At 45.8% G+C, this 72,089-nt stretch overlaps 2 protein-coding genes and 1 long non-coding RNA gene across 3 annotated transcripts; all 3 read right to left on the reverse strand.

Moving 5' to 3' along the window:
* Positions 1 to 13,923: 13,923 nt before the first annotated feature.
* On the reverse strand, positions 13,924 to 26,749 carry LOC311117279 (2-hydroxyacyl-CoA lyase 1-like; the record flags this gene model as incomplete). The annotated part of the gene is made up of 10 exons (XM_084192250.1): positions 13,924 to 14,007; positions 15,788 to 15,893; positions 16,241 to 16,376; positions 17,176 to 17,288; positions 17,588 to 17,682; positions 17,859 to 17,936; positions 18,125 to 18,197; positions 18,356 to 18,431; positions 25,741 to 25,828; positions 26,735 to 26,749. Coding segments are annotated over 10 exons (864 nt in total), but the record flags the coding sequence as incomplete, so codon positions are not given.
* Positions 26,750 to 33,132: 6,383 nt separating this feature from the next.
* On the reverse strand, positions 33,133 to 40,149 carry LOC311117277. The gene is made up of 3 exons (XR_014611580.1): positions 40,068 to 40,149; positions 35,486 to 35,568; positions 33,133 to 33,165 (listed from the first exon to the last, which is right to left on the reverse strand). It is a non-coding gene; the product is annotated as an uncharacterized lncRNA (long non-coding RNA).
* Positions 40,150 to 42,007: 1,858 nt separating this feature from the next.
* On the reverse strand, positions 42,008 to 54,405 carry LOC311117278 (serine/threonine-protein phosphatase 6 regulatory ankyrin repeat subunit A-like; the record flags this gene model as incomplete). The annotated part of the gene is made up of 21 exons (XM_084192249.1): positions 42,008 to 42,430; positions 42,636 to 42,727; positions 42,856 to 42,938; positions 43,033 to 43,115; positions 43,242 to 43,387; positions 43,601 to 43,766; positions 44,622 to 44,841; positions 45,065 to 45,182; positions 45,405 to 45,492; positions 45,975 to 46,176; positions 47,009 to 47,083; positions 47,260 to 47,286; positions 47,503 to 47,614; positions 48,452 to 48,592; positions 48,939 to 49,007; positions 50,434 to 50,580; positions 50,855 to 50,969; positions 51,227 to 51,305; positions 51,693 to 51,905; positions 53,912 to 54,054; positions 54,318 to 54,405. 21 exons carry the CDS (start codon positions 54,403 to 54,405, stop codon positions 42,138 to 42,140), a joined length of 2,700 nt encoding a protein of 899 aa, XP_084048375.1. The 3' UTR covers positions 42,008 to 42,137.
* Between the last annotated feature and the right edge of the window lie 17,684 nt (positions 54,406 to 72,089).

Raw genomic sequence — 72,089 nt, forward strand, 5'->3', positions numbered from 1 at the left:
TGTTGACATCACCCATAACTCAAAGGCAGACCCAGCATCTTCCCACCTGGAGGTTGTGGACATCACCCCTAACACAGAGGCAGACCCGGCTTCTTCTCACCTGGAGGTTGTGGACATCACCCCTAACAAAGAGGCACACCTTGCTTCTTCCCACCTGGAGGTTGTGGACATCACCCCTAACAAAGAGGCACACCTGGCTTCTTCCCACAAGGAGCTTGTGGACATCACCCCTAACAAAGAGGCACACCTGGCTTCTTCCCACCTGGAGGTTGTGGACATCACCCCTAACAAAGAGGCACACCTGGCTTCTTCCCACAAGGAGCTTGTGGACATCACCCCTAACACAGAGGCTGAGACGGCTTCTACCCACCTGAAGTTTGTGGTCATCACCCCTAACACAGAGTTAGACCCGGCTTCTTCCTATCAGGAGGTTGTGGAAACCACCCCTAACACAGAGACAGACCCGGCTTCTTCCCACCTGGAGCTTATGGACATCACCCCAAACACAGAGGCAGACCCGGCTTCTTCCCACCTGAAGGTTGTGGACATCAACCCTAACACAGAGGCAGATCCTGCTTCTTCCCACCTGGAGTTTGTGGACATCACCCCTAACACAGATGCAGACCCGGCTTCTTCCCACCTAGAGGTTGTGGACATCACCCCAAACACAGAGGCAGATCCTGCTTCTTCCCACCTGGAGCTTGTGGACCTCACCCCTAACACAGATGCATACCCTGCTTCTTCACTCTTGGAGGTTGTGGACGTCACACCTGAAGAAAAGCCTCTCATGGTGGCCGTCTACGCCACTCTGCCATCTGACATCCAAGCAGGTGAGTAAGACTTATAGAAAGCACTCTGACAGGTGCCATTCATCATGATAACATGTAAAGTGTTGGTCCCATGTTTCATGAGCTGAAATAAAAGATCCCATTCAACTGGCCAGTGTTTAGAACCTACGGTTTGCATTTATTTACATTCTGTCCCGCTTTTGTCCCTTTCCAGAGGATGTTGCTGTGGTCACCCTGGACGTCACCCCACACGTCACCAAGGACGTGACCCTGGATGTTCCATCCAGGGCGAGGAAAGGGGCAGTCCAGCGTTTTTTTTGCAGGCTTTGGAGGGCAGTGTGCTGCTGCGCTTGCCACAAGGAAGAGGAGGAACAATATTAACTATTCATTAGACCAGAAACAGGATTGAACCATATACCATTAAATTCTTTGCATTATAGTTTCCTTCAATTCTGATTTTCTTCTGTTTAATTCTTAATTAATTTCAGAACATTTCTCTAAACTTTGTGGAGTAGGTTGTATAAATAGGTGGGAAACATCCCAATCCCAATTTTAATGCTTTTAATAATTAACTTATTACATTTTTTTTAGATGTATTATTTGACAAAAAAGTGGAGGGCGCGACAAAAAAACTTTAATCATCATAGAAAACTCTTGCTCACTATTAAAAATTCATTGTTTTATTTAAGCAAGGTTAAAAGATTAACGTTTCGGCCTAGTCTATGACAATATGCAAGTTGTGTTTGCCCAGTTAAAGGGGGACCCAGACTCACCCTGGTTCTTGAGGGTTGCAGACACTGAATAATTATCATTTGAAATAAATGGCACTTTTCAAGTCTTGACTAAAAATCTTTAATGAATATGAATTTAAATACAATTGACTTGAGGATCAGAGCAGGCAGGCTGACTGGCTTGCCCTGAAGGCCCTCTGCCTCTACCTCTGTGTGGTTAATCTCAGCCAAGAGGTTGTATGGGTTGTCTGTCTCTCTCTGGGTGTGAATCACTATCACTATGACCTCTCGCTCCGCCTGCCCGTTGGCCTGATTAGAAGGCTTCCCCTCTCATTCCTTGTTCACAGGAGCAGGGGTGATGGCATCGGGGTAACCTCCTCCTCTCCTGTATCTAACCCATCTTTCTGGCTGTGAGTTCGACTGAGGTCACTCGTTCTCTCTCCCAGGGTGTTGGATAGTTTCTCCTCCTCTGTGTCTTGTGTATTTTCTACATTGTAGAATAATAGTGAAGACATCAAAACTATTAAATAACACATATGGCATCATGTAGTAACCCAAAACGTGTTACACATATCAAAATATATTTCAGATTTGAGATTCTTCAAAGTAGCCACCCTTTGCCTTGATCACAGCTTTGTACATACAGAATAATACGAAATGTTCTGAGACCAGGTTGCGCTTTCACCTCCCCCGGTAAGAGGGGAATAAGGCAACCTCAGAGTTACATTCAAGGATACTTTATTGACACACACGGATGAAATGGACATGGAAAGGTAGTGGAATGATAGTGGTCCTGTAATGGACAGATAACAGGGGTAATGAATATGCACAACAACTGAGAGCACAAGTAGAGCAACAACGCTATTAACAAAGGAAGGGCTGTATTAATGGCATAATGCTACCTGCGGAGTATTACACAACACAGTAAAACACAGAGAGGCAACTTACAATAGGCAATGGTAGTAAATATAAAGAACAACAAGTAAGAATGATATACATGTTACAAACTCACTTTGTGCACGTACACTATCCCACGGTATATCTGTGCATTCAAATTGTCATCGATAAATGCAATTGTGTTCATTGTCTGTAGCTTATGCCTGCCCATACCATAACCCCACTGCCACCATGGAGCATTCACAACGTTGACATCAGCCAACAGCTCGCCCATACGCTGCTTTACAAGTGGTCTGAAGTCGTGAGGCCAGTTAGAAGTACTGCCAAATTCTCTAAAGCCGCCTTGGCTTATGGTTGAGAAATTAACATAAACGTATCTGTTAACAGCTCTGGTGGATATTCCTGCAGTCCGTAAGCCAATTGCACGCTGCCTCAAAACTTGAAACATCTGTGCATTGTGTTGTGTGACAAAACTGCACATTTTAGAGTGGCATTTTATTATCCTCAGCACAAGGTGCACCTGTGTAATTATCATGCTGTTTAATCAGCTTCTTGATATGCCATATTTGTCAGGTGGATGGATTATCTTGGCAAAGGAGAAATGCTCGCTTACAGGGATGTAAACAAATTTGTGCACACAATTTGAGAAAAATAAGCTTTTTGTGCGAACAAAATATTTCACGCTTTTATTTCAGCTCATGAAACATGGGACCAACACTTTACATATTGCGTTAATATTTTTGTTCAGTGTAGTTATTAGGTTGGGAGAATGGGATCCTATCTGGGCTAGCTAAAGCCAACTTCATGGTTAGTAGTATGACAGAGAAAAAATAACAAGACAAATTTAAACATCACAAATCTGAGGGGGCAGGTGACCCTGTGCCCCCTTTGGGCATGACGTCTCTGCTATCAACCACATCATTCTGTCTCCGTGAATATTCAAAACAGACACATTCATTCAGGTCTGGTACAGTTCCTACCATATAGATCAGGGATGGACAATTCCTGTCCTTGGGGGCCGGAGTGGTGTCACACTTTTTCCGCACACTCTAGGAGCTCAGATGCAATAATTTAATAACCTAATAACCAAAGTTTCGACAGACAAGCTGTCTTCATCAGGGTATCCTGACGTTGGTTATTAAGTTATTAAATTATTGCATCTGAGCTCTTAGAGTGTGCGGCTCTCCTTTTCTTTTTCAAGTGTTCTACTCCGATAGCCAGCACCTCGCCTAAATAGGTGTGCGTTTCTTTCGCCTCCATATTAATCTGGTACTGGTCCTACCATATAGATCAGGCATGGACAATTCCAGTCCTTGGGGGTCGGAGTGGTGTCACACTTTTTCCCCATCCCTAGCAAACACAGCTGATTAAACTTATTGCATTCTAAACTGAAGCCCATGAGTACTTGATTATTAGAGTCAAATGTGTTAGCTGGGGCTGGGGAACAAGTGTAACACCAATCAGGTCCCGAGGACTGGAGTTGCCCATCCCTGATATAGATGCTCTGTTTGCACACATCGAGGGATGTGGTGACAGTGGAGACAAGGGAACACACATAAACAGCTTTGTCCTTTTAGAAGGTCGTCATAATCCTTACATAAATATGATGTGTATGCAAGAAATGCAGAGCCACTTCCAAAAACATATTGACAGAGTCTAGTATCTAGTAATCTAATCAATTAGTTTTCAACCCCTTTGTTATGGCAAGCCTAAATAATCTCAGGAGTAAAAATGTGCTTAACAAGTCACATAATCAGTTAGATGGACTCACTATGTGTGCAATAATAGTGATTTTCAAACGACTACATAATCTCTGTACCCCACACATACAATTATCTATAAGGTCCCTCAGTCCAGCAGTGAATTTGAAACATAGATTCAACCACAAAGACCAGGGAGGTTTTCCAATGCCTCGCAAAGTAGGGCACCTTTTGGTAGATGGGTACAATTAAAGCAGACATTGAATATTCCTTTGAGCATGGTGAAGGTATTAATTACGCTTTGGATGGTGTATTAATACACCCAGTCACTACAAAAATACAGGCGTCCTTCCTAACTCAGCTGCCGGAGAGGAAGGAAAACTATCAGGGATTTCACCATGAGGCCAATGGTGGCTTTAAAACAGTTAGAAAGTTTAATGGCTTTGATAGGAGAAAACTGAGGATGAATCATCAACATTGTAGTTACTCCACAATACTAACCTAATTGACAGAGTATGCACTCACTAACTGTAAGTCGCTCTGGATAAGAGCGTCTGCTAAATGACTAAAATGTAAATGTAAAAGAAGGAAACCTTACATGCATTGTGTTTGCAATAAGGCACTAAAGTAAAACTGCAAATAATGTGGCAAAGAAATTAACTTTATGTCCTGAATACAAAGTGTAATGTTTGGGGCAAATCCAACACAACACATCACTGAGTACCACTCTTCATATTTCCAAGCATGGTGGTGGCTGCATCATGTTATGGGTATGCATGTCATTGGCAAGGACTAGAGACTTTTTTAGGATAAAAAGAAACAGAATAGAGCTAAGTACAGTCAGAATCCTAGAGGAAAACCTGGTTCAGTCTGCTTTCCAACAGACACTGGGAGACAAATTCCCTCTTCAGCAGGACAATAACCTAAAACACAAGGCCAAATATTCACTGGAGTTGCTTACCAAGATGACATTGAATGTTCCTGAGTGGCTTAGTTACAGTTTTGACTTAATTTGGCTTGAAAACTTATGGCAAAAAAAAAAAATGGCTGTCTATATAATGTATATTGCATATATTTTACAATCCAGTTGTGCAAAGCTCTTGGAGACTTACCCAGAAAGACACAGCTTTAATCGACTCAGGGGTGTGAATACTTATATAAATGAGATATTTCTGTATTTCATTTCCAATACATTTGCACAAATTTCAAAAACGTGTTTTCACTTTGTCATTATGGGGTATTGTATGTAGCTGCGTGAGAGAAAATATTATAATTGAATCCATTTTGAATTCAGGCTGTAAGAAAACAACATGTGGAATAAGTTAAGGGGTATGAATACTTTCTGAATGTACTGTATATCTGCAAGAAAATGATAAATATGTGAATGTTTGAAAGGGGGTCATATAAACATTGCCTTATTTATATTTTTACAGACAATATTAAGTGAATTCTGTCTGAAATAGTCATGCTATAATGGGCATAGTTTCTCAGACCAAATTTCCATTCTGGCTGAAACAAAGCAATCTGATCATGCTCCAGTCAAATACAGCTATAGGGAATGCCTATACATTGTCCAATCTCCTTCCACACATTGATTTCATTCTTCGCATCTTTATTCAGAAACAAACAAACTTGAAATTAAGTGCTGTTTCAGTGTCTTGTTGCAGGTTGTGCAATGTTCAAAAGTGTGTGTGATATTAGCATTAACTTGTGTGTGTGGTGTCAAGTGTGGTTGGTCCTATGTATGCAAATAGCCGAGATTGGATATTTCAGCACCATGGACAGCAGCGACATTGGGATAGCGAGATCTGTAATTCAGCAACACATGACACTGGATAGCGGCTGTCTCAGGTGAACTTGGCATTGGGAAAATCCCATCTAATGGGAAACGAGGCATAGGAGGCAAAAAGACTGAAGGAGAAGACTCCCACAGGAACTCTATGCTTAACTGTTCTGCCACATTCATTTCAAATGTTACATTTTTCGATTTGTAAATAAAAGGGAACACATCTGCAAATAATGTAAATTGACTTTTCTAACTACACTTTACAGCTTTAGTGTGTCTGTGCGTCATAGGTACAACTGCAAGCAATTCGCTTCTCAAATCCTTCTCAAATGTCTGTTTAATGTGAGAAACTAAATTAAAAACAACCGTTAGACTAATACAATGCGTACTGTCACAAATTATTACTATTCCCAACAAGACAACGAAGTGATGGTCTTTACCCACCATGGAGACTTATAAAGGCTACTTCCCCCCCACCAAAAGTTCCCACGCAGAGCGATGTTGTTTACTACATCATTATGCATATGTAGCGTGGTTCGTTCTGCGTTGTGTACTTTTAATTAGGACACTGCCACAACTGGAATTCTGATGGTTGGATAATTTTTATTCGACCTGCACACGAAGAGACAAAAAAATGATGTTAGCCCTTGGTGCAGCCACAGCTCTCGGGCACCTTGCTAGTTGAAGGTCAGGCAAAAGAGAACAGGTGCTGCATGCACACATTCAGTGCCTAACAACACACTATACAATACAAGTAAAATGATATTCAACATAATTCTGACAAAATAAATGACATACCTGTACACGAAGAGACAACACACAATAGGTTAGCCCTTGGTGCAGCCACAGCTCTCGGGCACCTGCGTGAGCACATAGAAACTCACTCAAACACTGACCCAAATACTCCCGAGTTACAATAGGTACCCAAATTAGCGAGCTTGGTGAAAGTTGTTAACATAAATCTTTATATTGTCTTTTACAATTAGGTGTATTTACAATATAGATATATAAAAATGTTTGTACACCAAAAAATTACATTAGCTATGCAGCTGTAATTAAATAAAAACCACATTGAATTAATATTATTATTATTATTATTATTAACTTATTAACATCCCCTCTTGACCTGGCCTAGTTGAACTGTCCTTGTGTGCAACTTGGTGCATAATCTAGGGGAACAACATCACACTACTACATTCACCCCTACTGTTTTACACTATATTATAAACACAAAACAAAACACATTACCTCGAAGGTAACAAAGCAAAGAAAGAAAAAAAACATTCCACACCCACAGGGCGACAGAGTAACCCAGTGTAGTCCCTTAATTCTAGACCCACAAATGGTCGATCAGCTGGAAAGCTATCCCGTGAAGGATTAGGAAAAATAAGAGGTAGCTAATCCCTTATTCAACCCTATACAAAAAATGCCAAATACATTTTATGCTGATGAACTACACACAAAGTTACATGAATTGTCAAAAATATTAGACAAACCCACAAATCACTCTAAGACCCACTTAGATTACCACATACACACAACAAAGAAAAGGTAGGCAATATCCTACCGTCACTGAGAAACCAAGAATTGTTTCATTTCCTGTGTAGACATAGTTTGGATTAGCCTATTCACTCGATTAATAAATCTACCTAGTCTAGTCCGAACACCCTCACCCAAAAACCTAGCAGGAATGTCACGGACAGCACCAACCGTGCTCAAAGGTCTAACCTCAGGTTGGGGAGTACTACAGATCAGCATATCCGGAGCCAGCACACTTTCAATTTCCGACTCAACACTAGTAGTGTCAGACGACTGATCAGAATCCTGGTAGATTGTCACAGATCAGACTGACAAAGCATCTTCAACCAAGTTAACAACATCAGGCACAGCACCATCCCAGCTGAGTGGAGTTTCACTATCAGAATTCTTGTAGGCTTTGGGGATCTCAGCCCCGAAACCTGAAGGATCTGGAGAAGGTCTGTATGGAGGAGCGGGCCAAAATCCCTGCTGCAGTGTGTGCAAACCTGGTCAAGACCTACAGGAAACGTATGATCTCTGTAATTGCAAACAAAGGTTTCTGTACCAAATAATAAGTTCTGCTTTTCTGATGTATCAAATACTTATGTCATGCAATAAAATGCAAATTAATTACTTAAAAATCATACAATGTGATTTTCTGGATTTTTGTTTTACATTTCGTCTCTCACAGTTGAAGTGTATGTATGATAAAAATTACAGACCTCTACATGCTTTGTAAGTAGGAAAACCTGCAAAATCGGCAGTGTATCAAATACTTGTTCTCCCCACTGTATGTACTGGATATCATTTTTATTTTACATTTTTAGTCATTTAGCAGACACTCTTATCCAGAGCGACTTACAGTTAGTGAGTGCATACATCATTTGTATTTTTCATACTGGCCCCCCGTGGGAATCGAACCCACAACCCTGGCGTTGCAAACGCCATGCTCTACCAACTGAGCAACATCCCTGCCGGCCATTCCCTCCCCTACCCTGGACAACGCTGGGCCAATTGTGCGGCGCCCCATGGGTCTCCCGGTCGCGGCCAGCTACGACAGAGCCTGGATTCGAACCAGAATCTCTAGTGGCACAGCTAGCACTGCGATGCAGTGCCTTAGACCACTGCGCCACTCAAAGGGTGCCAGCTTTGCAACCCATCTCTGCTCGCATGCATCGTCTCGGCTTTGTAAGAATATATTTGAGTGGATTGTTGTCGGTCCACACAGTAAACTTATGCCCTCGCAGCCAATGGCTGAATTTATCATGAATGGCCCATTTCATGGCTAGAAATTCCAGCCGGTGAGCAGGATACTTGGATTGTGCATGATTAAGAGATTTAATAGCAAAAGCTATCGGCCTGGCTATGTCCTTCCCATCTTGCACTTGTGATAGTACAGCTCCCAAACCACTAGTAGATGCATCCACGGAAAGTAGAAATGGCTGAGAAAAATCTGGATGAACCAGCAGTGCCTGGTCAACTAGTGCTGATTTCAAAGCTTCAAAAGCGAGTCGACATTCGGCAGTCCAGTCTGCAGCAGTGAGCCTGCGAGGGGGACCAGGCCTCTTAATAATTAATAATAATTGGTCATTTAGCAGACGCTCTTATCCAGAGCGCCTTACAGGAGCAATTAGGGTTAAGTGCCTTGCTCAAGGGCACATCGACAGATTTTTCACCTAGTCGGCTCGGGGATTAGAACCAGCGACCTTTCGGTTACTGGCACAACGCTCTTAACCACTAAGCTACCTGCCGCCCTGTATGTATGAACTTCCTACCCTTGCCTCTCCTAGGCTTCTTCTGACCTGTAGTTAGCTGAAACAATGGCCTAGCAACCATGGAACAATTCTCAATGTAGTGCTAATAGTATACTACCATACCAAGGAAAGAACCTATTTTGATAGGAGACGGTGTGACACCATCAGCTTCACTCTCAGCTTCACTCTCAGTCACATTCAAAATGGTTTGAACTTTAGCAGGGTCAGTGGCTACACCCTCCTGAGAAATGATGTGGCCCAAAAACTTTACAGACCTCCTCAGAAACTTGCACTTAGACGGAGACAGTTTAAGGTTGTGCTCCTGCAACCGCTGAAAAACCATCTCAAGTCTCTGCAGACTCTCTTCCTCCGTCTTAGCAAAAACCATCAGATCATCCAAGTAACAAAGGAGACTTAGAACGTTTTGGTCACCAAAGATGGTCAGCATCATTCTCATAAAAGTAGCCGGGCTGTTGCAGAGGCCCTGAGGTAACCGATTGTACTCGTGCAGACCTAAAGGGGAGGAAAAGGCAGTGTATGTCTTGTCCTCTTCATGCAGTGGCACGTTGTAATACCCTGACGTCAAATCCATTGTGCTGAAGAAGGCATTACCTCCCAGCGCGGCCAGTACATCAGCCTGATGAGGCAGGGGATGAGCATCCTTTACTGTGCGGGCATTTAATCACCTGAAGTCAGTACATAGGCGCAAGTCCCCATTCTTTTTCCATACCAGCACCAATGGTGAGGCATACTCGCTGCTGGATTTTCTGACGATTTCCTTTTCCTCCATATCATCCAGTGTTTCCCTGAGTTTTTGGTAATGAGCTGGAGACAGCCTACGATAAGGTCATCGAAATGGGCGGTCATCAGTCAGCCGTATGCGAAGGCAGAACTCCTTTGCCTCGCCACAATCTAGGCTATGTCTAGAGAACACTGTGTCATACTTCCCAATTAAGTTGACAAGTTTATCTTTCCAGAACTGTGAAACTGGACACTCCTCAACAGACAGGCCTTGAAGTCCAAGATTCCTCAGTGTACTGTTGCCATTATCTACACTGCCACCAACTGAACTCTTAGCTGTCAGACTGCCATGTGATCTGTCACATTGAGCCTTTGCCACATTCTGATGAGCTGCTTGCTGCTTGACATCATTAAAATACTCCAATGCAATGCAAGGGTACACATCCGCCACTTTAGCATTTCGTCTCAGGGTAACTGGCGATGTTGTTGGATTCACAATCTTCACAGGGAGCCATCCATCCCCCCACAGAGGCGTAACTACTCTCCCCACTAGTATGTGTCGATTCACACAACGAGACGTGCTGGGCTCGACAACAACAGTACTGCCCACAGAGAGTTTTGTCTTTGGCGGTAGGCGGCCCCACACCAGATGCTCACTCATGGGTTGGAGCGTTACTGCTCTCTTCAACTTAATGGTGCCCACTTTATCTGGGATGGAGTCTCCTCTCCATCTCTCCAGATTTGACATCACACTGGCTAGAGGAACCTGGTGTACCCGCCACCCGCCAGTAGCTGTCATTTGATTTGAACTGTCTAATCAGAGACTTCAACACATTAGTTCCCACAATGAGTTCATCAACCTGCCCATCAACAATAAGCACTGGGACTACATAACAGAAGCCATAAAGTTGAATTTTTAAGTCACACATGCCCACTGGGCTAGTTTGTTCCACCACAACCCACCAGGATGATGTCTGAAGGAGCTAGAAAGTTCCCCTCTACCACTCCTGCCTCCCTCAACCGAGGTACAATATCTGCGCGCAGAGTAGTAGCCATGGACTCACTATCTAACATCCCCTTCAGCTCAACTTTATCCTGTACTAGCACAGTGGTGTAAAACAAACTGTCATTCTGATTGTGTTCTGAAAAATGACTGTGTTGTTCTTGGGTACTGACTCGCAAAAGTAAGAATAAACAGATTGGATATCATCATCAGTGGAGGAAAAATAAGAATGCCCCACATTGCCCTCATTTAGCAGACGCTCTTATCCAGAGCAACTTACAGTTAGTGCATACGTTATTAATTTTTTTCATACCCCCAGTGGGAATCGAACCCACAACCCTGGCGTTGCAAACACCATGCTCTACGAACTGAGCCGGCCATTCCCTCCACTACCCTAGGCGACGCTGGTCCAATTGTGCGCCGCCCCATGGGTCTCCCGGTCGCGGCCGGCTACGACAGAGCCTGGATTCGAACCAGGATCTCTAGTGGCACAGCTAGCACTGCGATGTAGTGCCTTAGACCACTGCGCCACTCACAGACTGAGTATTGCTGACCAGAGCCTTCTCTAACAAAGTCAAAACTTTCTTTAATGTCCCACCCTCAGATACAGATGGTGCCTGGTCTGGTTCACGGCCACATTGAGAAAAAGATGACACATTAGGTCTTTTCACAGGACCCACTCCCTCCTGAGGGCAGTCAAAAACAGCAGCAACCTGCTGTGAAAGTTGTGTTCTACATGCTTTACGTTCCCTTAACAGTTCATCCAACCAATCCTGTACCTCACTGGCTGTCCAGTCACGAATGGGTTTGCTCTTGAACACTTGGGCCAACTCTTTATCAGGACAGTTGCGTACAAACATGACTGCCAACTCTGAGCACTGATTGGGTAAGGTCCTGCCCTCACTCACAAGGTACTGGTCGGCTGCCTCTGCAGCTTTGTTAAGCCTAATCCAGAAATCTATTGGACCCTCATTAGCATATGGTTTGATTGAATAGAAATCAGCTAATGGCATACCTGAGCAGACAGTATCCCCAAAGTGTTGCTTGAAAACACTGAACACCGCCTTAACATCTGTGACAACAAGGTTGTTACGCTTCCAGACTTTGGTCACATCCCGTGCCCTCCCCATGAGCCTAGACATCACCTCCCCAACATTCCCAGACCCAGTGTAACCCCTCTTCTCTAGGTAGACTTCCATTAACTCCTCCCACTCCAGGACAGAGTACTTATCTGAGCCATCACCCCTAAAAAGAGGTGGAGCACTAACATCTGACTTCACAACCAGATTCAGCTTGGACGCATCAATAAAGGTTGACCCACACTGCTCAGGCAGGGGAAACTGCTGGGGTTGGTGAGGGGGACGGGCAGGAGAAAGACTTGAAACCCCAGGCTGCAGTAAACTCGCTCTGATAGATTCTCCTATCTCTGAACCAATCTGCTTAATAAGGTCACTAAGCTGACTCGGAGGCATCCCATTATCACCGAGTACTGTGGATGATGGTACTTCAAAAGACAGAGGTGGGATACCCTGGTCAGGTGGAACAAACAGCCTACCCCTCCCAGTGCTTGCAAACTCAGGACTAGCAAACGCTCTACTCCCAGGAGCTGACTGTACAATTGGTGTAAATGGAAGGACACCCCTCCCTCTACCCACACTAAAATCCCCAGCATAACACGTCTTATGGATTTGAGAATCTTCCATGGCTCAACAGAGCACTAAAATACAATGTAATTTAGTGCATTCAAATACCAAAAAAAATAAATGCAATAAACAAATTCATCCAAAACATACAAATAAGCACGAATACCTGTATCTAATGAATATGCTACATTCACTTTCACTGTTTACAGTATATATTCACTTACAGTAAGCCATCAACAAATTCACATGCGCAGGTCGTGCACCTCATCCACATGCACAGCTCCGGCGGTCGGCTTGAGCTGACCAGTCGGCAGGTCACGTAATTAGGACACTGCCACAACTGGAATTCTGATGGTTGGATAATTTTTATTCGACCTGCACACGAAGAGACAACACACAATATGTTAGCTCTTGGTGCAGCCACAGCTCTCGGGCACCTTGCTAGTTGAAGGTCTGGCAAAAGAGAACAGGTGCTGCATGCACACATTCAGTGCCTAACAACACACTATACAATACAAGTAAAATGATATACAACATAATTCTGACAAAATAAATGACATACCTGTACACGAAGAGACAACACACAATAGCTTAGCCCTTGGTGCAGCCACAGCTCTCGGGCACCTGCGTGAGCACATAGAAACTCACTGTCTAATCAGAGACTTCAACACATTAGTTCCCACAATGAGTTCATCAACCTGCCCATCAACAATAAGCACTGGGACTACATAACAGAAGCCATAAAGTTGCATTTTTAAGTCACACATGCCCACTGGGCTAGTTTGTTCCCACCACAACCCACCAGGATGATGTCTGAAGGAGCTAGAAAGTTCCCCTCTACCACTCCTGCCTCCCTCAACCGAGGTACAATATCTGCGCGCAGAGTAGTAGCCATGGACTCACTATCTAACATCCCCTTCAGCTCAACTTTATCCTGTACTAGCACAGTGGTGTAAAACAAACTGTCATTCTGAGTAATTCTCATTGTGTTCTGAAAAATGACTGTGTTGTTCTTGGGTACTGACTCACAAAAGTAAGAATAAACAGATTGGATATCATCATCAGTGGAGGAAAAATAAGAATGCCCCACATTGCCCTCATTTAGCAGACGCTCTTATCCAGAGCGACTTACAGTTAGTGCATACGTTATAAAAAAATGTCATACCCCCCGTGGGAATCGAACCCACAACCCTGGCGTTGCAAACACCATGCTCTACGAACTGAGCCGGCCATTCCCTCCACTACCCTAGGCGACGCTGGTCCAATTGTGCGCCGCCCCATGGGTCTCCCGGTCGCGGCCGGCTACGACAGAGCCTGGATTCAAACCAGGATCTCCAGTCCCCCAGGACTGTGTTGTGTTACCTGCTTGACAATAGTATTGATGTCCCCCAGGAGAGCAGCAGCAGGTTGCACGTTGTTCCCCATCTCCTCAGCACACAGATCAACCTTGACATTGACCTTGACATAAATAACGTATGTGGAACGTTACTACAACATACCAGCAACGACACGACAGGAAGAGCGCCGTGCGTGACACATGTAACAGCAGCTGGAGGAGTGGCCAAACCTCAAGCTAAACACAACAGAAATAACCAGGCAGCACCACATAATGCTAAGGCTGACACACACACGTTCCCTTTTATAAACCGGGTGACTCGAGCCCTGAATGCTGATTGGCTGAAAGCTGTGGTATATCTGACCGTATAACATGGGTCACGTTGAGGGAGGAGGTCAGAGACCTGGCCGTGTGGTGCCAGGATAACAACCTCTCCCTCAACGTGACCAAGACAAAGGAGATGATTGTGGACTACAGGAAAAAAAAGAGGACTGAGCACGCCCCCATTCTCATCGACGGGGCTGTAGTGGAACAGGTTGAGAGCTTCAAGTTCCTTGGTGTCCACATCACCAACGAACTATCATGGTCCAAACACACCAAGACAGTCGTGAAGAGGGCACGACAAAGCCTATTCCCCCTCAGGAGATTGAAAAGATTTGGCATGGGTCCTCAGATCCTCAAAAAATTATACAGCTGCACCATCGAGAGCATCCTGACTGGTTGCATCACCGCCTGGTATGGCAACTGCTTGGCCTCCGACCGCAAGGCACTACAGAGGGTAGTGCGTACGGCCCAGTACATCACTGGGGCCAAGTTTCCTGCCATCCAGGACCTCTATACCAGGCGGTGTCAGAGGAAGGCCCTCAAAATTGTCAAAGACTCCAGCCACCCTAGTCATAGACTGTTCTCTCTGCTACCGCACGGCAAGCGGTACCGGAGTGCCAAGTCTAGGTCCAAAAGACTTCTCAACAGCTTCTACCCCCAAGCCTTAAGACTCCTGAACAGCTAATCATGGCTACCCGGACTATTTGCACTGCCCCCCCACCCCATCCTTTTACGCTGCTGCTACTCTGTTAATTATTTATGCATAGTCACTTTAACTCTACCCACATGTACATATTACTTCAACTACCTCAACTAGCCGGTGCCCCCGCACATTGACTCTGCACCGGTACCCCCCTGTATATATAGCCTCCCTACTCTTCTTTTATTTTACTTCTGCTCTTTTTTTCTCAACACTTTTTTTGTTGTTGTTTTATTTTTACTTTTTTGTTAAAAATAAATGCACTGTTGGTTAAGGGCTGTAAGTAAGCATTTCACTGTAATGTCTGCACCTGTTGTATTTCCGCGCATGTGGCCAATAAAATTTGATTTGATTTGATTTGAAATGTATTTTGACTGTTCGAATTACGTTGGTAACCAGTTTATAATAGCAATAAGGCACCTCTGGGGTTTGTGGTATAGGGCCAATATACCACGGCTAAGGGCTGTATCGAGGCACTCCGCGTTGCATCGTGCTTAAGAACAGCCCCTAGACGTGGTATATTGGCCATATACCACACCCCCTCGGGCCTTATTGCTTAAATATAGATGTACTGTACAGCACTAAGACAGCCATGACATTATTTGGAGAGACCACAAAGACTTATAGAGAAGCTATATAATTGATAGACTAAATCCAATAGACTGAGTCAAATACCTTTATACCTGGTTACAATGAAATGTAGTTCACTATGAAATGACCTGTGACTAGGGTTGCAAAATTACAGTTACTTTCCCAAAATTCCCAGAAATCCCTGTTGGAAGATTCCAGAAATCAGAACGGAATAAGAAGAAAATCCGAAAAAAAGAAGGAAAAAAAAGAAACCCTACTGGTGACCTTTGACCTAGCTGGATGACCTTTACTTGGGTGTCAAACCTGGGGGGAAGGCCAAAGTGCAGGATCCAGTTGAGTCTGGCACCAAGTAGGACCACAACATCAGACTGGAGCAGAGCTCTGCAGTCCCCACCAAGACCATAGAACCAGGAGGATAGGAAGAGGAGGAGGAGGAGGAAGAGAGGAGGAGGAGGATAGGAAGAGAGGAGGAGGAGGATAGGAAGAGAGGAGGAGGAGAGCAGGGACAAAACAAAATGTAATGAAAAGAGGCTAGTTATAGGAGTAGTGTAGTTGTTTGATTGACACCAGTTTACATTGACATGACCTGGCCAGGAGAGACTAGTTATAGATAGGGATTTCAGGAGTTTCGTGGTCCGTTCAAATGGTCAGGGAAATTATTGGTCCTACTTATACAGTCAATGGTCTGTACATGAATATGATGCCAGCTGAGAGAAGGAGAGGCTGACCTGGAGCGGGCAGCAGCAACACAGTTGGGGTGATCGTCAGGCAGCACCCCTTTACCCATGGGGGTGGGCAGGAAGGGCAGGTCACACCCCTCCACCAGCTCCTTCAGAGCCCCCTCTGCTCTTCCATGGGCTGCACCTGCAGAGGGACACAGACAGAGGGCACTGCCACACGGATTTCAACAGACTGGCCTTCACAACTGGGATGCATTCAGCTGAGCAAAACGTTGTGCAACGTTCAGATAGAAATATAGCATGTAGAACGAACGTGCCTCTCGGACAGGTAGAATGAGAAATCATGTCAACAACATTTGTCGACTGAACGTGGCCCTATTTTCGACTGAACCGTGGTACATTTACATTTTAGTCATTTAGCTGACGCTCTTATCCAGAGCGACTTACATGAGCAATTAGGGTTAAGTGCCTTACTCAAGGGCACATCAACATATTTTTCACCTAGTCGGCTCGGGGATTAGAACCAGCGACCTTTCGGTTACTGGCACAACGCTCTTAACCACTAAGCTACTTGCCGCCCCGGCTGTGGTACAGTGCTATATGTGTTACAGTGCGTCTCACCTGGCTATTGATCTCTCCTGGACAGACGCACGTAACATAACTGGAAGTAGCGTCTGTCAACAGACTGGGATGTGACAACTTTGTTCCGGTACGCTGATTTTTCACCACTAATCATTTGGACAAATCCCGATTTCGCAGGTACTCGCATCTTTTCAATTTCAGAAGGGGAGGGGACATTTGGCCCATAAACTTGCCTGAAACTTGCAGAGAGTTTCCGTTTAGGGGGGTGGAAACTTCGCAAGTGGCGTTAGTATCTTTCTCTTAACATCTCCCCAGACCTTAACCAAGTATCTGACGCAATTATGCAACATTTTAGTTCTGTTTCCCCCAGATGATCTGGCTATTAAAAAAGCAATGCCTACATTTGCCAATGATGAGTAAAGGCCGTTTGGCTCCTTTCAGGACCGCCAGTGCTTCTGTGATCGCCATATGGTCAGCCATACTCACAGGAGGAGGTGGACTACAGGGCACCTCTCTGACAAAGGAAATAATAAATAATAGGTCAAACATTAAACATGTTACCTAGCAACTGTATTGCATATGTAAATACATCATGAAGGTCTATCGAGGCTTATTGCTATTCTCTGATGAGAATATTTTGATATAGTGCTATATTTTCTAAGTAATTTAATTTCTGGTTCACTTCAGACGTTAAAAGGTATAACAAAATAAAATAAAAATGACTACGGTGATGTGAATTCAGAGGTATACATATTCAACAGTAACGCATTAGTATACATTTTAAATGGATGAAAGACAGTGATGGCCACTAACCTGGCTCTGCTCCTGTCCAATTTAGCATTGACCATGTCCCCAGATATGTCTACGTATACAGCACCTGGACGTCCATACATGCTAGTGCGTGCTGCCTTAGACAGACCAAACACCCTTCCATTCAGATCAATTAAGGCTGTGCTGTGCTCTTATGAAGCAGTTAAGGTACCTTGCTAAGCTGGAAAATTAGAGGTCAGAAAACAGACAATTGCAGGTGATACCAAATGATATGAAGAGGACTACACAGAGGGAGTCAGAGTAGACTGTATACCTTCTCTACCACTGAGGAGATCATATCCAGACTGCTAGACCTAGCAGAGAACTTACTGTACAATCTGCATGCCTCCACCTGACAGAGAAAGAGGACCACAAATAACAAATGATTTCCTCTTTCAGCAATTAAACTGCTAGGGCCAGTTTCCCAGACAGAGATTCTCTATTGAGTTTGCTTTTTAGGTCATGACTAGGCTTAATCTGTGTCCCGGGATACCATCCCCTAATGTTCAATAGTCAGAAATGTCATGGTTGAATCGGTACCTGTGGAAACTCTTGAAACGCCCCAGTGGTCTCTTGGTTTTGATCAGAGGAGCCTCCAATAACAATCACAGGCCTACAGAGAGAGAGGTATCACACAATGACATCAACTGACAAGCTGAGATAGTTTGGAGTCCTCAGATCATTTTTTGCAGTGTGCGGATAGCATCCCTTCTTTTGAAAGGCCACTGAACATGAGTAGTAGGGTCTTCTGTTTGTGGAGTTCTAGCATACCAGCAGTTCATGTTAGCATTGGCCATTGCACCAAGTGAATGGATGAGTCCCGGTCCAGACACAACCAGACATGCACCTGGACTGGAGAGGAACAGACAGACAGAGGGAAAGACAGGAAGACAGGCAGACAGACACACAAAGGGTCAGACAGACAGGCAGACATAATTAGCAATGCAAAAAAGCTATGAAACTGACCCTCACACACTACACGCTCCTGTAGTCTATGTAAGGGTAGTTAATATCACATGATTTGGGGAGAGCTGGTTTAGTAATAAAAAGGTGGCTTAGGGCTTGTTCATTGCGCATTCCCACATACTTGATTCCTGAGGCTTGAGCTGCCATAGCTACTTCAATGACTGGAACACCAACTATTCCAAACATATATTCTACATTCTGTAGAGAGATACATGTAGATACAGTATATTTACATTTTTTAAAACATTTTTAGTCATTTAGCAGACGCTCTTATCCAGAGCGACTTACAGTTAGTGAGTGCATACATTTTCATTCTGAATTGTATATGAATTGTTACAATGTAGTTTAGATTTTCTTTGCATTGACACACACATTGGCATGCATCAACAAGGGTGTTAACACAGAGCTGCCAACTCTCACGCTTTCGCCGTGTGACACACGTTTTTGCCTGTTTTCACACGCACTCACGCCACACATCCAATTTCTCAAGCAAAAAAAATCGGCAGAGACTCGTTCGTTCCTTTTTTCAAACTCCCCGACGGTAGATGGCGCTGATGAGCGCCAATGAACCATATGTGCTGCACCCCGAAGTTAGCGACAGAAGAAGAGATACCATTGCCGTGAAAGTCAACATAAGATGAGCAGGTCACTACCTTTTTTTTTTTTTTGTCATTTAGCAGACGCTCTTATCCAGAGCGACTTACAGGAGCAATTAGGGTTAAGTGCCTTGCTCAAGGGCACATCGACAGATTTTTCACCTAGTCGGCTCGGGGATTAGAACCAGCAACCTTTCGGTTACTGGCACAACGCTCTTACCCACTAAGCTACCTGCCGCCCTGAAGAAGTCTGATAAGAAGCTGAGCTGAGACTAGGTATGTAACAATGAAATGTCGTCCAATTGAATACTCACTCTCTTAAACTTTAAATCTTGAAATAAATTATTTGTTTGTGCGTGTGAACATGATTTAGTGTGGTGAATGTAAACTCAGCTGATTTCGAACAGGTAAGATGTATTCCAAAGAATTTAACATAAATACAGGAAATGTGTGCAATAGAAGTAGGTATGTTTTTGTAACTGAGAGTAGAGTTATTAAACCAACATGACCATTTTAATTGTTTAAGGTTTCAAAGATGTCCCGTAAGAGACCTTTGCCAGGACAAAAGCGAAACCTTTTATTTTATTTAAAGAACCAGCCAAGTGAGAAAAGACAGACAAACACACTGACAGAACAGCCAGAACGATTGATAGAAACGACAGGACAACAGACAGAGGAGCAACACAAAGGACAGAGAGAGCAGGAGACAGGACAGACTGACAAACAAGCAGAGGAGCAACAGACAGGACAGATTGACGCACATGCAGAGGAGCAACAGACAGGACAAATAGAACAACCAACAGGGCAGATGGAAGAAGACACAGAGGGACAGAAAGAAGAGACCCCCCCAATCCAACAGCAGGGCCAGAAGAGTCGTGCTCTGGCTGGAGCAGCAACATATAGATCCATTTTCAAAAATGAGTGGACCTCTTCATGGCCATTTATTACCAGAGGGAGCCTCAACATGCACTACTGGTGTGCAGTCTGCCGTATTGAAAACTCATGTTGCCACCAGGGTGTGACAGATGTAGTGCGCCATATAAAAAGCAAAAGGCCACCAAGATAAGCAACGAGCTCTCCTGTCCACAGCCACAATATCCCAATATGCAATGGCCGTTCCATCTGTTGGGGGTATGTCTGCACAAGAGGTTAAGGTATGATATGTGTAATGATTCTGTCAAGGTTCAATCAAGAGTTTTGTGTTCTAGTTGATCACGGTAAAGTCATGGTTGATAGTTTTGACTAATTTGTGGTTTGTATTTCAGTGTAGTACAGTCCAGTTTTCTTAATTTGAGATCTTAGTTGCTGAATGTGTTTTTTACCTGTGCCCTATTATCGCAGGCGTCTATTTTAAATAAACTATGGTATTTTGGGAGGATTAATAATTTTTTATTTCTTACAGACAAGAAGGGCTGAGGTCAAAATGACAGCTGGGTTGGTAGTTCACAACGTCCCCCTAGCCTTTGCGGACCACCTGGGGCCTCTCCTAAAATAATGTTTCGGAGATTCGAAGACAGCGCAGGAGTACAGGTGTGCCAGGACTAAGTCATCCTGCATTACCAATGAAGCACTCGCACCATATTTCACACAGGAGCTTGTGAAGGAGATGAAAAAAGCCCCGTATACCCTTGTTACGGATGGGTCGAATGACACTGGTATTTCACAAACTATTTGAGATTTTTCTCATCTGCAAAACATGTGCTTTGTGTATTTTTAAACATCTAATAACATGAACATCTGTATGATTCTAACTTGTCATTATAGGAGTGGAAAAGATGAACCCGCTTACTGTCCGGGTCTTCATGGGCAGCAAAGTTGTCCACCAGTTCTTAAATATGTGCACAACAAGTGGGAGGAGATGTGGGCCAGCAAGTGAGATCTTCACCAAAATTAACTCCACCATAGAGGAGCATGGCATCCCTTGGGAGAACTGCTTTGGTCTCTCAGTTTACAATGCAGCTGTGAACATTGGACCACGTAATTCCATTGCCTCTAGGGTGCTCCAGAAGCATTCCAACACCTATATTCATGGTTGTCCTTGTCATGTGGCACATAACACCGCCAAAGCTGCAGGAGTGGGATTTTTTAAAGATTTTTTAAAGTGAGTTAAGGCCTGATTTATCTTTACATGTAACTTTTTATTTGTATCCTAATTACATGCATTGACTGAATGCGTTACGATTGATTTATGCATTGCAGGTGTCCGGTTTTGATTTGGAGGATATGGTAGTGGACATCGGTTACTGGTTCAAGGGTAGCACAAATCGGAAAGGATACCTGTCAGGTATGCATGTTTGATACTATTAAGTGTAATACTGAAATGCTGAGCTGTAGAAAATATATGATATGGATTTAATGTCTAAAACAGAGTTTTGTGAGCTCCATGAAGCGGAGTACATGGAGGTCCTCCTGCATATCTCGGTCCGTTGGCTAAGCCTTGAACGTTGTGTGACCAGGATCCTGAGGCTGTATGAACCTCTGGCCAGCTACTACAAATCTGCTAGTATGGTCATCAATTTTCAATTTCATTATGCAGCAACTACATGGATTGTTAGTCACATACTTGTATTAATGACAACCTCTTGTTTTGTGTTATTTATTGATTGATTCAAGATGAAAATCAGGCCAGGTTCAAGAGACTTGTGCAGACATTCACTGTCCCCATGACAGAAGTGTACCTGCTGTTCTTCCAAGCCACCGTACCAACTTTCACTTCTTTCAACTTGCTGCTTCAGAGAGAGCAGTCATCAATATTTTTGTTACATGATGAGGTGGGATTGGATTTTGCAGTTTTTTTCCATTCTGTGTTTCTTGCTGATATCTGCAGGGGTCCTCTAAAACAGGTTTCACCTACTATTTTTGTAAATGTCTGTTATAGATGGTGAAATTCGTACGCAAGCTATGTTCCAAGTTTATGGTTCCAGCAGCTCTGCAGTGCCATGAGGAGCCTTGTGAAATTGCCTTTGAAGAAAAGGCAAACCATTTACCAGGTTAGTATTTGACTATTATTATGATCAAACACTGTGATATGTGATATTTAGCCTTGTACATTATACCGATATGCTGTATTGGGTTCACAACCAGGGCTAAAATTAACAGATTACTCGACGAGGGTGACATCACACCACAGCAGGTGGATTCATTCCATGAAGCTGTGTTGTGTTTCCTGACAAGTGCTGTGGACTATGCACTTAAGAAGCTGCCACTGGAAGAGCCACTGATCAAGCACGCACAATTTGTAGATGTACGGCAGAGGGCTGAAAGTGACATCGAAGATGTCCTGTACTTTGTTGAAAGGTTCGTTTTTTTTCTCTAATTATTGTCTTTCATCTTAGCTAAAATACCCTGTGTTTTATGATGAGGTGTGTTCACTCCTAAACTGCACATGAGATATTCTTATGTGGCTTCTCCTCAAAGATGTGTATGAACTGCTGCTGGTTGATGACTATATACCTAAAACGTAACAACTTGTAACTCTACTTTCATAAATAGGTTTCCCCATCTCCTCCCATACCATTGGCCAGAGGAGCATGACCTTCTGGGTGAGGAGTTTCTAAATTATCAGACCATGCCAATGATATCCCTGCAGGACTAAACTGAAATGGAAAGCTTCTGGGCTGAAATGGCAACCCGGAAGCATAATGTAATTTTTTTTTCCTTTTTTGTCTTTTCTTTTGGCAGGTGTGGCTTGGCTACATCTGTTGCTTAAAATTGTTGCATGCATATATGTGTCATGCATGTTTCAAATTATGCATGTTTTTATCTGAACTTTGTTAATGGATCAACCTACAGTATATTCACAGTATTAATCAATAAAAAATCAAGGTATGTTTTTCCATTGTGTTTTGGTGCATTTTCCATAGGTGACAGGAGCCAAAGAATTCGAGAGGCTTGCTGCCGTCGCCAAGCTTGTCCTGGTGTTGCCCCATGCAAACGCAGATGCTGAGAGGGTGTTTTCAGTTGTGGGACTGAACAAAACCAAGAGAAGAAACAGCCTAGCATTGGATGGCACCCTGTCCTCAATAATGACCATAAAGATGGCCAATCTGGAGCCCTGCTTCAAATGGGAGCCCCCCTCCGATATCATCAAGGCCTCCAACAAGGCCACAGGCCAGTATAACCATGCCGACAGATCATAGACAAGAGGCCCATTTGAGATGAGCCAGGTCTGCGCAGAATCGATTACCAGCGATCACCGCCCAATGCATGCTGGTTAGATTTGTGTCCGACTTGATCCCGACTTTCTCTGACGTCATGCACACGCGGGCAACGATAACCTCATGAGATCAAGGCAGCCGCAGTTCTGAGATGCAGGCAGTGCAATTGCTTTTCACCGACTGCAGGACCCAGGCGGACCCAGGACAAAAACTCACTATGTTAACATATGCTATTCCACATAAACATCTAAATGTTTTTCTACAACAATATTAATAGTTAGCTATACCAGTGCAATGACCTATGGCACACTTTCACAACTCGTAGTGCTACATTCTCACTGCCAAGGACATGATCAGCGACTAATATATTCTTAGCAACACGGTTACACAGTATAACACTGTTTTATATAAATTGCACACACTTCACCTGAGCTTTTAGTGCCTCTGCAATGAGCTGAGCCCCAGTCACATCTTCCATTATTATTGTCGAGAAATCTGTTCAAAGTGCAAACGCGGTTAGCAATGCTTTCTTGGACTTGTTGTTCAGTAGCTTATAAATCGTGTTTAGATCTCTTGCAAATCATTAGTTTTTGTCTGCTTTCCAGCATGCATTACATGAGTAGCTTTTTCTTCTTCAGTGGGGTTTATAGACAGTTGGCATCCAACGTTATGGTGCATTACTGCCCCCTATTGTACAGAAGTGTGGACATGAGCCGTGCAATAGCAGTCATGAATATTTAATAAACTAGTAGCATTTTTCTTTTTTTATTGCAAGAAATACATAATAAGCCCTCATTATGTGTTTATAACTGCACTTAACTTAACACTTAACTCAATTAAGTCATTATGAGTGTATGACAGTATGAACCCCAGGGTTGTGGGTTCGATACCCACGGGGGGGCAGTATGAAAAAAATATATATATATATATAAAAAAAGAATAAAAATAAAATAAACAAATAAAAGAATGTATGCACTCACTAACTGTAAGTCGCTCTGGATAAGAGCTTCTGCTAAATGACTAAAATGTAAAATGTAAATACTCCTGAGTGGCGCAGTGGTCACAACGCCAGGGTTGTGGGTTCGATTCCCACTGGGGGCCAGTATAAAAAAATATATATATATCTATGTATTCACTAACTGTAAGTCGCTCTGGATAAGAGCGTCTGCTAAATGACTAAAATGTAAATGTAAATGTAAATGACTTGAGTGTATGCATTATAGATATAGGCTTTTTTTTTTTTTTTTTTTTTTGTGTGTCATTTAGCAGACGCTCTTATCCAGAGCGACTTACAGTTAGTGAATAAATATATATATGTATATATTTTTTTTTACTGGCCCCCCGTGGGAAACGAACCCACTCCCCTGGCGTTGCAAACGCCATGCTCTATCAACTGAGCTACATCCCTGCCGGCCATTCCCTCCCCTACCCTGGACGATGCTGGGCCAATTGTGCGCCGCCCATGAGTCTCCCGGTCGCGGCCGGCTGCGACAGAGCCTGGATTCATAGAAAGTGTTACAAATGTTCTCCTGTCATCTTATAGGAGATCCATTCATGGATTTAGTTATGGCTTGAGAATGTGACTGGTCTACGGAGTTCTCCTTTATGTCTGTCTTTGTATGTGACAACAACTTTTCTGTATTATGTGTATTTCCACAATCAATAATCATAAACGGTACTTCACTATGAATACTTTTGACTATGTGATTTGAAGTACTTTACCGTTATCTTGCACATACATGAAGACTACTATAGACAGAAATCAATGCAGTAATGTTTTATTAAATAAAGGCTCTGATTAAAATATAATATTAATAAAATCAGGCATTTGGCTAATTCTTCTTCCCAGAAGCTCCTCTGAATGGTTTGGAGATGGCTCTGGAGAGAGCGTGTAACACCCTGACTATGAGTGGGCGTTTACGGGACTGGGACTCCTGGGGAGCAGGGGCCGGTGTGGTTGTCAGGTCCTCCTTGGGAGGGGAAGTGGATGGAACCTCTGGAACCTCACACTCAGCATCTGTCATAAGAACATTTCATAATCAGAAAATGAATGTGTGTGTTTGTGTCTGTCCGTCTGCCTGCCTGTCCGTCTGCCTGCCTGTCCGTCTGCCTGCCTGCCTGTCTGTCTGTCTGCCTGCCCGTCCGTCTGCCTGTCCGTCTGTCTGCCTGTCTGTCTGTCTGCCTGTCTGCCTGCCTGTCCGTCTGCCTGCCTGTCCGTCTGCCTGTCTGTCTGTCTGTCTGTCTGTCTGTCTGTCTGTCTGTCTGTCTGTCTGCCTGTCCGTCTGCCTGCCTGCCTGCCTGCCTGCCTGTCTGTCTGTCTGCCTGCCTGTCCGTCTGCCTGTCTGTCCGTCGGTCTGCCTGTATCTGTTGTCACTGTTTTAACAAGCTTGTCATAGGGTGATACATCAATATGACATTATCGATGCTTATCACTTACCCTGTGAAATATGAGTCTCTCTGAGACGTTTGGTAGGCAGTGCATCCTGTTTAGGGTGGCTCTTCGGTTCCCCTTTTGTCTTGAACAGCTGTTGACAAAACACATCAGGACAACTGAGCCTGTGTAAAATACAGAGTGTGCATCCCAAAATGCACCCTATTCGCTACGTAAGGCACTACTTTTGAAAAGGGCCCATAGAGCGCTGGTAAAAAGTAGTGCACTATATAGGGAATAGGGTGCCATTTGGGACATAGCCATTGACTCTCTCCCATGTGTATTAGGATTGCATTACAGCGTCCTCACTCAACCTCCTAAAGACAATGACAACAGTTTTGTTCTAATGCTGAGAGACAATAGGGGTGTAGTGAATCTGTAGGGTAAAATTCAGCCCTGCCTTACAGATGTAATCTCAAAACACAGAGCACCCTACCTTAATCATGATCTTTGGAAACTTATGCATTTTCGGTAGGAAACGCCACTTCCTGTTCTTCTTAGTCTCTTCCCCTCTGGCAGAGGGAAGGCGGGCCATGCCGTCAGCCTTTACATCAGCCGGGCTAAGGCTCCTGGCAGGGAATTCCTCAGTAGCATTAAGGTCAGCTACAACACCATGAGTGATGTCACTTGTGGCATTGCTGGTGTCTGAGTGAGAAGAGCACGCTAGTGTGACCGACCTGTGTACAATAACTGGGAGAAGAGGACGCAGCCATTGAAGTCAGTCACTGCATCCCAAATGGCATTCTCTTCACTTTATAGTGCACTACTTTTGACCAGGACCCATAGGGTCTGGTCAAAAGTAGTGCACTAAATATGGAAGAAGGTGCCATTTTGGACACAACCAGTGAATTTTACATCATAAAACGCAATGTATTGAGCATCATGTTACAATTAAGTCCTATGCAGATGAAAAGAGGTACTTTCACTTACCATCCTCCATTGTAGACTTGGACACATAAGTCAGGCTGTCCATCACCACGTCTGTCATCAACTTGATGACCTGATCCAAAACCATTTCAGCTGATGGTGGCAAAGGCCTTCCCATACACTGCCCCAGGAGTCTCCTAACAGAAGTCTGGGCAAAGTTGTAAATGAGCTCTGAGGCATCGTCCTTTGACAGCTTCCTCAGGGCTGGTTTAGGCAGCGCTGGTTGAGAGAGGCTTCTGTGGCCAACCATGGATTGAAGCTGACGGTTTATGGTTATCTCCTGAATGAGACCATGGACCTTTGCGATCAGGTTGCCAGATGCACCTTGAAGGGCTTCAACTGACAGGAGCCTATCCAGATGTTCTTCTGCTGAAGTCATCTCTGGGTCGTCCGTCTTCAATGTGTCCATTATAGTTTTCACTATGATATTGGTGTCAGATATGTTTATTTCTTGTTGGCTCACAAGCATTGACCGTGAACCTGTCTCGTCCATTGCGATAGAGGTATGGGATTCTGTCCTTGTGATCTCATCGGCAGCGCTCATGTCAGGCAACTGGTCAAGGCTCTCCAGTACAGAGTCTAACATGTTAGTGGCTATCAGACACTCCTCACTTGCAATCTGCCCAACAGATGAACTCTCAGAGTTGGCCACTCTACACTTGATCACATTTAGGATCAAGCTGAGCGTCTTCTTTGCAGTTTTGCTAAAGCCTTCTTGGCTGACTGCCACTGTTACGTCTTTTAGAGCCACAAGAGGTTTGCAACTTTCACTCAATCCACTGCCGTGGAGAGGAGAGGCTCTCTTCAAACTGTTGTTGCTCACAACTGACATACTCCTGGTGGGCAGAGTGACATCCTCACTGCATGTGTCAATTACATGGTGGTCTGTTGAAGAGCCACTCGAAGACAGAAGGGTTTTAGACCTTTTAGCCAAACAGACTTTTGACAAAGGCTTCTCACTTCTCACAGACGGAGGGCGGCTCCTGTCCTCAACAAGAGCAGTGTCAGCGGACTTAGAACGTCTGAGTGTCTCCACAGGGGTGGAGTCCAGCACATATTTGGCTGTGGTGACTGACACTGGTGGAAAAGAGAAAAAGATGTTCAGTCTATCCTTTACTCTGTGGTACATGGTTTGAGCAGCATCCAATAAGTTGTCAAAGACAACTCTGGGTTTGAGCTGGAACTCCAACTTTTTCTCTCCTAGTGGGAAGGAGTCTGCGTCGTCCACAGTGTACTGGGATACACTTTCAAGGTCTTGCATGATAATATTTACTATATCTTCGGCTGTAGAAACCGCATGGTGTGAGAAGGTGGTGCTAGGCATGCTCTGTAGCAAAGAATGGCTGGCTTTGCTAGCAGCTCTGAGAATGGTCTCATTCACAATGTGTTTGGCCTTAGCTCGGAACTCAGCACTGTGAAAGCTCTGGATAGAAATGTTAGAGGTTCTGCTGGCTGCACTAAGAGATCGCGTGAGTGTGGCAATCTCGGCTGACGTCACATCACTCGAAATGGTGAGGTCCTCCAATTTCGAAATTATCGAGTCCAACTTCTGGTTGAAGTCGAAGGATGAATTTGACGTGCTCTCCCCAACGGAAGCGGAGCAGTTTTCCTTTGAAGTGTCCACCCTCAGCACCGAGATCACCTGTTTGATTACCCCTTTAGTGCAGGTGTCGAGGGTGAGCTGGTAGGCTGAGGCTGAGGACTTAGAAGGGGTCTTACTGTCTGTCTTCTGTACAGGAGACACTGCCAAAGTGGCCTCAGTTACAGGAGATTCCTGCACAGTGGCCTCAGTTACAAGTAGTCCAGTTGCAGAAAGCTCGATTTGCACAGGAGTATTTTTTCCCTCAGTGAGATGGTGGGAGGTGAACAGCTTCCTTAGTTTGTCCAGGGTTTTGGTATAAATCTTCTGGGAACCTGAACTCACTTCCACCCAGAACATTTTGCGACCTGATTTCGTACGCTTGGAGGCCTTATTGACCTCATATACCTCAAGCAGGTCGGAAATAATTCCACCAAAGAGATCAGAGGATGCCTCCTCAATATTCTCTGAGGAAACATGGACAGATAGGATTTCCGACAGTTTCCCACAAGTGTCGGTTTTATCCAGCGCAGCAGTATATGTCACAGCTGCATCCTGAATGACCTGAGTGATGCATTGCTCAGCTTTGACAATATACTCCTCCACTGGTTGACCATGGAGGATGTCAACTTTATCAGCAGGGAGCTCCTTCTGAATACTCACATTCTCCTCTGATGGGCATGGGTTGTTGAAGATAATGCTCTCAGTGACCATCTTAGAGGAGGCGAGAGATGAGTCGAGAAGCAGAGATCTGTATATTGTCGAGGTGGACATCTCTGGGTGCTTTATCACAGCAGCCACCTCCAAAATGGCCGACGGGCCCCGGAGGATGTCAGAGATATCCATGTCCTCAATGGTCTCTACCAGAGACGATAGTAGGTCTCTGGCTGCCAGGTTGGTAGGTCTCTGGTTCTCGAGCTCTGTTTTGATTGCTTGACAGGCAGTTACCAGAGCAACAACAGAGCGAGAACACAACTGCTTCAAGGTGGAGTCAGAAAAAGATGATGACAGATCTGTCATGGACATGGTGGAGAGTTGACTCTCAGAGACAAACGGGCTGAGTTTGACAGACACCTGTCTGACCAAGTCCCCAGCAAGAGCTCTCATATCTATTGCTCCACTAGCTGAGTTGTGGGAGCAGGCACTCTGTGGCCTTGACGGGTTCCTGTTATCCAAAAATCCTGTTATCCAAAAAACCTCAAGTACAAGATCCACAACATCGGATGACACTTCTATCATTCTGTTGTCGGACAGAAATGTACTTGGATGAATGGTGCCTGCATTCACAGTCCAGTCGCAAATGGAGTTGTTGGACTGACTCTGGACTAGTGGAACTAGACAGGTTTCACTTGGACCTTGGCCAAAGAGCTCTGCCATTTTGAGCAGAACTGATCTTAAGACCTTCGACTTGGAAATGTTCAGCAGTGGGTCGTTGTTGGACAGTCTGGTGGATGGTCTGCTAGCCGATCTGTGAACCACTAGGCTTTGTATTTCTGCCGAAATGGCAGTTAGAAAATAGGTCAAGGGGCTGGTCGCTCTCCCCTCATTTCCTCCGTTGGTTTTAGCCTTGATGATGCTATCTATGATGATGACTATGACCTGTCCAGCCAGAGGACCCAAGATGGCCTCAAGCTCCCTCTCTAACTCAAGGGGAGACTTGTGGCCGAGCGCAATATGCTCTATGGCATGGGAATACATCTTAGAAGTCGCCATGCTTAGCATCTCTTGGGCAAACTGTTGACTTGCTGAGATACTTCCAGTCAGCAGAACTAGAGTTCCCTGACTGACACTTCGCATTAGCTCAGCCCATCTGGAGTTGAGAAGGTTTATAACCAACTCGACAATACCCATCATAAACTTGCCGTCCGTTGACATTTTGCTAGGTCTGTATTTCTCCTGTCTACTCCGTTTGGGCGGCGGTACGATGTCGCCCTGCGACTGGCCGCTCTGGACCATGTCGAAGACAGAGTCCTCAGAGATGCCAAACACAGATCTCAGTGGTGCTGAGTGTGGTCTGTGTCTCATCTCTCTATCGCCACCCTCAGGTGAGGAGACATATCGCTCATTGTCCTCACTCAGCAAAGAGGTCAAACACCTGCAGAATGCACAATAGAAATTAATAATACATGGTAACAAAATAAAAAAATATGATCCAAGAATTTGGGACACAAACTCAACCTTGTTATTGTTATTCAAAGGAAGCATTGTGAACCATCTCAAACCACACTCAGTCCAAACATTAACATTTAGAGTAAACTTTTTAGAGTGGTTGTGTAGTATCTAAGTAGTATTTCTCACTAAGTGGATCTGGAATGGATATTTGTACCTATAACAGGAAAGACCTGCAAAAAGAGGAGGGGATAGAGCTAGGTATCTGTGAGAGGAGGGGATAGGGCTAGGTACCTGTGAGAGGAGAGGATAGGGCTAGGTACCTGTGAGAGGAGGGGATAGGGCTAGGTACCTGTGAGAGGCATGGATAGGGCTAGGTACCTGTGAGAGGAGGGGATAGGGGTAGGTACCTGTGAGAGGCATGGATAGGGCTAGGTACCTGTGAGAGGAGGGGAGAGGGGTAGGTACCTGTGAGAGGCATGGATAGGGCTAGGTACCTGTGAGAGGAGGGGAGAGGGGTAGGTACCTGTGAGAGGAGGGGATAGGGCTAGGTACCTGTGAGAGGAGGGGATAGGGCTAGGTACCTGTGAGAGGAGGGGAAAGGCGTGGGAGTGCGTGTGCTGCAGGCGGTTCTGGCGCTGGTGCACCTGCTGGGTCCTCCACTACAGCTGAATCTGACGCTGCGGCCAAGAGAGGTCACCTCTCCTGCCTCATTACTTCCTGATCCAGAAGAGCTTGGCGAATCAGAGAGCTCTATCTGCATGGTGAGGTCAAGGGCGGGAACAACCACAGTGGATGTAGACTCCATCACCCATGCTACAATATCCATGCACTTGGCACTAAACTCATGTCTGCTCATCTGCAATGTTAAAAGACCATCCAGAGTTAGTTTGTTAAAGGGGCTGCACTGATATAAAACGTAGAACCATTTACTCAAGCTAGTCAATTAAAGCAGTGGTTCAGGATTAAAGGTCCTGCAGGATTTCCACAAATGAATGTTTGGTCCATTTTACCAACATTAACTACTTTAGAGGTGACTATAACTCACCCCGGCACGCATATTCTCACTCAGCAGATTCCAATGGCTGAAAAGTAAATAAATGCAAGTACACAATGAACTACATGACATTACCTCTATTATCTTAGACTACGTTATGGATGGACATGACCTCTATTATTTTAGATTACGTTATGGATGGACATTACCTCTATTATTTTAGATTACGTTATGGATGGACATTACCTCTATTATTTTAGATTACGTTATGGATGGACATTACCTCTATTATCTTAGATTACGTTATGGATGGACATTACCTCTATTATCTTAGACTACGTTATGGATGGACATTACCTCTATTATTTTAGATTACGTTATGGATGGACATTACCTCTATTATTTTAGATTACGTTATGGATGGACATTACCTCTATTATCTTTGATTACGTTATGGATGGACATTACCTCTATTATCTTAGACTACGTTAAGGATGGACCTCTATGGAACTAGGCCACACCCAGACATCCCTGATTGGTTATTTGGTCCGTTGAGTCCTTTGTATTGGCCCGAGACTATGGGAGACTCTCAATCTCCTCACCTCCTTCTCAAAACCCATTGGATGAGAAGGTCAGAAGGGCGGGACCTCTGGCTTTCTCATCCAATGGGTTTTGAGAAGAGAGGACACGAGGAGTATGCAATTGAGATAGGGAACATATCTAGGGGATGCATGGGGAAGCCAAAGAGCAACTTACTCGTCCTTCATGGCCTGCACAAAGGTGTGTAGGTCTGGGTAGCTTCTCTTTCCCCTGCTGAGGGTGAGACTGGTCTGGGAAGTTTCATCCTTGTGGGTCACGGTAGTGAAGGTCACCACTGCAGCCTGATGGCGACAACAGAAAGCAGAGTTAGGCTGGAATTCAATTTTGCGTCATTAAAACACAAAATATCTCAATGAAATGTCATCCATGTAATAGAAAAATACATCATACCTCCTGTGACTGAGATGGGATGGCAACAGCCTCGTCCAACTCACTCTCTCCTTCAACCTCCTGTGACTGAGATGGGATGGCAACAGCCTCGTCCAAATCACTCTCTCCTTCAACCTCCTGCGACTGAGATGGGATGGCAACAGCCTCGTCCAACTCACTCTCTCCTTCAACCTCCTGCGACTGAGATGGGATGGCAACAGCCTCGTCCAACTCACTCTCTCCTTCAACCTCCTGCGACTGAGATGGGATGGCAACAGCCTCGTCCAACTCACTCTCTCCTTCAACCTCCTGCGACTGAGATGGGATGGCAACAGCCTCGTCCAAATCACTCTCTCCTTCAACCTCCTGCGACCGAGATGGGATGGCAACAGCCTCGTCCAACTCACTCTCTCCTTCAACCTCCTGCGACCGAGATGGGATGGCAACAGCCTCGTCCAACTCACTCTCTCCCTCAACCTCCTGCGACTGAGATGGGATGGCAACAGCCTCGTCCAACTCACTCTCTCCTTCAACCTCCTGCGACTGAGATGGGATGGCAACAGCCTCGTCCAACTCACTCTCTCCTTCAACCTCCTGCGACTGAGATGGGATGGCAACAGCCTCGTCCATCTCACTCTCTCCTTCAACCTCCTGCGACTCAGATGGGATGGCAACAGCCTCGTCCAACTCACTCTCTCCTTCAACCTCCTGCGACTGAGATGGGATGGCAACAGCCTCGTCCAACTCACTCTCTTCTTCAACCTCCTGTGACTGAGTTGGGGTATCTGTGTCTAGAACAGCCTCGTCCAACTTGGTCAGTCTCTCAGCCTCTCTGTGATCTTTATGGGATCTAGATAGAGAAAAGGAATATCTCTTAGGTCACTGCTATAATGTGAGTGTGAGGATGTGTAATTATAGAATTAGAATCACAGAATTAGAATGAATCATTCTAGAATTAGAATAGAATCACTCAAATTCTATGGCTCCAATACTCTTGAGATGACTCGGCCTATCCAGAGCCAAATATTTAGAGAATTCTGCCAACTTTTAAAAGGACTCCATGTTAGCGCCTTGGAGCCTTTCATTTATCCTTTCATTATAAGTAAATTCTAATTATAGATGTTCAGTTACATAGCATTGTTTAAAATGTCAACATTGCCCATGGGGAGCCAGCTGTCATATGGATATCTACTGTGTCATGTAATGTATACATAAACTCAGCAAAAAAAGAAAACGTCCCTTTTTCAGGATCTTTCAAAGATAATTCGTAAAAATCCAAATATCTTCACAGATCTTCATTGTAAAGGGTTTAAACACTGTTTCCCATGCTAGTCCCCTGTAGCTCAGTTGGTAGAGCATGGCGCTTGCAACGCCAGGGTTGTGGGTTTGTTTCCCACGGGGGGCCAGTATGAAAATGTATGCACTCACTAACTGTAAGTCGCTCTGGATAAGAGTGTCTGCTAAATGACTAAAATGTAAAATGTTGTTCAATGAACCATAAACACTTAATGAACATGCACCTGTGCAACGGTCATTAAGACACTAACAGCTTACAGACGGTAGTTATGAAAACTTAGGACCCTAAAGAGGCCTTTCTACTGACTCTGAAAAACACCAAAAGAAAATTGCCCAGGGTCCCTGCTCATCTGCGTGAACGTGCCTTAGGCATGCTGCAAGGAGGCATGAGGACTGCAGATGTGGCCAGGGCAATAAATTGCAATGTCCGTACTGTGAGACGCCTAAGACAGAGCTACAGGGAGACAGGACGGACAGCTGATCATCCTCGCAGTGGCAGACCACGTGTAACAACATCGGCACAGGATCGGAACATCCTGCGGGACAGGTACAGGATGGAAACAACAACTGCCCGAGTTACACCAGGAACGCACAATCCCTCCATCAGTGCTCAGACTGTCCGTAATAGGCTGAGAGAGGCTGGACTGAGGGCTTGTAGGCCTGTTGTAAGGCAAGTCCTCACCAGACATCACCGGCAACACCGTCGCCTATGGGCACAAACACACCGTCGCTCGACCAGACAGGACTGGCAAAAAAGTGCTCTTCACTGACGAGTCGCGGTTTTGTCTCACCAGGGGTGATGGTCGGATTCGTGTTTATCGTCGAAGGAATGAGCGATACACCAAGGCCTGTACTCTGGAGCGGGATCGATTTGGAGGTGGATGGTCCGTCATGGTCTTGGGCGGTGTGTCACAGCATCATCGGACTACGCTTGTTGTCATTGCAGGAAATTTCAACGCTGTGCGTTACAGGGAAGACATCCTCCTCCCTCATGTGGTACCCTTCCTGCAGGCTCATCCTGACATGACCCTCCAGCATGACAATGCCACCAGCCATACTGCTCGTTCTGTGCGTGATTTCCTGCAAGACAGGAATGTCAGTGTTCTGCCATGAAGAGCCTGGATCTGTTGGATCGGAGGGTGAGGGCTAGGATTTAGCCATTCCCCCCAGAAATGTCTGGGAACTTGCAGGTGCCTTGGTGGACGAGGGGGTAACATCTCAGTTTATGTCTCAGTTGTTGAATCTTGTTATGTTCATACAAATATTTACATTACATTTTTACATTTTAGTCATTTAGCAGACGCTCTTATCCAGAGCGACTTACAGTTAGTGAGTGCATACATTCTTTTATTTGTTTATTTTATTTTTATTCTTTTTTTATATATATATATAATTTTTTTTTCATACTGCCCCCCCGTGGGTATCGAACCCACAACCCTGGCGTTGCAAACGCCATGCTCTACCAACTGAGCTACATCCCTGCCGGCCATTCCCTCCCCTACCCTGGACGACGCTGTGCCAATTGTGCGCCGCCCCATGGGTCTCCCGGTCGCGGCCGGCTACGACAGAGCCTGGATTCGAACCAGGATCTCTAGTGGCACAGCTAGCACTGCGATGCAGTGCCTTAGAACACTGCGCCACTCGGGAGATGCGTTATTTACACGTTAAGTTTGCTGAAAATAAACGCAGTTGACAGTGAGAGGACGTTTCTTTTTTTGCTGAGTTTATATCTCAATGTCCCAACTCTCTAAATACATGGCTCTGGGCCTACCTCTCCATAGGCGGTGACCTTTGACCTACTACTGAATCTGTATCTGTAGGCCTATGTGATCCTGTAACCAGTCACAAATGTGTCATTAGTGTAAATCACTTACCTGACTTCCTTCATAACATCAGCTTCATTGATGGGGTCATCCAGGTCTATGAGGGTGAGGTCATTTCCATTGACCTCTGACCTCTGAAAGACAGCACAAAGTCATGTTTAGATGTCACCTACTGTGTCGCCTTTTGCCGTGTTCAAAACAACTGGGAAATCTCTGACTTCCGACTTCAGTGCGTTCAAGACAACTGGGAAATAGGAAAAAAAAACAAGCTCCGACTGGGAAAAATCGTTTTGAACAGTCATCCAACTCGGAATTCCAAGTCGGAAGCAGCGCGGCTTGGCGGGTCATGTTTTGGAGGACGCCTGACTCAACCTTCACCTCTCCCGAGCCCGCTGGGGAGTTGCAGCGATGAGACAAGATCGTAACAAGATCGTAACTACCAATTGGATATCACGAAAAATTGGGGAGAAAAAGGGGATAAAATTACCACCACAAAATGTAAAAAGGAATTCCAAGTCGGAAACTCTGGCATCTTTCTAGAGCTCCGACTTTCCGACCTGAAGATCACGGACGTCATGATTTGACCTAGTTATTTTTTTCGAGTTCCCAGTTGCCTTGAGAGCACCATTAACCCAACTCTCATTGTCACATCATAATGCATCATATTCAGAGAAATAGAATCACCAGAACATCATATCAGGTGTGCAGTTCAGTTTACCAGTCAAATTGCCAAGGTCAGAGGCTCTATCCTTTCTAGTGATTCTATTTCTATGGTCACATAATAATGCATCATATCTATGCTTGTGTCCGAAATAGCACCCTAGTTCCAATATAGTGCACTTCTTTTGGCTGGAGCCCTATAGAGTCCCACAGTATGAGTCATAATACCCATAAAACCTAGTGGTCTGGCAGCCTCTGGAACTGCCGTTCTGCAGCCAACAAGGCAGAGTTAATCTCAGCCTATGCTACCCTCCAGTCCCTCGACTTCTTGGCGCTGACGGAAACATGGATTACCACAGAAAACACTGCTACTCCTACTGCTCTTTCCTCGTCTAACCATGTGTTCTCGCATACCCCGAGAGCATCTGGTCGGCGCGGCGGTGGCACAGGAATCCTCATCTCTCCAAAGTGGACATTCTCTCTTTTTCCCCTGACCCATCTGTCTATCTCCTCATTTGAATTCCATGCTGTCACATCACTAGCCCATTCAAGCTTAACATCCTTGTCATTTATCGCCCTCCAGGTTCCCTTGGAGAGTTCATCAATGAGCTTGACGCCTTGATAAGTTCCTTTCCTGAGGATGGCTCACCCCTCACAGTTCTGGGTGACTTTAACCTCCCTACGTCTCTGCCTTTGACTCATTTCTCTCTGCCTCCTTCTTTCCACTCCTTTCCTCTTTTGACCTCACCCTCTCACCGTCCCCCCCTACTCACAAGGCAGGCAATACGCTTGACCTCATCTTTACTAGATGCTGTTCTTCTACTAATCTCACTGCAACTCCCCTCCAAGTCTCCGACCACTACTTTGTATCCTTTTCTCTCTCGCTCTCCTCCAACACTACTCACTCTGCCCCTACTCAGATGGTAATGTGCCATCACAACCTTCGCTCTCTCTCTCCCGCTACTCTCTCCTCTTCCATCCTATCATCTCTTCCCTCTGCTAAATCATTCTCCCTCCGATCTCCTGATTCTGCCTCCTCAACCCTCCTCTCCTCCCTTTCTGCATCTTTTGACTCTCTATGTCCCCTATCCTCCCGGCCGGCTCGGTCCTCCCCTCCTGCTCCGTGGCTTGACGACTCATTGCGAGCTCACAGAAGAGGGCTCCGGGCAGCCGAGCGGAAATGGAGGAAAACTAGACTCCCTGCGGACCTGTCATCTTTTCACTCCCTCCTCTCTACATTCTCTTCCTCTGTTTCCGCTGCTAAAGCCACTTTCTACCACTCTAAATTTCAAGCCTATGCCTCTAACCCTAGGAAGCTCTTTGCCACCTTCTCCTCCCTGCTGAATCCTCCTCCTCCACCCTCCTCCCTCTCTGTGGATGACTTCGTCAACCATTTTGAAAAGAAGGTTGACGACATCCGATCCTCATTTATTAAGTGAAATGACACCGCTGGTCCTGCTCACACTGCCCTACCCTATGCTTTGACTTTTTTCTCCCCTCTCTCTCCAGATGAAATCTTGCGACTTGTGACGGCCGGCCGCCCAACAACCTGCCTGCTTGACCCTATCCCGTCCTCTCTTCTCCAGACCATTTCCGGAGACCTTCTCCCTTACCTCACCTCACCTCACCTCCCACATCAACTCATCCTTGACCGCTGGCCATGTCCCTTCCGTCTTCAAGAGAGCGAGAGTTGCACCCCTCCTCAAAAAACCTACACTCGATCCCTCCGATGTCAACAACTACAGACAAGTAAGTATCCCTTCTTTCTTTTCTCTCCAAATCTCTTGAGCGTGCCGTCTCTAGCCAACTCTCCTGCTATCACTCTCAGAATGACCTTCTTGATCCAAACCAGTCAGGTTTCAAGACTGGTCATTCAACTGAGACTGCTCTTCTCTGTGTCATGGAGGCTCTCCGCACTGCTAAAGCTAACTCTCTCTCCTCTGCTCTTATCCTTCTAGACCTATCCGCTGCCTTTGATATTGTGAACCATCAGATCCTCCTCTCCACCCTCTCCGAGTTGGGCATCTCCGGCGCTGCTCACTCTTGGATTGCGTCCTACCTGACAGGTCGCTCCTACCAGGTAGCGTGGCGAGAATCTGTCTCCGCACCATGTGCTCTCACCACTGGTGTCCCCCAGGGCTCAGTTCTAGGCCCTCTCCTATTCTCTCTATACACCAAGTCACTTGGCTCTGTCATATCCTCACATGGTCTCTCCTATCATTGCTACGCAGACGACACACAATTAATTTTCTCCTTTCCCCCTTCTGATAACCAGGTGGCGAATCGCATCTCTGCATGTCTGGCAGACATATCAGTGTGGATGTCGGATCACCACCTCAAGCTGAACCTCTGCAAGACGGAGCTGCTCTTCATCCCTGGGAAGGACTGCCCGTTCCATGATCTCGCCATCACGGTTGACAACTCCATTGTGTCCTCCTCCCAGAGTGCAAAGAGCCTTGGCGTGACCCTGGACAACACCCTGTCATTCTCTGCTAACATCAAAACGGTGACCCGATCCTGCAGGTTCATGCTCTACAACATTTGCAGAGTACGACTCTACCTTACACAGAAAGCGGCACAGTTCCTAATCCAGGCACATGTCATCTCCCGTCTGGATTACTGCAACTCGCTGTTGGCTGGGCTCCCTGCCTGTGCCATTAAACCCCTACAACTTATCCAGAACGCCGCAGCCCGTCTGGTGTTCGACCTTCCCAAGTTCTCTCATGTCACCCCGCTCAGTTGAGGCTCGCATCTACTACAAGACCATGGTGCTTGCCTACGGAGCTGTGAGAGGAACGGCACCTCCTTACCTTCAGGCTCTGGCACCCCAATGGTGGAACAAGCTCCCCCACGACGCCAGGACAGCGGAGTCACTGACCACCTTCCGGAGACACTTGAAACCCTACCTCTTTAAGGAATACCTGGAATAGTATGAAGTAATCCTTCTACCCCCCCCCTCCCCCCCCATAAAAAAAAAGAAGAAAAATAAGTGGTTGTCCCACTGGCTATCATAAGTTGAATACACCAATTGTTGAATGCACCATTGTAAGTCGCTCTGGATAAGAGCGTCTGCTAAATGATATAAATGTAAAATGTAAATATACTGATAAAAGTCAACTTGTCCGAGAGAGATTTACATGGTTACAAAAACGTCACGCCAGGGTAAGCCTACACGAAATACAGCCCTTATTTTATGTGTTTCTAAAATCGGCTATGGGAAAAATGAATGGTGGAAAAACGATTGGAACCATGTCCCTGTTTGACCGCTAGGTTTTTTGGGTATTATCACACCTCCACTGTGGGACTCTATAGAGGGGTTGGTTGTTAAGCAACAAAACTGGCATGCAACTATGGGGCAAAATAGACAGGGTTTGACTTAGACTGTTGACAACATGTAAACTATATTTAGTCTCTAAATGTTTAATGCAAACATAAATACATTTGAACAATGAACTCGTCTCAAATACATTGTTACAGTTGTTGTTGGTTAGCTAGGTAGCGAATTTGAGTCATTGCATAGACATGATATCAGTCAAAACACCTCAAAACAAGACATGGTATCAATAACACCATACAACAAGCTGAAACATGCCACAGAGCTACGATTCCCCACATGGCAGCTTGTTGTTAGCTGAGGTTCAGAATCATAACAAGATACACGACTTCGGGCCATCGATGCGCGGGCATCGTTTTCGTGACGTCAGCCAACCCTTCTATGGCTCCTGGTCAAAAGTAGTACACTAGCCTACATAGGGAATAGGGTGCCATTTTGGACGAAATTATGAAGGTGCTGTCATAACATTTGACCCCCATTTGACCCTACTGTACCTTTAGCCAACTCTCATGACTCCCCGGCCATAGACTTTCTAGTTTGATATTACAGCATGAATAGCACATTATTTCATTTGTTAAACAATATTTAATCCACAGTAATTAATATAATTGAAGATTTAAAAATAAATAACATGCCTACCTTGAACTCTTTATTCTCCATCTCCTTGCAAAATCAGCACATTTCCTTGCCAAAATGAACGCGCATCCAGAGCGAAAACAAACGCAATCCTCCAGCACTAGGGAGGTTTAGACTGAACTGCTCCAGCGGTTTTTCATCAGTTTCAACGTTTATCAGTGATGACGTAACAATGACCTGTACAGATTTGACGCACTTTCGATCTCGTGCTGATGCAACACTCTGTGTTGTTGAAAGCTCATGTATGGAAATCCTGCGAGTTGTAAACAAATTTAGGCTATTGTTGCCCTTAAAACTGTAATGTTGAGGACGCCATGAAAAATAAAATACATAACCCACACCGTTAGGCCAAGGTACATGCAATATTCATCACTTTGCCAATAGACTTCTTGTTCCTTGTTGTATGTAGCCTTTCTTTTGGGATTAGCACCACTGTCACCTAGAAATTGATACTGCGGTTGTCACATAAAACAGATAACCCATAGTTCATTATTAAATAACATAACTCATTTCTTTATTTTATTACTCATAAAATATACAGCAATCTTCAGATACTGAAAGAATTCATGGGAGTTTCGATTCAGTCACTATTTCATATGTACATGCTAGTTTCATCCTTTTAAAGAAAAAAAGGACACGAAAAAACCTGTGAACCTCCTGATCCTGATTTGACGAACATAGCATATGTATTGTACATATTTCCAGTTAAAATTATTTTAAAAAAGAGACAAAAACGGGGGTTTGAACAAGCAATCACATAAAAGGTTTGAGTGGTTTCATTTTTTTGAAGAAGTTAAGCAAGCAAAACCTGTCAAAATACATTGATTATAAGACCAAGACAAATAATATATATATATTTTTTTCAACAGAAGAAAATCTAAATGCTGCTGTCCTACCATTGGTTTACAGTGTTTCTCCTCTCCAAGGGAGGCATGTTTTCCCCCTCGTATGCCTCGGAATAGTATCAGTGCTTTTCACAAACGTTGTATTACTTAGTGTGCATCATTGTTTTCGCTCATACAGCTGCCCCTACTCTCCTAACCTCCCCTCAGTAACTAAAGAAGGCACAAAATGATGACATAAATATCACAAGAAAGAATACATGAATTAATAATTTACTTTCTAAAATATTTTCTAGAGGGCAAAGGACAGGTAGGTTTAATAACGCAAATGTAAAAAGTCCTGTCGCTCACATACAAATGCAAAATCTAAATGGCACCCTATTCTTTATAGAGTACACTACTTTTGACCAGAACCCTATGGCCCTGGTCAAAAGTAGTGTACTATAAAGGGAATAGGGTGCCATTGGGGATGGAAATTCTTTGAAATTACTCATGAGAGCAAATACTACGATTCTTTGGTTCCCACAGAGGGTCAGGAGCTTAATACATGAATGATATTATTAAAATGTTTGTTCATAAAAAATAAATGATTTCCCCTCCTCCCACATGGATTACAGACAAGAGGCTAGGTGCGTTCTGACTGTCTTAGTGTGCGGATAAACATGACCATCACTCTCATAAAACTTAAATGAAACATCACTCCTTATGTTTTTTCTCAGGCCAAAACGCTCAATCCCATTTCTACTGTCAAAACAGGTTTTGAAAAGGCTTCTTCCGCATCTTTTGGTCCATGTCTGTTTTTCACTCAGTGAAGTGCTACTATCCCCTTGGACTACAGGTTATTGCCGTCATAAGGTGTCCGTCTGTCTGTTGGCTGGACAGTTTCTACCGTTTAGGACCTTTGTGGGTAAAGGTAAAGGTGGGGTATAGCAGCAGCAGTTCCTCTGAAGTCCAGTATCTGCTGGAAGGACACCTGGTGGTACGAGAGGATGAGTGTGGCCAGCCAGCCTGTTGTGCCTCCCCCTCTCCCTCCCTCCCTCCATTTCTCTCTCTCCATCTGCAGGACTCTTAAGGCTCCTGTGCGGACTGTCTCGGCTCGTGCCCTCCCAAAGCTGGCTGTGGTGATTTAAGACACGGTGTGTATGTGTGGATTTGTTTGTGGCCTCTGCCCCACTTCACTGTCCATCCGCCTACCCTTGGCTCCCCTCCTGGGCAGCGACCACCACCCCCCTCAGTATGTCTCTGAGTCTGAGTCGTTGAGTTCCTCATCCTTGTAGAAGCCTCCATCGTGGTCGCGGTGGCCGATGTTGTTGAAGCTGCAGTAGGAGCTGTGCTCGCTGCGCAGCACGGGCAGGCTGTCGAAGGTCACACTCTTGGAGGGGCTGGTGGTGTAGTGGTTAATGGCACTGAAGGACAGGCTGGGCGCCGGGTTGCAGGGGGACACGGGCATCATGGTGGCCAGGATCAGCGCCAGGCAGTCCGCCACGTCTTTGTTGGGGGCGCAGGCCAAGGCAGGCGTGTAACCTGAGGGGTTCAAACAGAACAGCAGAGGGTCACTTCAGGAGCATCACCGTTTACTATAACACTTTTGGTGAAAAACATGAAATAACAGCAGGCTAGGAGATACAAAGTTAAGACAATAACCAAGCAGTGGACTAGAGAGAAACATTTGTGGACACATTGAGAAGAGAAGTACAGAAGAAAACGGTGTTAGCGTTATGGATCTTACCATTGTCATCGACTGCTAGCACGCTAGCACCCTTCACTAGTAGCTCCTGAACCACCACCGTCAGACCATTTCTGGCTGCAACGTGTAACGGCCTGAGGAGAAAGTACCGTCAGATTAGCCAGCAGCAAATGAGGATACCTCCCAAATGCCAGACTATTCCCTATATAGTGCACTTCTTCTAATTCTTCTGGCCCAATTAATACAGCTGAACCATACGTACGTCTGTAAGGCTGCGTTAGTCGAGTTGATGAGGTTCCTGTCTGTAATCTTCTCCAATATCAACAAAGCACTGGTTTCATGCCCCTTTAAAAACCAGAGTCAAACATGTCAGACCAAAATGTCAACCAGAGAGAGCCAACTGTTCAGATGAACGTCATCTTCATGTGGGGATGCTCACCTTACTGCAGGCCAGATGAAGAGCAGTGTTCTTGACTGCATCCTGCAGGGTGAGCTCTGCTTTGGCACTGCTCACCAACAGCTCTGACACAGACAGAGAAACATAAAGAAACTCAATTAGGAAATGAAGCGACTTATTAAAATGTAAAACAGACATGTTGAACTTAAGCCGGCTGGGCGAGGCAAAGCGGAGGAGAGGGGGCTGCGTACCGACAGCGTTGGTTTGTCCGTTCTCAGCAGCCATCATGAGGGAGGTCTTCCCGGAGGCATCGGGGGAGTTGACCTGGGCGTTGTGGCCTAGCAGCAGCTGAAGACACTCCACGTGGTCCGTGAAAGCCGCCGCATGCAGGGGGGTCCTGGAGAGAGAGGAAACTTATTTCACCGATATCATGTAGGACTGTTATAAACAAGTTTGTTCAATTAACCCTGTTTATACCATAGAAATATAAAATCACTAATAGATGTATTAAAAGTAATCTACAATCCCTCATCCAACCCCAGAGGTCATTTTATTCCCAAGACAACATTATTCTCCAGAAGAAAAGGACTTTGTCATGTGCTGTAGTTACCGGTTCTTGGTGTCAGTGGCGTTGACAATGGCCGGCCCCAGAGTGTCAATCAGCATCTCTGCAGCCCCCTCGTTGTCATTGATCACAGCACAGTGGAGGGGGCTGAACGAGTTGCCCTCGGTGACATATGCTATGACAAAGTCCTGTTTCAGTGTAAGGTCCTCCACTGAGAGTCATAACCCCTAATTCTGTTGTAGTCTTGTTCATTCCCCCACATGGCTCCGTCCACACCAATCGAATGCTTTTCAAGCCACAAGAGGGAGTGAATGAGTGTACACTTCATGGAGGAGAGAACAGAGCTACAGTCCAGTTAGTCAGTACGTACCGTTGTATGTAGGGGTGTAACGATCCATCTACTACATCGATGTATCGATTTATATTCCTATGATCCAACTACATCGATCTGTGCTCGGTGAGTTGGCCTTTTGGACAACATATATCACTCTAACATCGTTTTAAAATGTAATAAATCGATTGTATCGATACTAGGAAATAACCCATTGGATTTAAGCACGTCAGACTTTATATGGATGTTTTTTCTTAGCACTTTTAATGATAAAGGCTTTAAACATTACTCGATTCAGTCTGCCTATCCGTGACGTCATCGCCCCACGCCAGCAGCAGCGCAAAGGCGCAAAGACAACAAAACATAGCATGGCGGACGACAGAGGAGAAGCCGACGAGCGAGAAATTATCAAGCCACCATTGCGGTCCTTACAAGAAACAGGAATCTAGGAAACTTCACCTGCACTGTCCAGTATCCAGGTATTTATTTCAGTCACACTGGTTGAATTTTTGGCTAAAAGGTTACTGAATCGATTTCAAGTCACTGAATCGTTTCGGATCGTATCGTTCTAAATGAACCAATATCGTCCTTGAATCGTATCGACAACCACGAATCGTGATACAAATCGAATCGTTACACCCCTAGTTGTATGGCCTGCCTAATTCAGGGACATGTTTACGGTGCTGAAGAGAGAAAATCAGAAAATATCTAGTGTTCCGTTAGTCCAGTACGTACCGTTGTAGCAGGCCCAGTGTAGTGGCGTGTAGCCCTGGTTGTCTGTGATGACGGGGAGGGTCTCCACTGACTGGGCGGCGTGTAGGAGTCCCCCCAGCACCCCGATGTGTCCGGATGCCGCCGCCAGGTGGACAGGGGTCCGCCCCTTACAGTCCCGAACCAGGAAGCTGGCGCTGTGCTGCAGCAGGGCCTCCACACACTCCTCATGACCCGTCAACGCCTGGGAGGAAGGGCAGGGAGACAAGAATGGATTTGAATAACTAATAATCAATGATATAATAATGAATCATCAATTATTACAAATGATGTCTGGAGGCAGGTCCCCCTACAGGGATGAATACACCACTACCCATGGACAACTACTTTTCTGAAGATAATATGTATATTTGAGCCTCCCCGTCTCTTTCTGTGTGTGAGCGTATACAGCCAGCTCTCCTCCTCACCCCTCTGTGTAGCGCTGTTCTGCCCCACTTGTCTTTGGCTTCTACGCTGGCTCCCTTGTTGAGCAGTGAGTACACACAGTCTGTGTGTCCGCTCAGCACTGACAGCATCAGAGGGGTTCTGATACACAAGACAACAAGGTCATATTACAAACTGGTAATAACCAGGCTGAGTCCCAAATGGCAACCTATTCCCTATATGGTACACTACTTTTGACCCGAGCCCATAGGGTTCTGGTTTAAAGTAGTGCACCAAGTAGGGCATAGGGTGCCATTTGGGACGTAGAACTAGTGTCAAAATCTCTTTATTTCAGGAATTGTATCCAAAACCCAATTGACTTACTGTCCATTCCCGTCTTGAACGTCCACTGGACTCTGGAGGTCAGCATTTCCAATCAGCAAACGCAAACACTCCGAATGACCGTTGGTAGCTAGAGGAGGATAAACAGAGAGGATATAAGAATGTGAGATGATTGACCGTTGGTAGCTAGAGGAGGCTAAACAGAGAGGATATGAGCTGATTGCTGGACGACTATTACCTTCACATGAACAGACAGATTTCTAGAACAGTGGTATTGGTAGATGACATCCTCATGATGTTAACACAGCAGATAATAAAACATTTTGGGGCTGAGGCCCTCGAAGCCTGTCACCTGCTAGCTGTGTACCTGGCTCTGGATAGAAGTCCCCCTGTGCACTGATCTAGGATCAGCTTACCCTCCCCAGATCCTCAGCAATAATGACAAAAAATGACCTTAGATCAGTGTGTAGTGGGCATTTTCACACTATGCTATATAATATCCCTAGAGTGGACATTGGCGTCCTAGCAACATGACCAAACAAATGTCCATCTTGGTAAGGAAAACTTTTGAATTACAGAATCTCTAGGTCTTACGTGATATCCTATGCGTACCTGCAGCGTGGATGGGGGTCCTCTTCAGGGTGAAGTCTTTAACCAGGATGGAGGCTCCCTGGTTGATGAGGACGTCAACACACTCCACATGGCCTTTAAAGGCAGCCAGGTCCAGAGGGGTGCGCCCCTGGCTGTTCCTCACGTCTAGATCCAGCAGAGACTGAACCAGGACCTCCATAGCATGGTGGTGGCCGTGGTACGCCTGAATGGAAACAAACACACAGTCTGAAGCAAAGTCCAGTGGTATGCCTGAACACATTTACACTCCTAATATAATCAATGTCCTATAGTAGACCAGTGGTACGCCTGAACAGAAATACACTCCTAATATAATCAATGTCCTATAGTAGACCAGTGGTATGCCAGAACAGATATACACTCCTAATATAATCAATGTCCTATAGTAGACCAGTGGTATGCCAGAACAGATATACACTCTTAATATAATCAATGTCCTATAGTAGACCAGTGGTACGCCTGAACAGAAATACACTCCTAATATAATCAATGTCCTATAGTAGACCAGTGGTGCGCCTGAACAGATATACACTCTTAATATAATCAATGTCCTATAGTAGACCAGTGGTATGCCTGAACAGAAACAGTCCTAGACCCCTAAAGTAGACCAGTGTCTCTCAAATCGGGTGCCCATTTTTTCTCCCGCCCAGCATCAACATCGAAGGTCCCTGCCAAGCGTGAGATTTAGAAACACTCTACTTCTCCTCTGTTGGAGGTTGATTAACTCAAATGGCAAAATAAGGAAATCATCCTCATCATCACCGTGTCAAAATATGCATGTATTTTACACTAATCAGGAACAGATAGGAACATGGTGTGTGAGTGTCTGGACAATCAACTTTTCGTGGAAAAACAACACCATGCCTGCATCCCAGATAGCACCCTATTTCCCATGTAGTGCAGTACTTTTGATCTGGGCCCATAAGGCTCTGGTCAAAAGTAGTGCACTAAATAGGGAATAGGGTGCCATTTGTCATGTGGCGAGACCCCTACAGGAGCAGGTAGGCTTTACTCACAGCTAAGTGTAGGGGGCTGATGGGAGCTCTGACATCAGAGTCGTTCAGGATGTCTGTCCCTGAGGTTTCCATTAGCTGGGGAAAGACAAGGACGGGCCAGTTTAGACTTGTAACATATTTACTTTGAAGGTTAGTCTAGTAGCATGTTTCATGTTGTAAATCTCAGTGACCAGCCCCTGCAGACATACTGGGGTGTTGCATTCGTATCTTAAACAAGCTAGTGTGAGGAAAAGTAACCAACTGGTACTTACCACATCTAAAGGTGTTTCACTTGCAATCTGGAAAAAGAACATCAAGAGTGACGATGCGGCCACGACAAACATGCAACCACACCTTAAAACCTACTGAATATCAACGTCTGTCCCAAATGGCACCCTATTCCCTATATAGTGCATTACTTTTGACCAGAGCCCTATGGGCCCTACATTCATTTGGGACGCAGACAAAATGGTCTGTGAATGCAGGGCGTCTAGTCCCCTGTGGTTCTGACTCACCAGCTCCAGACAGAGGCGGTGTCCGTACGCAGACGCGTAATGGACTGCGTTGTAGCCCTGATTGTCCCTGATCCCTGGGTTAGCGTCGTTTCGCAGCAAATATTCCAGACACCTAGAGGTCAGAGGTCAAGAGTTCACTAATCATTATACCAACATCAAGACAGACAGATAAGCAAGCAGAGACACTTTCCCAAAGGAGACGTGGCCAAGCTTTCACACTGCAGATTTAACACTAGTATGTATTCAAACACGACCAACAACATACTCTAGACTACAGTGAAATGTGAAAGGTCATGGCACCACAACATACTCTCCAGACTACAGTGAAATGTGAAAGGTCATGGCACCACAACATACTCTCCAGACTACAATGAAATGTGAAAGGTCATGGCACCACAACATACTCTCCAGACTACAGTGAAATGTGAAAGGTCATGGTACCACAACATACTCTCCAGACTACAGTGAAATGTGAAAGGTCATGGCACCACAACATACTCTCCAGACTACAGTGAAATGTGAAAGGTCATGGCACCACAACATACTCTCCAGACTACAGTGAAATGTGAAAGGTCATGGCACCACAACATACTCTCCAGACTACAGTGAAATGTGAAAGGTCATGGCACCACAACATACTCTCCAGACTACAGTGAAATGTGAAAGGTCATGGCACCACAACATACTCTCCAGACTACAGTGAAATGTGAAAGGTCATGGCACCACAACATACTCTCCAGACTACAATGAAATGTGAAAGGTCATGGCACCACAACATACTCTCCAGACTACAGTGAAATGTGAAAGGTCATGGCACCACAACATACTCTCCAGACTACAGTGAAATGTGAAAGGTCATGGCACCACAACATACTCTCCAGACTACAGTGAAATGTGAAAGGTCATGGCACCACAACACACACAACAGTAAGAGAGGTGTGAGACGTACTTTCCGTCTGTGTCGGAGGCAGCAGCGTAGTGGAGCGGGGTGCAACCCCTTTTATCCAGATCGTTCACACTGGCCCCAGACCCCACCAAGGCAAACAGACACTGGTAGTTACAATTGGCTGCCGCATAATGCAGAGGACTCCTAGAAGAACGCACAGAAACCATTCAACATCAACAACAGAAACAGCTTATTGGAGCTGTATAACATTTACATTTTACATTTACGTCATTTAGCAGACACTCTTATCCAGTGCGACTTACAGGAGCAATTAGGGTTAAGTGCCTTGCTGCAGTGCACATAGACACATTTTTCACCTAGTCAGCTAGGGGATTTGAACCAGCAACCTTTCGGTTACTGACCCAACGCTCTTAACCGCTAGGCTACCTGCCGCCCAATATTTCCCATAATAATTCCTATATGCCCCTATACTATATTCCCCATTATCATAAAGATCACATATGAAAGTTATTTGATGCCACAGACAGACCTTCCGAAGCTGTCCTTTCTGTTGAAGTCTGCCCCTGTGTTGAGCAGCAGATTCAGACAGTCCAGGTTCCTGGTAACAAGATATCAAGTTCAGAAAGGCTCTCGTACATCTGAGCTATCAGGTGGATGGTAACAAGATATCAAGTTCAGAAAGGCTCTCGTACATCTGAGCTATCAGGTGGATGGTAACAAGATATCAAGTTCAGAAAGGCTCTCGTACATCTGAGCTATCAGGTGGATGGTAACAAGATATCAAGTTCAGAAAGGCCCTCGTACATCTGAGCTATCAGGTGAATGGTAACAAGATATCAAGTTCAGAAAGGCTCTCGTACATCTGAGCTATCAGGTGGATGGTAACAAGATATCAAGTTCAGAAAGGCTCTCGTACATCTGAGCTATCAGGTGGATGGTAACAAGATATCAAGTTCAGAAAGGCTCTCGTACATCTGAGCTATCAGGTGGATGGTAACAAGATATCAAGTTCAGAAAGGCTCTCGTACATCTGAGCTATCAGGTGGATGGTAACAAGATATCAAGTTCAGAAAGGCTCTCGTACATCTGAGCTATCAGGTGGATGGTAACAAGATATCAAGTTCAGAAAGGCCCTCGTACATCTGAGCTATCAGGTGAATGGTAACAAGATATCAAGTTCAGAAAGGCTCTCGTACATCTGAGCTATCAGGTGGATGGTAACAAGATATCAAGTTCAGAAAGGCTCTCGTACATCTGAGCTATCAGGTGGATGGTAACAAGATATCAAGTTCAGAAAGGCTCTCGTACATCTGAGCTATCAGGTGGATGGTAACAAGATATCAAGTTCAGAAAGGCTCTCGTACATCTGAGCTATCAGGTGGATGGTAACAAGATATCAAGTTCAGAAAGGCTCTCGTTCATCTGAGCTATCAGGTGGATGGTAACAAGATATCAAGTTCAGAAAGGCTCTCGTACATCTGAGCTATCAGGTGGATGGTAACAAGATATCAAGTTCAGAAAGGCTCTCGTACATCTGAGCTATCAGGTGGATGGTAACAAGATATCAAGTTCAGAAAGGCTCTCGTTCATCTGAGCTATCAGGTGGATGGTAACAAGATATCAAGTTCAGAAAGGCCCTTTCACATCTGAGCTATCAGGTGGATGGTAACAATGAGAACCTTAAAGAAAAGAGAAACCCGTACACTGCTCTTGCTAGTATCACTGTTTTTATAATGCTAATAAAAGCTATAATAAAAAGTGATACTAGCAAGAGCAGTTTGCAGGTTTCTCTCTTCTCTTTCAAGAAGATATAAAGACAATTTAGACCAGAGCGCAAGTCAATACCACCATGGCATGGAACCACATTATACAGAAATGATACCGCACTAATGATCTAAACGATTTTTTTATACTGCTAAACAATGTGAAATGTAAGAGTGTGAATATGTGTTTGTTCTTTCTGGTGGCTTTCCAGTTCATGAACTAAATATTCCTTGGTGTAAAGCCTGGACCAGTCCACTCACCCAACAGCTGCTGCAGCATGTAAACAGGTCCTTCCAAAGTCGTCAGGGGTGTCTATATCAAAGCCTGATGAGAGGAGCTTCCGACAGCAGTCAGAGAACCCACTGAGAGCAGCCAGGTGGAGGGGGAACATCCCATGGACGCCTCGCCTGCAACACATTTTTACATTTTAGACTTTAAGCAGACACTCTTATCCAGAGTGACTTACAGTTGATTCAGCTAAGATTGGAAACAGCACCACATCACAGTCCTCATTAAACCCCACAGCAGATCAACACATCAGCATGCTGCAATGCCCTGTCTATCAACCCCCCACACACCACAATGTGTTGAGCATAGTCTCCAAGCGGCAATTCGGTCAATGACAGAATTGCAGATGCATGTTGCATTATTGCTGGAAACTGTGTGTGTGTGTGTTCTCACTTGGCTGTGTCAGCTCCGTTCGTGATGAGTGTATTGATGAGTAACTCGTGGCCGTAGCGAGCAGAGATGTGCAGGGGTGTGTTTCCATTCTTTTCTTCACAGTCGATCTCAGCACCTACAGAACACACACACACACAGACACACACACACAGACACACACACACAGACACACACACACACACACACATACACACACACAGACACACACACACGTCAACCACTTGACCCTAGAGGCCTCATGAAGCTTCATGTTCAACCACATTGCAAGTAACATTGCTCTGTGCCAGTGAATCATGGTTTGAAGACTAAAGACAATGCTGAAGAGCCTACTGGTTCATATATATTCAGTTGAGAGCATTCACAGCGACTCACCATTCTGGATGATGGCTTGAGATCTGGAGAAGCGTCCGTGGATGGCCGTCATGTGGAGGGGGGTCTTTCCATCTTTACTCTGCAGATAGAAAGACAAAGATGGTTCACACGGCAGTCTGTGCTGCTGACCACAGGCAAAATCAAACACGTATTGGAGGAGCGCTTGATTGCATTTAGTTTGCATTGTTAGGCCTATTCCATTGGTATTTGAATGTAGACCAGGGCCAAATACTAAGCCATGTGCTGCGTCAGTGTGTGCGTCGCAAATGGCACCCTATTCTCTTCATAGTGAACTACTTTTTGAACCAAAGTAGTGTACTTATAAAGGGAACAGGGTGCCATTTGGGACACAGCCAGTGTCACCACGGCTCCTTGCTCTATGGGCCCCTGGTCAAAAGTAGTGCACTACATAGGGAATAGGGTGTTATTTAGTTCAGACACAGTGTTGGTCATCCGGTCTCCTCACCTTGATGTTGACGAGGGCCCCGTTGCCCACCAGCAGCTCCAGGCAGAGCGCCCCATGGCACGAGGCGGCCGTGAAGTGGAGTGGGGCGAAACCCTTCTCGTTCACCTGGTTCACGTTGGCGCCACACTCGATCAGCTCATTCACCACCACGTCCTGCCCGTTGTAGCATGCCACGTGGAGGGGGGTGTTACCGTACCCATTGGGCTCATTTATCTGGAGGGAGCAAGGGAGGGAAAAGAGTGGAGAGAGAGAGGGGGGGGGGGGGGGGGGGAACAAAACAATACATTCCTGATCAGGTCACTTGGTTCTGAAAACCCCCTGGCCCAAAACACTGGCTCCAACCTCCATCTCTTCATTACTTGGTTATGAAAACCCCCTGGTCCAACCTCTCTCTCTTCATTACTTGGTTATGAAAACCCCCTGGTCCAACCTCTCTCTCTTCATTACTTGGTTCTGAAAACCCCCTGGTCCAACCTCTCTCTCTTCATTACTTGGTTATGAAAACCCCCTGGTCCAACCTCTCTCTCTTCATTACTTGGTTATGAAAACCCCCTGGTCCAACCTCTCTCTCTTCATTACTTGGTTCTGAAAACCCCCTGGTCCAACCTCTCTCTCTTCATTACTTGGTTCTGAAAACCCCCTGGTCCAACCTCTCTCTCTTCATTACTTGGTTATGAAAACCCCCTGGTCCAACCTCTCTCTCTTCATTACTTGGTTCTGAAAACCCCCTGGTCCAACCTCTCTCTCTTCATTACTTGGTTCTGAAAACCCCCTGGTCCAACCTCTCTCTCTTCATTACTTGGTTCTGAAAACCCCCTGGTCCAACCTCTCTCTCTTCATTACTTGGTTCTGAAAACCCCTGGTCCAACCTCTCTCTCTTCATTACATGGTTATGAAAACCCCCTGGTCCAACCTCTCTCTCTTCATTACTTGGTTCTGAAAACCCCCTGGTCCAACCTCTCTCTCTTCATTACTTGGTTCTGAAAACCCCCTGTCCAACCTCTCTCTCTTCATTACTTGGTTCTGAAAACCCCCTGGTCCAACATCTCTCTCTTCATTACTTGGTTCTGAAAACCCCCTGGTCCAACCTCTCTCTCTTCATTACTTGGTTCTGAAAACCCCCTGTCCAACCTCTCTCTCTTCATTACTTGGTTCTGAAAACCCCCTGGTCCAACCTCTCTCTCTTCATTACTTGGTTATGAAAACCCCCTGGTCCAACCTCTCTCTCTTCATTACTTGGTTATGAAAACCCCCTGGTCCAACCTCTCTCTCTTCATTACTTGGTTCTGAAAACCCCCTGGTCCAACCTCTCTCTCTTCATTACTTGGTTCTGAAAACCCCCTGGTCCAACCTCTCTCTCTTCATTACTTGGTTCTGAAAACCCCCTGGTCCAACCTCTCTCTCTTCATTACTTGGTTCTGAAAACCCCCTGGTCCAACCTCTCTCTCTTCATTACTTGGTTATGAAAACCCCCTGGTCCAACCTCTCTCTCTTCATTACTTGGTTCTGAAAACCCCCTGGTCCAACCTCTCTCTCTTCATTACTTGGTTCTGAAAACCCCCTGGTCCAACCTCTCTCTTCATTACTTGGTTCTGAAAACCCCCTGGTCCAACCTCTCTCTCTTCATTACTTGGTTATGAAAACCCCCTGGTCCAACCTCTCTCTCTTCATTACTTGGTTCTGAAAACCCCCTGGTCCAACCTCTCTTCATTACTTGGTTATGAAAACCCCCTGGTCCAACCTCTCTCTCTTCATTACTTGGTTCTGAAAACCCCCTGGTCCAACCTCTCTCTCTTCATTACTTGGTTATGAAAACCCCCTGGTCCAACCTCTCTCTCTTCATTACTTGGTTATGAAAACCCCCTGGTCCAACCTCTCTCTCTTCATTACTTGGTTATGAAAACCCCCTGGTCCAACCTCTCTCTCTTCATTACTTGGTTCTGAAAACCCCCTGGTCCAACCTCTCTCTCTTCATTACCTGGTTCTGAAAACCCCCTGGTCCAACCTCTCTCTCTTCATTACCTGGTTCTGAAAACCCCCTGGTCCAACCTCTCTCTCTTCATTACTTGGTTCTGAAAACCCCCTGGTCCAAAACACTGGCTCCAACCTCCATCTCTTCATTACTTGAAAGGAAATCATTCGCCAACCCACTAGAGCTCTGTATTTTCATTGAGTTGTAATTGAACAGTGACTACACATTTGAATGCGTGTTGACTCACATCCACTCCAAGGTCCAGGAGGTACTTGACCACACTGATCATTCCACTGGAGGCTGCAGAGTGGAGAGGGGTGTAGGCCTTCTTGTCTTTACAGGACACCTCTGATCCATGAGAGGCCAGCAGTTTCACCACCTCAATGTGCCCTATGGTAGGTAGAGAGAGCGAGAGCGAGAGAGAGAGAGAGATTAGTTTACAGTGGTACACAGCACCATAAGCAACACCTACATCATGTTAGTACAACTGAAAACATCTAATCAACCTACTTAGTACATGATTCTGACATAATAACACACTAGACGTGGCTCATACAGCTGAGCTGTGAGACTAACACACAGTCCATTCATTCATTCATTCATTGGTATAAAGGACATTAGTCAGAATGTAAATGATGTGGTAAACTCATCACCCATGTAAGCAGCCCAGTGGATTGCTCGGCGATCCTTCTTGTCAAAGGCATTAATGTTGGCTCCTCTGGAGAGAAGCAGCCTCACCATCTAACAGGGAGAGGAGAGAGAAACAAAACACAGGTTGAGGAAAACTAAACAGCAAAATCCGCTAAATCTGGCTTCAAAGCCTTCCCTTTAAAATTATATATTTTGTATTCACAATGAATGAAAGATAACATGTAAAGACATGGTACATTTCTCCCCTTTTAGTCCCCCTTTGACCTCCCCCTCCCCCCAGAATGCCTCCAAACACATTTAAAAAGAAAGGGAAAGTAATTGACTTACATGTCAGAAAACAAAACAAAAGTATACAACAACGTTACTTCAAGCAAAAATGTAATAGCCTAACAATTTCAGGTGATTAAGTGATTTTATAGGCCTATATAGCAGTAATCTCAAGGTGGGGCCAAGAGTACTAATCTGGAGGAAGTGTTTGGAGCTGTTCAAAATAGGATATCATCGGGTCCCAGGAGGAATAAAATGAGTTGGTTGACCCTCGAATAGTAACTTCATTTTTTCTCATTTTAGGAACAGCTTCAGATCTTCGAGCCAAAGAGAGGCTAAGGGAGGATTGATAGATTTCCAATCCAATAAAATCCTTCTGCGGGCTAACAGGGAGGCAAAGGCAATGGCATCTAGCTGTCTATTGGTCAGAGAAGGATTGTTGTTTGGTACTCCAAAAATAGCAATTTCTGCACTAGGCTGCAACTTTATATCAAATGCTTCAGAAAGGGTTTTAAATAGTGGACAAATAATCTGCCAGACGGGGACAGGACCAGAACATGTGGGTCAAGTCCACCAAGGAGCTTTTACACCTGTCACATGTACCATCAATATTTGGGTAGAATTTGGACAATCTGGCCTTACTGAAATGGATACGGTAAAGTACCTTAAACTGTATAAGGCTGAGCCGGGCACAAGAGGAGCTTCCATTTACCCTCAGTAAGGCATTTCACACTCAGATCGGATTTTATTCAAAGCCTCCTCTGAACAAACTCAAGCATACAACTAGGGCTGTGATGGTCATGGAACTTCAGGTGTCGGTGATTGGCGTGTCTTATGTACGTGGTCATCGACAAAACTGACAGCTGACAGGGGGGCGGGACGGACATTAGCAAAGGAAAACATTAGCGCGTTTAGGCCAGTCTTGCTCTCAAGTTTGGGGAAGCTAATTTTCTCCATGAAAAATATCAAGCATTCCATGCATCATCACATTTGCAAACTTATTAAATTTTTTTTAAAAAATTCACCTTTATTTAACCAGGTAAGCCAGTTGAGAACAAGTTCTCATTTACAACTGCGACCTGGCCAAGATAAAGCAAAGCAGTGCGATAAAAACAACACAGAGTTACATTTGGGGTAAAAAAACAAAGTCAAAAATACAACAGAAAATATATATACAGTGTGTGCAAATGTAGCAAGTTATGGAGGTAAGGCAATAAATAGGCTATAGTGCAAAATAATTACAATAGTATTAACACTGGAATGCTAGATGTGCAAGAGATTATGTGCAAATAGAGATACCGGGGTGCAAAAGAGCAAAATAAATAACAATATAGGGATGAGGTAGTTGGGTGGCCTAATTTCAGATGGGCTGTGTACAGGTGCAGTGATCGGTAAGGTGCTCTGACAACTGATGCTTAAAGTTAGTGAGGGAGATAAGAGTCTCCAGCTTCAGAGATTTTTGCAATTCGTTCCAGTCATTGGCAGCAGAGAACTGGAAGGAATGGCGGCCAAAGGAGGTGTTGGCTTTGGGAATGACCAGTGAGATATACCTGCTGGAGCGCAGACTACGGGTGGGTGCTGCTATGGTGACCAATGAGCTAAGATAAGGCGGGGATTTGCCTAGCAGTGATTTATAGATGGCCTGGAGCCAGTGGGTTTGACGACGAACATGTAGTGAGGACCAGCCAACAAGAGCGTACAGGTCACAGTGGTGGGTAGTGTATGGGGCTTTGGAGACAAAACGGATGGCACTGTGATAGACTACATCCAGTTTGCTGAGTAGAGTGTTGGAGGCTATTTTGTAAATGACATCGCCGAAGTCAAGGATCGGTAGGATAGTCAGTTTTACGAGGGCATGTTTGGCAGCATGAGTGAAGGAGGCTTTGTTTGCGAAATAGGAAGCCGATTCTAGATTTAACTTTGGATTGGAGATTCTTTATGTGAGTCTGGAAGGAGAGTTTACAGTCTAACCAGACACCTAGGTATTTGTAGTTGTCCACATACTCTAGGTCAGACCCGTCGAGAGTGGTGATTCTAGTCGGGAGGGCGGGTGCCAGCAGCGTTCGATTGAAAAGCATACATTTAGTTTTACTAGTGTTTAAGAGCAGTTGGAGGCTACTGAAGGAGTGTTGTATGGCATTGAAGCTCGTTTGGAGGTTTGTTAACACAGTGTCCAATGAAGGGCCAGATGTATACAAAATGGTGTCGTCTGCGTAGAGGTGGATCTGAGAGTCACCAGCAGCAAGAGCGACATCATTGATATACACGGAGAAAAGTGTCGGCCCAAGAATTGAACCCTGTGGCACCCCCATAGAGACTGCCATAGGTCCAGACAACAGGCCCTCCGATTTGACACACTGAACTCTATCTGAGAAGTAGTTGGTGAACCAGGCGAGGCAGTCATTTGAGAAACCAAGGCTATTTAGTCTGCCAATAAGAATGCGGTGGTTGACAGAGTCGAAAGCCTTGGCCAGGTCGATGAAGACGGCTGCACAGTACTGTCTATTATCAATCGCGGTTATAATATCGTTATCCTATGTTGATTTATGACAAGTTCATTGACTAGGGCCCTATAAAATAAGCGTTGCGGACCGAATCACGGAATCCAGACATTAAACCGAAATTCAACAATATTCAAACATTTATTGAACTTAGTAAGAAATCAACTAAATCTATTCAACTTGTTAGAAAACACATTCATTTGCCCAAGTCAATCATAAGACATGAACAAAATGCATCAGTGATTCGTATTTCCATGAACTTTCTGAAACGGCACAGGAATGCCCCTGTCTGTGTGCATGTGTGCGGTGCGCGCGTATGTCTACACTTTGTGTAGCCGTTAGCGATGATGCTAATGATAACCTTCTTCTGGTAGGGAAGGAATGGCTTTCCCCAAAACCTTCGCAAGTAAATGTTAACTACAAAGTAGCCTATGCCTGCCTGGCAGAATTATACCGTGATCATTTGCATCACTCCAGTGGCCATTTGTTCTACAGCAACACCGCTTAACCAAACAAAGGTCTCTTCCTGGTGCACGCTTGCATTTAAGGGTAACTACACCCCAAAATCTAAATGTCTTACATTTTTCCCAGACCTCACAAATGGTCACCTGATAGGGTTTAAACATTGTTGTGGACATAGAACATCCAATTGTGCTGTTTTGCTATTAAAAAGGTGTACTTTTGAGAGCGAAAACCTGCCAAAACAGGGACAAACGGTCAACGGGGAAATCTAAACGGAGAAAAGGGAACTTGGGAATTAACGGAATCAGGCAAAACATTGAAGGGATTTTATAGTGCCCTAATGGACTACAGACATTGACTGTCTCCTAGACTAAAAACTAAGATTGCATGTACTGCCTATATTTTGAGGGAAACGCACTGTCCATTATTTGATTTGATCAGGGCAGGGCAGGGCAGCACACAAACTGCATTTAGTCCAATAACAATCCATGATATTATTAGGGTGATAAATAAAAGGCAGTTGCTCCATGACACAAGAGCACGCTCTACTGGGACAAAAAGCTTACAGCACCTGGTATTCCCAGGCGGTCTCCCATCCAAGTACTAACCAGGCCCAACCCTGCTTAGCTTCCGAGATCGGGCGTATTCAGGCTGGTATGGCCGTAAGCGAGGGAACAACTCTTGGTACACTATATAAAGTAAATGTGTCACTCACTCTGAAAGGGACACAGAAACTTATCCACTTTGTGACACAAACTGAAGAAGCTCAACCCTTGCTTACATTTCCTATATATATATATATATATATGAGTCTTGTGGGGGGGGGGGGGGGGAAGAGGGCCTATCCTATGTTGATTTATGACAAGTTCATTGACTAGGAATCCTCATCTCATTCCCAGACCCAGTGTAACCCCTCTTCTCTAGGTAGACTTCCATTAACTCCTCCCACTCCAGGACAGAGTACTTATCTGAGCCATCACCCCTAAAAAGAGGTGGAGCACTAACATCTGACTTCACAACCAGATTCAGCTTGGACGCATCAATAAAGGTTGACCCACACTGCTCAGGCAGGGGAAACTGCTGGGGTTGGTGAGGGGGACGGGCAGGAGAAAGACTTGAAACCCCAGGCTGCAGTAAACTCGCTCTGATAGATTCTCCTATCTCTGAACCAATCTGCTTAATAAGGTCACTAAGCTGACTCGGAGGCGTCCCATTATCACCGAGTACTGTGGATGATGGTACATCAAAAGACAGAGGTGGGATACCCTGGTCAGGTGGAACAAACAGCCTACCCCTCCCAGTGCTTGCAAACTCAGGACTAGCAAACGCTCTACTCCCAGGAGCTGACTGTACAATTGGTGTAAATGGAAGGACACCCCTCCCTCTACCCACACTAAAATCCCCAGCATAACACGGGTGCATTTAGTGCATTCAAATACCCCCCCCAAAAAATGCAATAAACAAATTCATCCAAAACATACAAATAAGCACGAATACCTGTATCTAATGAATATGCTACATTCACTTTCACTGTTTACAGTATATATTCACTTACAGTAAGCCATCAACAAATTCACATGCGCAGGTCGTGCACCTCATCCACATGCACAGCTCCGGCGGTCGGCTTGAGCTGACCAGTCGGCAGGTCACGTAATTAGGACACTGCCACAACTGGAATTCTGATGGTTGGATAATTTTTATTCGACCTGCACACGAAGAGACAACACACAATATGTTAGCTCTTGGTGCAGCCACAGCTCTCGGGCACCTTGCTAGTTGAAGGTCAGGCAAAAGAGAACAGGTGCTGCATGCACACATTCAGTGCCTAACAACACACTATACAATACAAGTAAAATGATATACAACATAATTCTGACAAAATAAATGACATACCTGTACACGAAGAGACAACACACAATAGTTTAGCCCTTGGTGCAGCCACAGCTCTCGGGCACCTGCGTGAGCACATAGAAACTCACTCAAACACTGACCCAAATACTCCCGAGTTACAATAGGTACCCTAATTAGCGAGCTCGGTGAAAGTTGTTAACATACATCTTTATATTGTCCACATTGTAACAAAACCTGTAGTTGCGTAACAGCACTTTGTGTAACTTTACCACAGTTTTATATCGACAAATTACGGCGCCAAGGACAACATACCTTGCTAGTTGAAGGTCAGGCAAAAGAGAACAATAAGAGGGTACATAAATACAGATAACCCGCGATGGACCAAACCAAAATATACACAACTTTTACAATTAGGTGTATTAACAATATAGATACATAAAAATGTTTGTACACCAAAAAATAACATTAGCTATGGAGCTGTAATTAAATAAAGAAACCACATTGAATTACTATTATTATTAACTTTTTAACATCCCCTCTTGACCTGGCCTACTTGAACTGTCCTTGTGTGCAATTTGGTGCATAATCTAGGGGAACAACATCACACTACTACACATATAATTCAAGTCATACCTTTATTGTCATTCATGCTCTTATTTTTAACCGAGTAGTTTTGCAAAAGTGTAACCTGCGTCAATTCTAGGAAATATTGGAATAACGTGCTTAAGAGGACACCTGACACGCACAACAGGATAACACAACAACCAGATTTTCAATTGACAATCATTGATTTAAATGGACGTGGTCAATAGATTTGTATAGGCATATATACTAATTTAATTTAACTTGTAAGCCAAGGTTTGATTAGTAGGTCTATGCAACTTGCACCTGGATAACCACGTCATGAATCGGAACGGGCTCCAACGTCCTCATATACACATTATGACAAAATAAAGATCTTAATCTTTCACGAAATAAAGATATAGAAGAAAACAGGTTCTAGAAACTCAATTTCTCCATGGCAATAGAATGTAAACATGTATGTTGCGCCAAACATAACCAAATATCGCCTACAACTCAATTCTCAGCGCAGCATATTGGACGATTCCACAGGCATTGATCATTCGCGACTTTAAGTAATTCCTGTTATCTCTAGAGCATCCCGTATATTTATAGCGCTGCATTTCGTCCCCCTCTGACCATGGATAGGATTGGGAGCATTCCTGAGTTCACTTATGGTCCCACTAAGGTAATTTTAGGAGATATTCCTTTTGGCATACTGTAAATGCCTGTGCATAATGTACCTAATAAAGCATACTTATTTTAATTATTTTCAAAGGAATTCTGTAGAAGCAGCCTTTATTTTCAGACTCTGCAGGCCTGCTGGGAGGAAGCATATTACAATAAACAGGTAAGATTCATCCCACAAAAACAGTAACCACAGAAAGAAAGAGATAGATTTAATCCCAAAACAAGAGTTTTATTTCAAGACAGTTTAGAGAAGATGGTCATAAGAGTTCTTAATATCACTTGCAAATTGTGAGACATGAGCAGTTGTGAAATGTTACGAGAGGCCCTTCTGAAAGCACATTATATGGTCTTTAGTGGCACGGTCTCACACCTTACCTCATCTTGCAGAAGAAGCTCATGGTCCACTATCTGCTGCTCCAGAGTCGAGGCCAGGTCTCGCCCCATGTCACCATGGAGCACATGAGCGACTGGCTGGTGTCTCAGGGCAAAAAATCCCTTAGGGAGAGGTGAGTACCACGTCAGCTCTCACCTTCACTGCCATTCTCTGTCACCAGCAGCACTCCAGGAGGTGTGGGTAAAATAAACAACAGATAAATAGGAAGCCAGGAAAGTTGAAATGCTTTGTGTTTTATTTGAAGGGTGTGGAAGGAAACCCTGGAGGAGGGGAACGAACTCGCTCGGCTGGTAAGAGAATGAGAGTTAGAGACTTAGACTATCAGTCAGTGAGCTCTTTTCTAGCCTTTCAACAACTAGTTAGTACAGCAGAATATATCTGTTGTGAAATTACACTAATGGGACTTCCTGTTTCCTACGGCAGACCTGGGAAGTAAACACCTGCCTAAAAATGATTGACATGGAGCACAAGGCTGTCTGCAAGCTCCGCCGCTCTATGCACCCCACCTCTCCAGCTGGCGCTGACATGTGAGTTCCATGTACTGCCCCGCATACGGCTTGCTCCATTCATCTACACATCTGGAGCTATGCAGAAAAAAACTAGGGCAGTGTTCTCTGTGTGAACATTGCACATTGTTTAGCTTTCTCTGCTGCTTTTTGTTGATTTCAGCGACCCCAAGGTCCACATCATCATGGAGAGAGCTGTGAGGAGCATTCAGGACAAGCTGTCCAATAAGCCCTGTAGCAACCTGCTCAGCCCATCCCAGGTGGTGGTGGAGCTGGTGCCCAGGATCCTCCTGGCCCTGTGGCTTCAGCCAGAGGAAGGCCATTCAGATCACCCCATCCTCCTAAGCGGGATGGCTGTGAGTATGGTGGTGGCCGTAGGGGAGAAGCTCTCCAGCATGTTGAAGGCCTCTTCTCCTCACACCCCTTTCTCCCGGGCTGCTACTTTTGACTCTGTGAGGTCGATCCTTGGGAGAATCAGCCAGTCCTTCTCCCTGGATGACCTCACAACCCCTTTTTTTATGAGCTCTGTCTGTGCCTTTGTGGCGGACGAGGTGAAAAGCTACTTCCAGCCTACTGCAGACACCCTGCCAGTTCCCCCTGTCCTAGTGGTGGCCGTCTCCGCCACACTACCAGCTGACATCCAAGCAGGTGAGTAGCACTCATAGAGAACACTCTGACATATGCCTTTTGTCATGACATCCTGGTGCCTTGTAGTAGTAAAGCCAATCAGGATTTTAATTGTCACCCCAAACACAGATGCAGACCAGGATTCTTCCCACCTGGAGGTTGTGGAAATCCCCCATAACACAGAGGCAGACCCAGCTTCTTCCCACCCATTGGTTGTGGACATCACCCCTAACACAGAGTCAGACCCTGCTTCTTCCAACTTGGAGGTTGTGGACATCACCCATAACACAGAGGCAGACCCGGCTTCTTCTCAGCTGGAGGTTGTGGACATCACCCCTAACAAAGAGGCACACCTGGCTTCTTCCCACCTGGAGCTTGTGGACATCACCCCTAACACAGAGGCTGAGACGGCTTCTACCCACCTGAAGTTTGTGGTCATCACCCCTAACACAGAGTTAGACCCGGCTTCTTCCTATCAGGAGGTTGTGGAAACCACCCCTAACACAGAGACAGACCCGGCTTCTTCCCACCTGGAGCTTGTGGACATCACCCCAAACACAGAGGCAGACCCGGCTTCTTCCCACCGTATGGTTGTTGACATCTCCCATAACTCAGAGGCAGACCCAGCATCTTCCCACCTGGAGGTTGTGGACATCACCTCAAACACAGAGGCAGACCCGGCTTCTTCTCACCTGGAGGTTGTGGACATCACCCCTAACAAAGAGGCACACCTTGCTTCTTCCCAACTGGAGGTTGTAGACATCACTCCTAACAAAGAGGCACACCTGGCTTCTTCCCACCAGGAGCTTGTGGACATCACCCCTAACACAGAGGCAGACCCATCTTCTTCCCACCAGGAGGTTATGGAAATCATCCCTAACACAGAGGCAGACCTGGCTGCTTTCCACTTGGAGCTTGTGGACATCACCCCTAACACAGAGGCTAAGAAGGCTTCTACCCACCTGAAGTTTGTGGTCATCACCCCTAACACAGAGTTAGACCCGGCTTCTTCCTATCAGGAGGTTGTGGAAACCACCCCTAACACAGAGACAGACCCGGCTTCTTCCCACCTGGAGCTTGTGGACATCACCCCAAACAAAGAGGCAGATCCTGCTTCTTCCCACCTGGAGTTTGTGGACATCACCCCTAACACAGATGCAGACCTGGCTTCTTCCCACCTAGAGGTTGTGGACATCACCCCAAACACAGAGGCAGATCCTGCTTCTTCCCACCTGGAGCTTGTGGACATCACCCCTAACACAGAGGCAGACCCGGCTTCTTTCCACCTAGTTGTTGTGGACATAACCTTTAACACAGAGGCAGACCCGGCTTATTCCCAGCTGGAAGTTGTGGAAATCACCCCTAACATAGAGGCAGACCCGGCTTCTTCCCACCGTAAGGTTGTGGACATCACCCCTAATACAGAGGTAGACCCGGCTTCTTCTCACCTGGAGGTTGTGGAAATCACCCCTAACAAAGAGGCAGAACCCGTCTCTTCCCACTTGGAGATTGTATTCGTCACACCTAACACAGAGGCAGAACCCGTCTCGTCCCACTTGGAAGTTGTGGACATCACCCCTTACACAGAGGCAGACCCGGCTTCTACCCACCTGAAGGTTGTGGACATCACCCCTAACACAGAGGCAGATCCGGCTTGTTCTCAGCTGGAGGTTTTGGACCTCACCCCTAACACAGATAAATACCCTGCTTCTGCACTCTTGGAGGTTGCGGACGTCACACCTGAAGAAAAGCCTCTCATGGTGGCCGTCTACGCCACTCTGCCATCTGACATCCAAGCAGGTGAGTAAGACTTATAGAAAGCACTCTGACAGGTGCCGTTCATCATGATAACATGTAAAGTGTTGGTCCCATGTTTCATGAGCTGAAATAAAAGATCCCATTCAACTGGCCAGTGTTTAGAACCTACGGTTTGCATTTATTTACATTCTGCCCCACTTTTGTCCCTTTCCAGAGGATGTTGCTGTGGTCACCCTGGACGTCACCCCACACGTCACCAAGGAGGTGACCCTGGATGTTCCATGCAGGGCGAGGAAAGGGGCAGTCCGGCGTTTTTTTTGCAGGCTTTGGAGGGCAGTGTGCTGCTGCGCTTGCCACAAGGAAGAGGAGGAACAATATTAATTATTCATTAGACCAGAAACAGGATTGAACCATAGACCATTAAATTCTTTGCATTATAGTTGCCTTCAATTCTGATTTTCTTCTGTTTAATTCTTAATTAATTTCAGAACATTTCTCTAAACTTTGTGGAGTAGGTTGTATAAATAAGTGGGAAACATCCCAATCCCAATTTTAATGCTTTTAATAATTAACTTATTACATTTTTTTTAGATGTATTATTTGACAAAAAAAGTGGAGGGCGCGACCAAAAAACTTTAATCATCATAGAAAACTCTTGCTCACTATGAAAAATGCATTGTTTTATTTAAGCAAAGTTAAAAGATGAACGTTTCCGCCTAGTCTATGACGATATGCAAGTTGTGTTTGCCCAGTTAAAGGGGGACCCAGACTCACCCTGGTTCTTGAGGGTTGCAGACACTGAATAATTATCATTTGAAATAAATGGCACTTTTCAAGTCTTGACTAAAAATCTTTAATGAATATGAATTTAAATACAATTGACTTGAGGATCAGAGCAGGCAGACTGACTGGCTTGCCCTGAAGGCCCTCTACCTCTACCTCTGTGTGGTTAATCTCAGCCAAGAGGTTGTATGGGTTGTCTGTCTCTCTCTGGGTGTGAATCACTATCACTATGACCTCTCGCTCCGCCTGCCCGTTGGCCTGATCACAGGAGCAGGGGTGATGGCATCCGGGGTAACCTCCTCCTCTCCTGTATCTAACCCATCTTTCTGGCTATGAGTTCGACTGAGGTCACTCGTTCTCTCTCCCAGGGTGTTGGATAGTTTCTCCTCCTCTGTGTCTTGTGTATTTTCTACATTGTAGAATAATAGTGAAGTCTTCAAAACTATTAAATAACACATATGGCATCATGTAGTAACCAAAAACGTGTTACACATATCAAAATATATTTCAGATTTGAGATTCTTCAAAGTAGCCACCCTTTGCCTTGAAATGTTTTGAGACCAGGTTGCGCTTTCACCTCCCTCGGTAAGAGGGGAATAAGGCAACCTCAGAGTTACATCCAAGGATACTTTATTGACACAAACGGATGAAATGGACATGGAAAGGTAGTGGAATGATAGTGGTCCTGTAATGGACAGATAACAGGGGTAATGAATATGCACAATAACTGATAGCACAAGTAGAGCAACAACGCTATTAACAAAGGAAGGGCTGTATTAATGGCATAATGCTACCTGCGGAGTATTACACAACACAGTAAAACACAGAGAGGCAACTTACAATAGGCAATGGTAGTAACTATAAAGAACAACAAGCAAGAATGATATACATGTTACAAACTCACTTTGTGCACGTACACTATCCCACGGTATCTCTGTGCATTCAAATTGTCATCGATAAAATGCAATTGTGTTCATTGTCCGTAGCTTATGCCTGCCCATACCATAACCCCAATGCCACCATGGGGCATTCACAACGTTGACATCAGCCAACAGCTCGCCCATATGCTGCTTTACAAGTGGTCTGAAGTCGTGAGGCCAGTTAGAAGTACTGCCAAATTCTCTAAAGCCGCCTTGGCTTATGGTTGAGAAATTAACATAAACGTATCTGGCAACAGCTCTGGTGGACATTCCTGCAGTCTGTAAGCCAATTGCACGCTGCCTCAAAACTTGAAATTTCTGTGCATTGTGTTGTGTGACAAAACTGCACATTTTAGAGTGGCATTTTATTGTCCTCAGCACAAGGTGCACCTGTGTAATTATCATGCTGTTTAATCAGCTTCTTGATATGCCATATTTGTCAGGTGGATGGATTATCTTGGCAAAGGAGAAATGCTTGCTTACAGGGATGTAAACAAATGTGTGTACACAATTTGAGAGAAATAAGCTTTTTGTGCAAATGGAACATTTCTGGGATTTTGGGACCAACACTTTACATGTTGCGTTTATATTTTTGTTCAGTGTAGTTATTAGGTTGGGAGATTGGGATCCTATCTGGGCTAGCTAAAGCCAACTTCATGGTTAGTAGTATGACAGAGAAAATATAACAAGACAAATTTAAACATCACAAATCTGAGGGGGCAAGTGACCCTGTGCCCCCTTTGGGCATGACGTCTCTGCTATCAACCACATCATTCTGTCTCCGTGAATATTCAAAACAGACACATTCATTCAGGTCTGGTACTGGTCCTACCATATAGATCAGGGATGGACAATTCCAGTCCTTGGGGGTCGGAGGGGTGTCACACTTTTTCCCCATCCCTAGCAAACACAGATGATTAAACTTATTGCATTCTAAACTGAAACCCATGAGCACTTGATTATTAGAGTCAAACGTGTTAGCTGGGGCTGGGGAAAAAGTGTAACACCAATCAGGTCCCGAGGACTGGAGTTGCCCATCCCTGATATAGATGCTCTGTTTGCACGCATCGAGGGATGTGGTGACAGTGGAGACAAGGGAACACACATAAACAGCTTTGTCCTTTTAGAAAGTCATCATAATCCTTACATAAATATGATATGTATGCAAGAAATGCAGAGCCACTTCCAAAAACATATTGACAGAGTCTAGTATCTAGTAATCTAATCAATTTGTTTTCAACCCCTTTGTTATGGCAAGTGTAAATAAGCTCAGGAGTAAAAATGTGCTTAACAAGTCACATAATCAGTTAGATGTACTCACTATGTGTGCAATAATAGTGATTTTTGAACGAATACATAATCTCTGTACCCCACACATGCAATTATCTATTAGGTCCCTCAGTCGAGCAGTGAATTTCAAACATAGATTCAACCATGAAGACCAGGGAGGTTTTCCAATGCCTCGCAAAGAAGGGCACCTTTTGGTAGATGGGTACAAATAAAGCAGACATTGAATATTCCTTTGAGCATGGTGAAGTTATTAATTATGCTTTGGATGGTGTATCAATACACCCAGTCACCACAAAAATACAGGTGTCCATCCTAACTCAGCTGCCAGAGTGTGACACTCTGGCTCTATGGACGTTTATATTGAGCCAGGGTTGTTCATTTTCATGTGTTTGGGTGTATTTCATTTGGTGGTGTTGGGGATGGGTGAGTTTCATTTTGTTTGTGTCATGTGGTGATTGGTCGATGACTCCCAATCGGAGGTAACGAGTGTCAGCTGTCGGCTCGTTATCTCTGATTGGGAGCCATATATATTCTGTATGTTTTCTCCTTTGTGTTGTGGGTTATTGTTTCTTTGTTGCTGTTAGTCGTATTTCAGTTTAGAACTTCACGTATCGTCATTTGTTGTTTTCTTCGTGGTTGCTTTAAGTTAATAAAGTCATCATGTTCACTCGCAACGCTGCGCATTGGTCTCCTCCTTCAGACGATCGTGACAGAATAACCCACCACAAGAGGACCAAGCGGCGTAACAAGCGGCGTAACAAGCGGCAACAGGACCTACCTACGCAGGATTTATGGAAGCCTCCTAAGGACTTTTGGACATGGGAGGAGATTCGGGCTGGAAAGGGTCCTTGGGCACAACCGGAGGAATATCACCGCCCTCGTGAAGAGCTGGAGGCAGCTGCAGCCGAGAGGAGGTGGTATGAGGAGGAATATCACCGCCCTCGTGAAGAGCTGGAGGCAGCTGCAGCCGAGAGGAGGTGGTATGAAGAGGAAGCGCGGAGTCGAGGCTGGAAGCCCGTGGTTACTCCCCAAAAATTTTTTTGGGGGGGGCACATGGCTTGGGCGCCTGGGCAGCAGGAGGCTGCCACAGGTAGAGCTGGAGAGAAGGCTATCGGATTACGGGAGCCATTGGTGAGTAGAGGGAGGGAAGTTGTTGTGGCACGGCATGAGAGACTGAAGGGTGTTCCCAGTCTGGTCCGGTCCGTTCCCCAGTTAAGGCCAGTGGTGGGTGTTCCCGGTACGGACCGGTCTGTTCCTACTCCACGCACCAGGTCCACGATGTGCGTCGCCAGCCCGGCCCGGCCTGTTCCGGCCACTCGCACCAGGGATAAGGTGCGCGTCGCCAGCCCAGCCCGGCCTGTTCCTGCTCCACGCACGAATCCTACGGGGTGTGTCACCAGTCGGCCAGAGTCTGCCGTCTGCCCAACGGCGCCTGAACTGGCCGTCTGCCCAACGGCGCCTGAACTGCCTGTCGGCCCTATGGCGTCTGAACTGCCCGTCTGTCAAGCGCTGCATAAGCCGCCCGTCTGTACTGAGCCTGCAAAGCCGCCCGTCTGCCATGAGCCTTCAGAGCCGTCCGCCAGATCGGAGCCGCTAGTGCCTTCCGCCAGACAGGAGCCGCTAGAGCCTTCCGCCAGACAGAATCATACACCTGCTATGGAATCAGCAGGAGCCGACGCAGCCCATATCAGACTGGAAGCTCAGGTTCGGAACCAGAAAGAGCAGCTCCTGCAGATGGGAGCCGCCCTGCTGGAGGTGATGACTGCAATCCGAGGCTGGGGTCCGCCTCCACCGCCAGCCTCCCAGCCAGCACCATCAGCCAGCCATGAGCAGCCAGATCTGTCAACCAGCCATGAGCAGCCAGACCCGTCAGCCAGCCATGAGCAGCCAGACCCGTCAGCCAGCCATGAGCAGCCAGATCCGTCAGCCAGCCATGAGCAGCCAGATCCGTCAGCCAGCCATGAGCAGCCAGATCCGTCAGCCAGCCATGAGCAGCCAGATCCGTCAGCCAGCCATGAGCAGCCAGATCCGTCAGCCAGCCATGAGCAGCCAGACCCGTCAGCCAGCCATGAGCAGCCAGATCCGTCAGCCAGCCATGAGCAGCCAGATCCGTCAGCCAGCCATGAGCAGCCAGACCCGTCAGCCAGCCATGAGCAGCCAGACCCGTCAGCCAGCCATGAGCAGCCAGATCCGTCAGCCAGCCATGAGCAGCCAGATCCGTCAGCCAGCCATGAGCAGCCAGATCCGTCAGCCAGCCATGAGCAGCCAGATCCGTCAGCCCGCCAGGATCCGCCAGATCCGTCAGCCAGCCAGGATCCGCCAGAGCCGTCCAGCCAGGATCCGCCAGAGCCGTCCAGCCAGGATCCGCCAGAGCTGTCCAGCCAGGATCCGCCAGAACCGTCTAGCCAGGATCCGCCAGAGCCGTCCAGCCAGGATCCGCCAGAGCCGTCCAGCCAGGATCCGCCAGAGCCGTCCAGCCAGGATCTGCCAGAGCCGTCCAGCCAGGATCTGCCAGAGCCGTCCAGCCAGGATCCGCCAGAGCCGTCCAGCCAGGATCCGCCAGAGCCGTCCAGCCAGGATCCGCCAGAGCCGTCCAGCCAGGATCCGCCAGAGCCGTCCAGCCAGGATCCGCCAGAGCCGTCCAGCCAGGATCCGCCAGAGCCGTCCCGCCAGGATCCGCCAGAGCCGTCCCGCCAGGATCCGCCAGAGCCGTCCAGCCTGGATCCGCCAGAGCCGTCCCGCCAGGATCCGCCAGAGCCGTCTCGCCAGGATCCGCCAGAGCCGTCCCGCCAGGATCCGCCAGAGCCAGCCAGCCAGGATCCGCCAGAGCCAGCCAGCCAGGATCCGCCATCTAGTCAGGTACTGCCCCTTAGCCCGGTGCTGCCCCTTAGTCCGGTGCTGCCCTTTAGCCCGGTGCTGCCCCTTAGTCCGGTGCTGCCCCTGAGTCCGGTACTGCCCCTTAGCCCGGTGCTGCCCCTTAGTCCTGTACTGCCCTTTAGTCCGGTACTGCCCCGTAGTCCGGTGCTGCCCCGTAGTCCGGTGCTGTCCCTTAGCCCGGTGCTGCCCCTTATCCCGGTGCTGCCCCTTATCCCGGTGCTGCCCCTTAGGCCGATGCTGCCCCTTAGTCCGGGGTTGCCCCTTAGTCCAGGTGGGGTTAGGTGGAGGGTGGTCATTAGGAGGAGGCTACCGAAGCAGGTTGTGACTGTGGTAGGGTGGGGATCACGACCGGGGCCAGAGCCGCCACCATGGACAGACGCCCACCCAGACCCTCCCCTAGTCCTGATGTTGGTGCGCCCGGAGTTCGCACCTTTAGGGGGGGGTACTGTGACACTCTGGCTCTATGGACGTTTATATTGAGCCAGGGTTGTTCATTTTCATGTGTTTGGGTGTATTTCATTTGGTGGTGTTGGGGATGGGTGAGTTTCATTTTGTTTGTGTCATGTGGTGATTGGTCGATGACTCCCAATCGGAGGTAACGAGTGTCAGCTGTCGGCTCGTTATCTCTGATTGGGAGCCATATATATTCTGTATGTTTTCTCCTTTGTGTTGTGGGTTATTGTTTCTTTGTTGCTGTTAGTCGTATTTCAGTTTAGAACTTCACGTATCGTCATTTGTTGTTTTCTTCGTGGTTGCTTTAAGTTAATAAAGTCATCATGTTCACTCGCAACGCTGCGCATTGGTCTCCTCCTTCAGACGATCGTGACAACGTCTAGTGTGTTATTATGTCAGAATCATGTACTTAGTAGGTTGATTAGATGTTTTCAGTTGTACTAACATGATGTAGGTGTTGCTTATGGTGCTGTGTACCACTGTAAACTAATCTATCTCTCCCTCTCTCTGCCTATCTCTCTGTGTTTGTATCTCTGTTTCTCTCTTAACCCCCTTACTCTCTCTCTCTCTCTCTCTCTCTCTCTCTCTCTCTCTCTCTCTCTCTCTCTCTCTCTCTCTCTCTCTCTCTTTCTATTTATCCCTCCCCCTCTCTCTCTACCATAGGGCACATTGAGGTGGTGAAACTTCTGGCCTCTCATGGATCAGAGGTGTCCTGTAAAGACAAGAAGGCCTACACCCCTCTCCACTCTGCAGCCTCCAGTGGAATGATCAGTGTGGTCAAGTACCTCCTGGACCTTGGAGTGGATGTGAGTCAACACGCATTCAAATGTGTAGTCACTGTTCAATTACAACTCAATGAAAATACAGAGCTCTAGTGGGTTGGCGAATGATTTCCTTTCAAGTAATGAAGAGATGGAGGTTGGAGCCAGTGTTTTGGGCCAGGGGGTTTTCAGAACCAAGTGACCTGATCAGGAATGTATTGTTTTGTTCCCCCCCCCCCCCTCTCTCTCTCCACTCTTTTCCCTCCCTTGCTCCCTCCAGATAAATGAGCCCAATGGTTACGGTAACACCCCCCTCCACGTGGCATGCTACAACGGGCAGGACGTGGTGGTGAATGAGCTGATCGAGTGCGGCGCCAACGTGAACCAGGTGAACGAGAAGGGTTTCGCCCCACTCCACTTCACGGCCGCCTTGCGCCATGGGGCGCTCTGCTTGGAGCTGCTGGTGGGCAACGGGGCCCTCGTCAACATCAAGGTGAGGAGACCGGATGACCAACACTGTGTCTGAACTAAATAACACCCTATTCCCTATGTAGTGCACTACTTTTGACCAGGGGCCCATAGAGCAAGGAGCCGTGGTGGCACTGCCTGTGTCACAAATGGCACCCTGTTCCCTTTATAAGTACACTACTTTGGTTCAAAAAGTAGTTCACTATGAAGAGAATAGGGTGCCATTTGGGACGCACACACTGACGCAGCACATGGCTTAGTATTTGGCCCTGGTCTACATTCAAATACCAATGGAATAGGCCTAACAATGCAAACTAAATGCAATCAAGCGCTCCTCCAATACGTGTTTGATTTTGCCTGTGGTCAGCAGCACAGACTGCCGTGTGAACCATCTTTGTCTTTCTATCTGCAGAGTAAAGATGGAAAGACCCCCCTCCACATGACGGCCATCCACGGACGCTTCTCCAGATCTCAAGCCATCATCCAGAATGGTGAGTCGCTGTGAATGCTCTCAACTGAATATATATGAACCAGTAGGCTCTTCAGCATTGTCTTTAGTCTTCAAACCATGATTCACTGGCACAGAGCAATGTTACTTGCAATGT

This window comes from Coregonus lavaretus (genome assembly GCF_964263955.1).
Source record: "Coregonus lavaretus genome assembly, contig: HAP1_SCAFFOLD_1577, whole genome shotgun sequence".
Lineage (NCBI taxonomy): Eukaryota > Metazoa > Chordata > Actinopteri > Salmoniformes > Salmonidae > Coregonus > Coregonus lavaretus.